Genomic DNA, 72,089 nt, shown 5'->3' with positions numbered 1-72,089 from the left:
ACCCCTCACACAGACTCACCAAAACCCTAGCCGCCCTTACCCCTTACCCAACAGCAGAACAAAAGAACAGAAAGGGAAAAGAGAGGAGGGGGAGAACCGGATAGGGAAGAGAAGAGGAAGGAAGGGAGGTGGCACCGGTGGGCGTCACTACCACCATCGCTGATGTCGTGTTGTCGCGGGGAAGGCCAGAATCGAGGAGAGAGAGAGCCGCGCGAGGAGAAAGAGGCGTCACCGTCCCGTAGAGCCTGTGTCGCCATCGTCACCATCGAGGTCTTCATAGTCGTCGTCCATGGGGTTCGCGAACAGAGGGAAGACCCAGGGCTGCCACGGGAAGGGCATCGCCATCAAGCCCAGCCACCATCGCCATCGTTCATGCCTCCGTTTGGCGCCGCCAGATCTGTCGCCATCGCTTGGAGAGAAACAGAACGTGTGGAGAGAGAAGGGGTTGCAGGGAGGTTCTGCCGCCGTTGGAACTCCGTTGCTACTGCCGCCATGGCCGCCGCACCTCTGCCGCCAAGAAACGCCTAGCCGCCGTCATCGAAGCCAGCCTTACCGTCGTTGTTGTAGTTGCATATTTGGAGCTTTGAAGAGAGAGGAGCCCCCAGAGAGAGAGAAACACCAAGAAGAAGGGATCGTCTGCTGCTGCGCTATTCCTGTCGCCGTTCGGACGTACCTGAACCAAGCCATTGTCCTTGCCGCCGGAGTTGTTGGTGCTGCAGGAGCTAAACTGTTCCTGTCATTATTCCGGTCCAGCCTTTTTTCTTGATTCTGCTCTAGATTTTCTGTCCTATTATGCCACCATTTAATTTGTCTTGTCCTTGTTTAATTCGATTTTAGTTTTTGCCTGTTTTAGATTCCAGCTCCATCTTGTCGCTACTCCGGTCCAAATTCAGCGCTCATTTATTTTATTCTACTTCAATCCCCCTCATCTTGAATTTGGCACTCCGGGTTTGGTATCTTCGGTCCTTTGGGACCACATTGTGAGTAGGTTTTACATTTATAATTGTTTGGCTTTATGTCTATAATTATTTTGATATGCGGTGCTTTGAACTTAGTTATACTTACAAAGATTATTATCAAGAGATTTTAAATTGGTTTTACTAATTGATTTATTCGAACTAAATATTTATCCTTATTAAACTCGTTTTAATATGCACATGAGACTCTATATTTTTGTGAAACTATATGTATGTTTGAAGAAGTCTTACATTATTTTAAAGCATTTGATTTTACTCGAATATGTATTTTTGAAGCATTGAAATTTTGTTGGTTCTCACTTATTTTGGAATTGTGAAATATATTTAAAATGCTTTAGAATTGAGAAAATATCATTGGAAAGGATTAGATGAGAAAGTATTATTTGATTTAATTTGATTTGATATCTGGTATGTTTGAAAGACTGAAGAATTGATTATATTCAAAATTATATGTTTTGAATTGGTTTGGGAGGCTCGTATTAGAAAAACGTAGTTAACGGCGGTTATGACGTTAAGCTAGATGCATCTGGCTCAGACCTCAGCTAGCAGGGGCGTTGCTAGCCTAACGTGTAGGCCACACATTAGATCTGTTATTCCGTACGGACACATCAGAGGAAAGGGCTATCCATTGAGGTGGAGCCGCCCAAGTATGGACTTTTGATTTGATTTCTGTATGAAAACTCCCTTATTGATTCACTTATTATTATCAGCTATTAATTTCTAATTAAAATTACTTTAATGATAATGTTTGTATAGTCTCATGTCAATTATAGATGTATTGTCTGGTCACTGAGTTACAAAACTCACCCTTTTTAAAAAAAATATTTTTCAGGAACAAATATTTGACTATGTGAGACTTTCTATTCAAGAGTAACGGTCTGGAATGAGTACCTATTCTTTGTCGAATTCCTAGAAGTATATGCTCTATATGTCACAGGCAGGATCCAACCATTCTTAGTTATTTTAATTTTTTTGTTAAAAGTATATAACTATTTATTTTAGAACTTGTAAAATATTTGTAACTTGCTTATTAAATTTATATTTGAGTATGTTAGGCTTGCTATAGGATTATTTTTCTAAGCGCCGGTTATGACTCATTTTGGGTCGTGACAAAGTGGTATCAGAGCTTAGGTTTAATCTGTGTACTATGGAGCAAGTGTCCTATGGTAGGATCACAAGTGTATAAATAGAAGCACGCCTATTTGTACAATTTGTGGCACTATCAGAGGCCTATAGGAATGTCATCGTTGTCCTCTGTGTTATTGTTGTCTTCTGATTGTTGTGATCATTCGTCCTTTGTCGCCTTTGCTACTCCTAATTTTTTTTCTTTTACCCAATCTTCGGTTATCATTTGGTAGGTTTCTTTAACGCTTTTTTTTCAATGGCTTTAGTTTCGGTTCCGGTTCATAATTTCTCTCGTAGCCAATTCTAAACTTTTTCGCTTTTGTAAATGCATGCTTTAATCTTCTTTGTCTTCGTGTTCCTTACGATTCCTGATGACAAGGTTTTATGCATTATTTAGAAGATTTGATTGGTGTTTGATGTGCATCATTATCTAATTCCTTTATAGAACTTTATTTGAATTTACGGATTGCATAAATTTGCTTAGTTGTTGATCGAGATGATTTGTTCTGGATATTAGGGTTTGTTCTTCTTATATTAATAATCTTTGAAATTATGAGGTTTGATTTGTTTGTGATTCTGTCTTTCTTTCGAATCAATAATTTTGAAAATTGTTATTCAGTTGCTCAAGAAGAAGAATTATGCGATAAACATATGAATGCAGTGTTATTGTTGTTTGTTAGATTGATGATTTTCTCTACTTAGGTGTAGTGAATTATCTGGGCAGTTAATTGGCTGGATTGAAAATGTTTTTCAATCTAGAAATTCGGGTGAATTTTTCTAATTTGCTATTCTAGTTCTATTATGGTACTATGTTGTCAAATATGGTTTTTTTTGTTACGGAACTATTTTTCTGATTGTTCAGGTCATATCTAGATTATGAACGCTTACTTTTTGTTGGTGATTAGATGATGAATTTTGCTCTTGGCTAAGATCTAAAATTTGAGAATTTTTTCGACCTTAGTTCTTTGAAAATTTTCTTGTTCTCAACTAGTTTTTATTCTCAGAAGTTTAGAGAGATTAGTTTTCTTAGTTTGTAGTACTTTGTAAGATTGGGATTATAGATCTTACATATATAAAAAGAATTTCTACTGATTTTTAATGAAAAAGACTAGATATCTAAATCCTCAAAGCAAAACAAATTTTATATACAAGTTTTTTTTCCTTGTTATATTTAACTAATGATTATAAAGCATATGGTGATTATCTTGAATATATGTTAAATTGTAGCTTGCATGTGAGTGTTAGCCACTCATTTAGATAGTTGCTTGCTGATATATGTTGCTTGATTAATGATTATTACAGTAACTAACATAACAAATAAGTAATATGGGTTAATTGCTTTTGAGGGATGCATGATGTTATTGGTTGCTGCTATAAAGTTGTTTAGAAATATGTAATTGTTGCTGAATTGATGATTGATGTGGTTGTAACTTGATAAATCTTGGTTAAAAATTGCTAAAATCAGTTAATAGTGAGCTAGGAGGTTTACATATTTTATCTTATTCATAAAGTGTTTATGGTTTAAACTTGACTTTCATACTTATGCGATTATTTATTTATTTATTTTTGTTGTTATTCTTCCATGAACAAAGAGTGAAAGAACTAAGTTCTAATTGCTCAACTTATACGTCATTGACTTTTTGATATAGTGATGGCTCTCGATTAGTTGATGCTATTTCTTTTAGATATTTTGCTTTTAAGATATCAAGGAAGAATTTTTCCTTTTAAATTCATATGATTAGTATGGTAATGCTCACTTGAGATGTGCTTGTACAACAAATAATGTATTGAGGCATAAACTCCTATATGTTACATATGTTTTCTTTTATGATTATAGAATTATGTCGGAAATATTTTAAATTGCCAGCCCATCTGTATTTGACACCTTGCACTAAAATTGTGGGTGATGAAGATTGAAAAATTTCTTGTTTGCAATGTATGAAAATAGGAAATGTCTAAATTCTAAATAAATTGATGAATGAATTTTTGTTCTTTTTGAGTCATTGGGTTTGATCTTGAGTTGTTCCATCATAACATGTTAACCTAGGAAATAATGAGTATGGATTGATCATAGTTTGATCTTGAAGATGTAAAATTTATCATTATTTGTTTCTTTTTCTTTTCATGAGTTTCATATTTTTAATTGGTTCATTTATTTCGGATTTTATCATATGTTGCATTTGCTTGTTTTGAACCTTTCCTTTATTAGTATGCTTTGATTGATTGTGTTTGAATATTTCGTTTTGTTATGGTTGTTGATGTTTAGAAGTAGAAATTTTCAAGTGATACTATTTTTTTATATATGCTAGCTTCTAATTTTGGATGCAATACCTATGCTATTATCCTAATTTACTCTCTCAATTATTTGCAATACTCTCATTATTTTTGGCCTTTTTAGAGTCTTGATGATGATGTTTATGAGGAATGGTTATGGAATAAAGAATATGGTGAAGCTTTTTCGATGATTTCAACATTTACTTATGCCCAAAAGCCTCTTATGCTGCGATGATATTGTTCTGCTGAATTTTGTTTTGTTCACTTTCTAGTTTTGTCGAAAAAAAAATCTATATTCTATCTAGCGTTGTCACATCTTGTGGTATGATTGTTGAGCATGGTGCATACGGAGAGCTAGAAATTATAAACTGCGAAAAATAGTTCTTCTAAACTCTTTCGTTTCTTTTATTTAAGTAATGGTAATCGTTAGGTTTGGGAACGTTAGGTGTTCTTTTTATGTTGGTTTGTGTTAAAGTATGCGCTATAATCGTGCCGCGTGATTTGATGTATCGTTCATTTCGCTATATTTCATATCGGGATTTCCTTGTTTTAATTCTTGTTGAAATGAAATTTGATTATTTTGTTTCATGTCCTACATCTTATGCATATCTCAATCTTATTGTGCTTTTGGCTATCCCATAGATTCTCGATAACATAAGTGTTGACGTTGCATTCCTTTACATGAATTATGTAACTCCTTTATGTAATCTGTACTTGCTTTACTATGATACATCATATCTTCTAGTATCCTCCTCGAATTCTTGTTCCAGATCTTCTTTGAAAAAGTTTTTGATTTGATTCTTTTCTTGCCTTATCGTGTCCCTAATTATCCACTTAAATATTTGTAAAAAAAATTGCCATTGACTTTGGTTACCTTCTTTTGGTGAACTTTGTACTTCTTTGATTCCACTTAAACTTGTTTTGACTTAATGCACTATCTTTTCTTTTATTGTTCTATCAAAATTTCTTGATTCAGATTTTCTCGTCAAGATTCAATTGACTCTTTCTGGTATACTTCATTGTTTTTGTACATCATTGTTTAATTGCAATCTTAATGCATTCTTTTATGTTCGTGCGAACACCATCTGTGATGTTTGCTCTTCTCTTCCTAGGTTTCGAATCCTTTTGAGTAAATTCGTGCTTGTTTTGGTGTCATGTGCGATTCCCAAATAGCAAACGATACGTTAATTCATTAGGATACAGCTTATCGATATTGAAGTTCAGGAAGTTGTAATTCTAAGGTTTGACGTGAGTCCGGTTACTACCAAGGAGATGTACAACAGAACCAAGAGATTATGAAGTAAAAGTGTATTTTGAGGAGATTGACAAACTAAGTGAAAAGTTCTATGTGTATCTAAGTTGTTAAGGGAGCGAGAGTAGGTGAATCCCAATCGCATCGTCTTAACAGAAACCTATCTTGTAACGTTTGCACCTCGTTATACTTCTTCCTCATGTTTGGTAAAGTGCTAAAACCAAGTAAAGTTTTGCAAGTTATATCAGTTTTCGAGGGTGAAAATTTTTGTAAGGAGGGTAGAATGTAAAATCCCTAAATTACCCTTCACACACACCCTAATTTTGACACAACACACCCCTCACACAGACTCACCAAAACCCTAGCCGCCCTTACTCCTTACCCAACAGCAGAACAAAAGAACAGAAAGGGAAAAGAGAGGAGGGGGAGAACTAGAGAGGAAAGAGGGAGGAAGGAAGGGAGGTGGCGCCAGTAGGCATCACTACCACCGTCGCTGATGTCGTGCTGTCGCGGGGAAGGCCAGAACCGAGGAGAGAGAGAGTCGCGCGAGGAGAAAGAGGTGTCACCGTCCCATAGAGCCCGTGTCGCCGTCGTCACCGTCGAGGTCCTCATCGTCACCGTCCATGGGGTTCGCGAACGGAGGGAAGACCCAGGGACGCCGTAGGAAGGGTCATCGCCATCAAGCCCAGCCACAATCGCCATCGTTCGTGCCTCCGTTTCGCGCCGCCAGATCCGTCGCCATCGCTTTGAGAGAAACAGAACGTGTGGAGAGAGAAGGGGTCGCAAGGAGGTTCTGCCGCCATTGGAACTCCGTTGCTGTCGCCTCCGTTGGAACTCCGTTGCGGCTGCCGCCATGGCTGCCGCACCTCTGCCGCCAAGAAATGCCTAGCCGCCATCATCGAAGCCAGCCTCGCCGTCGTTGTTGTAGTTGCAGATTTGGAGCTTCGAAGAGAGAGGAGCTCCCGGAGAGAAAGAAACACCAAGAAGAAGGGAACGGTGGAGCAAGCCAAGCTTTTAGCCTTTGAGGTGGATTTGTCTCTGATGGACCTTTGCAAGGTTGTTGTGGGTGGTCAGCTAGTAGAGGATGAGGATGATGATGTAGAGGAGCAGGGTGAAAACCCGAATGTCTAGTTATTTTTTGTAATAGACTTAGTAGTTTTTGTCTTCATAGTTATGTATGTTGGGGTTTTTGGCTTATAGCCAAAAAACTATTTTGATGCTGTTTTGTTAGAATTATGGCTTTTTAGCCAAAAACATCTGACTTAGAATTTGATAACATGTTTAAAGTTCATGTTTGGTTGGTTATTTGATTTTCTCGTATGAAAATCTTTTTGAATGTTCATACTATGAGTTAGTATTATTTGTTGATAGTATTCGGTCAAGTAGAATAAAGAATTTAATTGTTTGTTTCCTTGTAGAATGATAATTGGTAAAGTGTGGGATGGTGTGCCTCATTAAAACTTCTCCAGCAAAATCCTCCTTGGGAAAAAATATGGTAGTAGGAAAAAGAGCACATCACCGTGCCAGACTTATAGACTAACTGTAGTACATTCTTAGAGAAGAGATGTTCTAATTATTTGCTAGTATTGAGCCATCAGGTGTTTGTATTTTGTATGCGCCTTTGCCGATGACTTTAAAAATCCGGAATGGACCTTCCCAATTAGCGCTTAGCTTTCCATGTCCTGGTGGCTTTCGTACATCTTCTATTTGCCTGAGAACGAGGTCGCCCTCCGAGAATGTCCTCGGCTTGAGTTTCTTATTGTATTTCTGAGCTATAGCTTATTTTGCGGCGAGTTGTTGTAGTGTTGACTTGTTTCGATTTTCTTCGACGAGGTCAAGCTCGGTTCTTCTGTTTTCAATGTTGTCGTCTTCATTGACACTTGCAGTTCTGGGAGTTTGTATGGAGATTTCAACAGGTAGCATGACATCACATTTGTACACCAGCCTGAAAGGGTTTCTTTCATTGAGAATTGCTCTGTTGTGTTATAGCTCCATAGAACTTCTGGGATGAGCTCGGCCCATTCTCCTTTGAAGTCTTCAAGTTTCTTTCTAAGCCCCTGTAAGATAATCTTATTGGCAGCATCAGCTAGACCGTTAATCTGTGGGTGTTCTACAGATGAGAACAGTTGAACTATTTTGAAAATTTGTAAGAAAATTGTGAATTTTTTATGTATAAATTGTCTACCATTATCAGTTATAATGGATTGGGGGATACCAAATCGGCAAAGTATGTTTTTCCATACAAAGGATATCATTTTTTCAGAAGTTATTTTTGCCAATGGTATTGCCTCTATCCATTTTGTAAAATAGTCAATAGCAACAATTAAAAATTTAACCTGTCCTGGTACTGGTGGAAAAGGTTCGAGGATGTCCAGCCACCACTTGTTGAATGGCCAGCTTACCTCGGATGAGTATAACCGCTCGGCTGGGTTATGAATGACTGATGCATGACGTTGGCAGTGGTCACAATGTTGAACCTTATACATGCAATCTTATTGCAATGTTGGCCAGTAGTAGCCTGCTCAGAGGATCTCCTCCTATATGCGTTCCACAGACGCCTTCGTGAACTTCATCCATTGCCAACTTGGCTTCTGCTGTGTTCAGGCATTTTAGAAGGGGTCCTGTGAAATCTCGCTTGTATAGTTTGGAGCCGAGTAATGTATAGAAACTCGCTCTTCATTTGAATTTACTCTTGTTTTGAATTCTCTCATGTATTTGGCCTATCTATAAATAATGTTTGAAGGGCTTTCGCCAGTCTTCTTCCTGTGAAATACTTAACATTTTTGTTAGCATAATACTAGATTCATTAAGTGTTAGTTGAGATAATATAGGTGTTTTGGTTTGACTTCTGGTTGTTGCCAACTTTGAAACGATATCTGCTCTATCATTTTGTTTCCGAGGTATATAGAAAATTTCAAATTTTTGGAAACTATTAGCAAGATTAGTAACAATAGCATTATACTTTTCCAACAGTGGATCTTTTACTTGAGAGTTACCTGTTACCTGTTGTACCACAAATAAAGAGTTACATTTGACGCTCAGTTGCATTACACCTATTGTGTGGGCTAGCCTTAATCCTGCTATGAGTGCTTCATACTCTGCTTGATTGTTGCTTGCAATTGTAGTGAATTGTAGAGATTGTTCTAGGGCTATTTGAGTAGATTTTCACACATTGGCTTGGGATTTGAGTTCCTAGGATACTAGAGTCATAATGTCCGACATTTAGTGGTAATTCTTGGGTAGTTAGTTGACTCTTGTTTCCATTGACGCTAGCTTTTTATCAACTAGTTTGGTAAGTTAGCTAGGACTTAAGGATTACGGTCAATTATGCTTGCTTGACTTACTCCTCGATGTTAGGGGTTAACTAAGCGAGATTGACTCATCATAATTACCATAGTTGTGGTTATGGCGATGTTAGGATTCCTTAGATCCTCTTATTCCCAAGTCAAGGCTCTTTTTATGCTTATCTTTGCATTTTCACTAGTTCTGATCTTACCTCCTTTTACTTGCATTAATTCAAAATTTTGCTCATTCCTTAGTTCTTTGATTTCTTAGTTCCTTTAATCTTTAGTTCTTTAATTTTTCCCAAAACCCCTTTTTGTCCTATCAACCGAAAGCGTATAACACTTTAATTGCATTCCTAGGGAGACGACTCAAGGTTTAAATACTCTCGATTTATCTTTGATTTGAATTTTAACATTTGATTGATGATCATTGGTTGGGTTTGGACTATACTTGCAACGGACAAATCCTATTTTTATTGTGAAATCCGAACTTATGCTTTTGGTCATTGTCACACACCAATCAGAAATTAAAACTGCTAACAAAAAGCACCTAGAAACATCCGATAAAAGTTAAATGTGATCAAAGGGCACACCAATTATAAAATTAATTTACGCTATTGCTCTTGTCACTCGGTGAAACATGAGATAATCAAATATTTAAAGAAATGCATATAGACCTTAATGCATTTTTAAAATGCAAAATAAGGACAGCAATTACTTAACCTATTTATAAACTAACATGTTCAATCTGAGTAGGAAAAACACTTTTACGCATATTTCAAAAAGGATAAATATGATCAAAAGATACACCAATTTTAAAGTGAATTTGCTGTTCTGTGTGTCATAAGAAAATTTAGTACAAGACACAACAAGTTATGCAAATTAAAAAAAAAAGATTTAACACAAGACCACGCTTCAACTTCTGTCTTTTCTAATACAACATAGACACATATTGAACAATAACAATACCAACAGTTATTAAACCATCGTACACTAGCACTCAGAAAATTGCTAAAATGAACAAGACACATCTGATGTAAAGTAGGTGCATTCTCAACAGCAAATTATTAGACACACCAATTATAAATTCAATTTTCTAACAAAAAGCTCCTAGAAACATTTTCAAAATAGCTAAATGTTAACACAAGCCACACCAATTATAAAATTATTTTGCACCATTACTCTTGTCGCTCTACTCTTGTCGCTCTGTGAATCATGAAGCAACCAACTATTTACAAAAACACATATTGATCTCAATGGATTTTTAAAATAAAAAAAGATGACAGCAATTATTTAACTTATTAGTATAATCACATGTCCAATTTGAGTATGGAAAAATAATTTTCTGCACATTACAAAAAGACTAAATATGCTCTAAATATATACTCATTCTCAACTGAATTTGCTGCTTTGTGTATCATAAGAAAATGCACTACAAGACATATTAAACTACACAAATTAAACCAAAAAAATCAAGGAATTAGCACAAGGCCACATTTCAGCTATTGTCTTTTCTAATTCAACATAGACACATGCTGAACAACAATAACACAAATAGTAATTTAACCATAGTACATTATCACTCAGAGAATCGCTAAAATGAACAAGACACATATGATGTTAAGTTGGTATACTCTCAACAACAAATTATTAGACACACCAATTATAAATTTAATTTGCTAACAAAAAGTTCCTAGAAACATTTCTATAAAAGCTTAATGTTAACACAGGCCACACCAATTATAAAATCAATTTGCACCCCTGCACTTGTCGCTCGGTGAATCATGAAGCAACCAACTATTTAATAAAAAATACATAGATCTCAATGCATTTTTTAAAACAAAAAACGAGGACAAGAATTATTTAACCTATTTGTTAATAACATGTCCAACCGGAGTACGAAAAAACACTTTTACGCACACTTCAAAAAGGCCAAATATTTCCAAAAGAGACACCAATTTTTAATTGAATTTCCTGTTTTATATGTCATAAGAAAGTTCAGCACAAGACATAATAAGTTATGCAAATTAAAAAAAATTACCCTTAAGACATTAAATTAAGACCACGTTTCAACTTCTATGTTTTCTAATTCAACATAGACACATATTGAACAACAACAATACAAACAGTAATTTAGCCATCGAATACTATCGCTCACCGAATTTCTAAAATGATCAAGACACATCTGAATAAATTATATTACTAAATTATATTAAATTTATTAAATTATATTTTCTCATGCATCTATCCTAAATAAATTATATTATTAAAGTATCTGAAACAATATTAAAATCAAAAGATGAGAAAAAGGTACTAAAAAGGATGACAACGACAACAACTTCGTCACGAAGAGTGACCACAAAGGCACTACATCAAACAATATTTTAGAGTCTCCAGATAACACAACACAGCCACAAAGGATAAACTGAAACTGTCACAACGACAAAAGCTATTCAATAACTGATAACTCCATTTTTGTCACATAACTGATAAAAAATAACATGTGAAACCATCTTGGTCCATGGGACAATTTTAACAAAAAATCACTTCATTCACCAATTCCCAAATTCTTTCACAACCAACAGACACAAACCCATGTTTAATCCTTCTCAATCCAAATGTAATGCTCAGAATTGGAAATCTATACCAGCACCTAGTTTAAATCTCAAAGGTTCACTTACCTCTTAGTGTCGCGGTGGTGCCAAATGGAAGACACTCTTCTAGTCGGGCTTGCTCGTGTGTCAAGGAGTGGCGCACGGTGGGAGGTGCGAAGCCAGAAAGTCACAGGGTTTCTAGCAAACCCACACGGCCCGATGAATCCAGGCGTGGCGTATGGTGAGGCGGCGTTGGGTTGCTGCGTGGTGTTGAAGGCTGGACAGCCGAATGCGTCTTCAAGGCACCTCCGACGATGACATGCACCGGAGCTGACGACTTCACGGCGACTATGGCAACGTACTCTTGACGTCGTGGTCAGGTGGTCAGGCGGCGTTGACTTTCCCTGATGACGGAGACCGGCAGAGACGGCAACAATGGAGGCTATGCGGCACAGGATGCGGATAGGGGCGTTGGAAGAGATCGTCCACGATAAGTCAACATGGGTATAGGATAAATTAGGTTTAATGGGGTAAATTAAGTTTAATCTAGGTTAACTTAGATGTAGCTTTTGTAAGTAAATGGGCTTAATATCCAACCCAACTAAAATTGACAGATCTTGACAGAAATAATGTTAGTAACGTAACATAGTTAATACAAAATATATATACATCATATAATTATCCTTTTATATAATATATTATAAAGAAAATTTCATTCTCCTCTCCTGCGAGATGATAAAATGACACTCTACTCCCCTCTATTTTATAAATGTACATTCTCCTCCCTTCTAACTTTAAAAAACCTCCTCTTTAATCCATTTTAAATTTGTTGTATTAACTAATATTAATTTTATTCATTTTTTAAGAAAAAAAATTATTTTTTGAAAAAATACTCATTAGCAAAAATTTTATTTTTTATCGTTAAATTTTGCTTACCAAAATACCCTTTAATAAATTATTTTTTATTGATTAAATTATATTTTTATTAAAATACTTTTAAAAAAATAATAATTAAATTATTTTTTCTAAGATACCTACCCTTCAATAATTTTTTAATTAGGGTAAAAAACCCAAATAAGCCAAGGAGAGCTCCAAATTACCCAAATCAGCCAAATCAAAAATTCATACCTGAATCCACCAGGACGAATTATTATATAATTCGAATCAATAAGATTCGAATTATACTCTCAAGTAATTCGAATTGATATAATTCGAATTATATGCATGCAACGAATTAAAGTAATTCGAATTGATATGATTCGAATTATACACATGCAACAAAATGAAGTAATTCGAAACAATTCGTTTCGAATTATACTTACCTAATTCGAATTTAGTTAATTCGAATTAATAGGAGAAGTGCACTTTAGAGAGGTTCGAATCTAGTTGATTCGAATTAGGTGAAAATTGATTTGCATAATAATTCGAATCAAGTTGATTCGAATTACAAGGGTTTCGGCTATAAAAGGAGTTCGAACCAAGTTCATTTGAATCACTTTCTCATTCTCCAACCCCACCAAATCCCAGAGAAAAAGACCAACGTTCGGTACGAGTAAGACCAGAGCGGCTTTTTTTGTCGATGGAGGACGATCCGGGAAGGCTTTATCGTTTGGATGGAGTTGCTCATATCGCCGGTGTGATCAACGACGAGGTTAGTGGTTTATGAAAGCGGTTTATGATAACGGTATTTGTTAATGGTTTTTGATAATGGTTTATGTTACTGTTAGTGGTTTAGGATAGTGGTTTAGGATAGTGGTGTAGGCTAGTGGTTTTTGTTAATGGTTTTTTATAGCGGTTTATTTAAGTGTTAGCGGTGTAAGCAAGTGGTTTAGGCCAGTAGTTTTTTTTAGTGGTATTTGAAATTGTTTTTTGTAAGCGGTTTGTGTTAATGGTTTTGGATAGTGGTTTTAGTGATGGTTAGCGGTTTGGGGTCGTGGTTTAGGTTGGTGGTGTAGGACAGTGGTTTTTGTTAATGGTTTTTTATAGCGGTTTATTTTAGTGTTAGCGGTTTAAGCAAGCGGTTTAGGCCAGTGGTTTTTGTTAGTGATTTTTGTACTCGGTTTTTGTTAACGGTTTTGGATAGTGGTTTCAGTGATGGTTAGCGGTTAACGGTAGTGGTTTATGATAAATGTGAAAATGCATATGTTTTTGTTAATGGTATTTGCACGTGGTTTGAGTGAGCGGTTTATGTATAAAATGTTGGTCGTTTGTTTCATATGTCTTTTACCCATCACGATTTATTTTCTGGTTCCTTATGAAATATATTGTATATGTTAGTGGTTTGTGCATCTGTTCTAATTATGCGGTTTATGTACTGGCCAGCCTCGTCGTTGCATATCCAGCGTTAGGCGGCAGCAGGGGATGCGTCTTGATGAGAGGTACGTTCCGTACTTGCAGATGGCCGGATTGTACCATCTTGCGAGATTGAACGACAGATGGTTCCGACTAGACGAGCCCCTAGTCAGCGCATTCGTCGAGAGGTGGCGGCTTGAGACGCACACCTTCCACATGCCATTCGGAGAGTGCACCATCACGCTTCAGGACGTCGCATACCAGCTGGGGTTGCCAGTCGACGGAGATTACGTTAGTGGTTGCCTGACAGACTTCCACCTTTACATTGAGGGTGGGAGACCTGCTTGGCAGTGGTTCCATGAGTTGCTCGGTGTTTTACCTCCCGAGAACCAGGTGCAGAAATTCGCAGTCAACTGCACCTGGTTTCAGGAGACATTTGCAGAGTGTCCAGACGGGGCTGATGAGGAGACAGTTAGGCGCTTTGCCCGGGCCTATATCATGATGTTATTGGGTATGCAGCTGTTTGCCGACAAGTCCGGCAATCGTATACACATCAGATGGCTACCTTATGTTGCTCGGCTTGAGGAGATGGGTCGCTACAGTTGGGGGTCGGCGGCACTAGCATGGTTGTACAGGTGCATGTGCCGAGTCGCCAACAGACATGTGGTGAAGTTAGCTGGCCCTTTACAGTTACTACAGTCTTGGATCTTTTGGAGGTTTCCCACTCTTAGACCATCTGGGTATGATGAGATTAGCTGGCCCCTTGCCTCGAGGTACCGTTATTGTTTTGTACTATATATTCTTCTTGTATTTATTTTCGATTATGCAACCAATTTTTATGTTTCTCGTACGCAGATGGTCTGGTTACAATCCTGGGATTAGCAACAAGGGACCTCGGGTACAGATGGCTCGCATGAAGATCGACTTGTTACAGCCTCGGCAGGTAAGTACGCAGAACATATGTGTATCTGAAGTCATTGTTTCAGTTTATAGTGTCTAACATAAGTGTACAAACGTTTTTATTTTGATTTTTTCAGTTCATATGGATGCCCTATAGCGCACTCGACGTCATCCAGGTTGTCCATCCGGAGGTCTTGGAGCCTCGGCATACGATGTTATGGCGGTGTAGGACGTCCCTGATTTATTTTGCGGTTGTCGAGTGGCATCAGGTTGATAGAGTTTTACCTCAGTTTGGCGGCGTTCAGCCCACACCGTCTCCCGCCCTGAACATCGACTTCTTGATGTCGAAGGACGGGAGAGGAGGTGACCGTTGGTTCCCGGCACAGTACGCTGAGTGGCATCTTCACTGGCAGGAGCGTGCGAAGCACATTCTACAGTTTGACATCGTGCTCGACCCCGGTCCGTCACATGATTTCTTGACATGGTGGTATCAGCACGAAAAGAGGTTTTTGTCGCCGGAGATGTTATTGGGGGATCCGAGAGGTATTCCTATTCCAGATGAGGCGACGCAGAGGGGTGCAGGCCGACTTCCAGATATGGACCGGGTTGAGGATGTTCCTGACAGACGTCGTATTGAGCGGAGAGCACGAGTTGGGACACGTCGTAGCCAGCGTGAGTGGAACTGGGTGGATCGGGCTATGGATGACGTCGACGACCCAGTTAGGGGTGGGGGGAGAGTTCGTGGTCGTGGAGGCAGGAGGAGGGTGGGTGCTGCTAGAGAGGGTGCCCAGATGCCTGGGGGAGGTGATGTTGCGGGGGTTGATAGGGCCCATCAGGGCGGGCATGATGGTGGGTCGCGTGGATCTGGTATGGGAGATCCCACGAGTCACACTGATGCTGGGCTTGGTGGTGGAGGTCTTGGAGATTATTTCGTAGGTGTTCCCGGTGATGATCATACCCTTCAGGAGAGTACTCCATGGGTGAGTCCGGGCTCGATGTTTGGAGACTTGCTTGCTAGTGATGGCATTGTGGCCGAGTTCGGTGGACCGCATTTCCTTGATGATATCCGGACCATCATGCAGGAGGATGAGGCTGCAGCCGGACGGGTTCAGACGACAGGGACACAGGCACCCCTGGATGTAGATCTGAACGAGCCTGCCACGGTAGCTCCTGCGCATCCTTTTGCCATGGGTGGGACGCCAGCATCGGCCCAGACTATTGGGTCACATTCAGTTGCCGGCCCGTCATCATCCAGACCCGTGCATGTTGCGCCTATGACCCCGAGACAGCCAGTTCCGGATGACAGCGACGAGTCGATTGAGGATGAGGAGCCACTTATACGTAGGGGTTACCGGACACGGGTGCTACGCCGTTGCGGCACTGGATCGCACCTATTTAGATGATTTATGGATAGTGGTGTATGTCATGTTGTTATATTTATATTGTGTACCTTATTGGTTGGTTATCATTGTTATGGTATGTACTTTGTTGTTATGTTATTTGATGTTATGTTATGTACTTTGACGTTTTGTTATGTCATTTACTTTGATGTCTTCTACTTTTATGTTATGATATATAGTTTGATGTTATGTTATTCATTATCAGTCATCCCATGATATAATGTTGTTTGTTTAGATATTAATTTCAATCATTTAAAAGACATTCAACAGAAATATTTGGTACGAATAACAAGTTTCATTACTCATTGGAAACAACTTAGTTGCACGGAGAACAATGGTTGCTAACTGAAGTAGAAGACAAGTGCTAATAGATTAGCAAATAAAAACAGACAAACCAAATCTCCTATTGATTTCCAGCAGTCCCGCTGGGGCCTGCGGCTTGTGGACAACTACGCCTGGTGTGACCTGGCTGCCTGCAGAGGCCACATCTCTTTGGCCGGTTCGGATCTGCTTCATCCATGTTGGTGCGAATTCTTGTGGATCTAGGACGACCCTCCCTCGCACGCCTCATATTCGGATCCGGTATAATGGTAGGCCCGGCATAAGGTGGCCAGAAACCCTCTGGAATGGGAGGTGTAAATCCCATCTGATAGACACCGAAAACGGAACTAAGGCGATAGACCTCGTGGACGTAAGGCTGCCATGTAAGTCGTGAATAAGCACAGCATGCCAGTGCGTGCGGACAGGAAAAATGAAGTGCTTGGAAGTATCCACAATCACAAGTCTTAGACCCTAATGAGACCCTGTACGTACCAAGAGAGAATGAACCTGTCGGAGTCGTCTCAGCAACGGTGTACTCCGAGTTATCCCTGTCGTAAACAGTCACCGTGAAGCACCTGGCTGTCTTCAGGTTGGCCTCGATACACTTTACTAGGTATCGACTGAATTGTTGTCCAGTACCCATCTGAACCTCGGCCTCCCTACCCTTACGGACAAATAGCTCAGCTAGCCTTCCGTATGTGGCCTTCACCAGCGAGCAAACAGGGAGGTTTCTTACCCCCTTCAGGATTGAGTTGACACATTCCGAAATATTGGTCGTCATGTGCCCGAATCTCCGACCCTCATCACAGTAATGTGTCCACAACGAATACTCGATTCGGTTCGCCCAGTCACACATTGCCGGATTCTCAGAGCGCAGAATGTCAAACCAGTAGTCGAACTCCACTTCGGTCTTGGCATATGCGGCGTTAACAAGAAGCCTCCGGGCATCTTTTCCCTTGAACGTCAAGGCAAAATTCGCTGCAACGTGTCGAATGCAGAACGCCCGGTACGCAGCCGGGGGTAGCCATCCCCCATCCGGAGCCTCGAGGGCTGCCTTGATGCCGTTATGCCTATCTGAAATAACTAACAAACCCGGCTGAGGTGTCACGTGCTCACGGAAGTGGGAAAGAAAGAAAGACCATGACTCAGCATTCTCACCCTCAACTAGTGCAAATGCCACGGGGAGGATGTTCGAGTTTCCGTCCTGTGCAATGGCGGCTAGCAATGTTCCCCCATACTTCCCATATAGATGGGTGCCATCAATACTCACCAAAGGCTTGCAATGACGGAATGCCTGGATACAAGGGGGGAAAGTCCAGAACAGCCTATGAAAATAAACCTGAGACTCGTCAACCTGTCCCCCAACTCGAACAGGGCAAGTCCTGAGGACGGCTACAGTGCCAGGCATCATCAGCTGAACTCCTAAAACCCACCTAGGGAGCTCATTGTACGACTCGTCCCAGTCTCCATATATGACGGCAACGGCCTTCTGCTTCGCCATCCATACCCTCCTGTACGTTGGCCTGAACCCAAAGTGTGCGGCCGTGGCATTTTGAAGCACCTTGATGTTCACAGCTGCATCAGCCTTAACCATCGGCATAATGAAGGTGGATATCACATGGTAGTCTAGACTCCTATGGTCGCTGGAGATGGAGCTGGCGAGACATGTATGCGGTCCGTTGTATCGCTTCACTTCCCAGATACCCTTCCGCTGTCGGAGACTCAACCGAATCAGCCATGTGCACCCATTCCCAAACTCAGAACACTTTCCCACATACCTGCGGTAGTCAGACTCAACGACCTTGTACTGGACCCCTCGGCGGATACTGTACGTCTTCACACTCAACAGTGCCTCATCTTTATCCTGAAATTGTTGGCCTACCTGGAACTCGTTCATACCGGCAGACCCCTCGGTATCTCTAGCGCCAAATCCTGAGGGCTGCAGAGCATTTTCGTCCTGCCGCATGGCATCCAGGTCCAACGAGGAAAAATGGGGTGGATACTGCTGTGTGCCAGAACTAGATCCACCTGTAGCCCTTCTCGGAACAGTAGTTCCAACATCATCGCCGCTTTCATCAGCGATCATATCCGGCTCCACGTCATCGTCATCTGGATCATCAAACAAACCATCACCAACACCAGCCGGTGTGGGACAATGTACCTCGGTGGGAATATGTTCCCCATACCGAACCTCGTCTCCAACATTTCCGCTCAGATCAACGGCAAACGAAGGGGACGCAACAGGCTGCATCGATGGCTCATACACAGGAGCAGAGGATGAAGCAACAGCAGGTCTCGAGCTCGAGCCGGCAACCGCGGCTATAGTATTGGCATTCCGGTTCGAACCACCCGAGCTAGATACCACATCAACCAACTTTGCCAACAACTCTGGTGTCCTTACCTCGGGAAACTGCCTACGACAAAGAAACATAACCTGCAAGTCCTCGTCACTACCGATTGTGAAACAATCAAACTTCACGGTGTCATGGAGCACCGCTGTTGGAATGCGGTAGAAAAACATCTTGACCCTTTTAACTCCTTCGAGACCAAGCTTCTCCAGCACAGAGCTAACAAGAGCATCGTAGGTGGTTGTTGGCGTCACGATAATACATAGGGGATCCTTATCAGTGAACTTCACGCCGGACCGAGTTTTTCTCTTAATCGACCCTCTGTAATGTACCAGCACTAGGAAACTCTCCTCACTAGCCATCTCCCCTCTTTGTTGAGAGTATCATGAGTTCACAGCATATATATACAGCTCTGGTTCGCACTATATATATATATAATTCGAAACAATTTGTTTCGAATTATGTTGTATCACAAGCTAACCTAGTAATTCGAATTAAATAAATTCGAATTAGTTAAGTATAATTCGAAACAACTTGTTTCGAATTACTTTATTTTGTTTCCTTCCTAGTAATTCGAATTAACTCAATTCGAATTACTTTAATTCGTTGCATGCACATAATTCGAATTATATCAATTCGAATTACTTGATAGTATAATTCGAATCTTATTGATTCGAATTATATAATAATTCATCCTGGTGAATTCAGGTGTGGATTTTTGATTTGGCTGATTTGGGTAATTTGGAGCTCTCATTGGCTTATTTGGGTTTTTTACCCTTTTAATTATTACATTGTGATTTTACTAAAATTTTTTGTTAACAATTATTTTTATATTTTACTATTAATTTTTTATATCAATATATATTATTTTAACATTAAATACAAAAATCTTACCACTGTTAATATGTATAACAATTAATATATATTGATATTGAAAAATAATTTTACTAAAATTATTGAAGGGTATTTTAGAAAAAAATAATATAATTATTAAATTTTTTAAAAAATACAATTTAATCAATAAAAAAATAATTTATTAAAGAATATTTTGATAAGCAAAATTTAATGATAAAAAATAAAATTTTTGTTAATGGGTATTTTTTTTAAAAATAATTTATTTTTCTTAAAAAATAGATAAAGTTAACATTAGTTAACACAAAAAGTTTAAAATAGATTAAAGAAGAAATTTTTTAAAAGTTAAAATGGAGGAGACAAAAAGTTTAAAATAGATTAAAGAAAAAATTTTTTAAAAGTTAAAATGGAGGAGAATGTACATTTATATATAAAACAGAGGAAAAGAGAGTGCCATTTTAGTATCTCGTAGAGAAGAAAAGTGGTATTTTCTCCGTATTATATATAATTGTAGTTACTTTTTCACCAACTTCCTGAATCCTGAGCTGAAAAGACTTTGTCCACAGGTTAGATTTTATGTGATCTTTATAGGAAAAGGGGCTTCAATTGAAGAAAATACGAAAAAGTATTCACAAACTCGAAACCAAACATAAACCGTTTGGTGTGAGAGCTTCGTACTTAGACAGAACGAACACACAAACACATACGGCGGGCCACCCACGAATTATTAAAAAAAAAAGTTAATTACATGACTAATCAATGTGTCTCTGTGCGACATCATTCATCTGTATGACTGTATATATATAGCAGTAAAAATTAGCACGTAGTGTCTAACTCTTTGAACATGCATGTATGTGATACTTATGGCGGCATAATTTCATCCCAAACAATTAAACCAAACATAAAATTAAGCAACTTAATGGCGCTACATATAGATAAGCTAGCATTATTGTAACTTGTAAGGCCCGCCTTAGTGTAATAAAATAGGAGTTTCAATTCTATGAAGTGCTATTATTTATAGCTAGCTAAGTCACCGCATGCGCCATGGAAGAGGAAGCTTGCGTTGGGTGAATAACAAAACAGCAATAAGTGGACTTAGAGTTGAGTGTGCAATCTTCAATGATGAGCCTAGCTAGGTGTTGAGGTTTGTTCAAGAGAGTTGGACCGTAGAAATTAACGTATTCTCTAGTTTCCCCAATAATACATACACACATACGAATACAGTAGAGCGTAACTATCTTGTACCATTCAAAAGGCATGTCAGATGAGGCATGCAATGCACGAACACGAACCCTACTCAAATCAAATCTCCTCCTTTTATCAGTTGGTAATCCAATCCAATCTAGTAATTATCAACATCATAGATCATCGCGGCAGATACAATATCAAATCACCTACAATTACAAAAATACAAAATAATAAACTAAAAGCTCGCCTTTATTTGAAAATCTGGACCGCAATAAGTTAGCTTTGGTCATAAAGAGGGAACTACCGCACCCGCACCATGTATAACAAAATCTCGACCCACAAATTCATCATTTTAATTTTAATAAAATATCCGGCGATTAAAGAAACTAGTCTTAGAAGAAAGATGTAATTGAATTTCTTCTGTTTATTAAAAATAATAATGCGGTGGAAAATAATCAAATTCCCATTATGCCCCATCACAATCACAATTCACAGATCGATGAATGATAGAGCTATGTATCGCAGAGATGGGAGTAATACAAATGAGAATTTTCCATGAATAAAGGAACACAAGAAATCAAGCAATGAAATCTAGAAATAGGGTTTCCGTTTTCCAACAGCAGCGGCTGCGAATAATTAATTAATAAGATTGAATGAAGAGTAGTGAAGGACAGAGAAATTAAACTACAATACAAAAGATAAAGTGGTCAATTAAACGCTTATTCCATAGAAACTTTTACATTTTACTATAATAATAATAACAACAACATGCATATGATCCTGCAAAGCAATGTACATGAAGCAGAGATTCAATTCATTCTGTAAGCATTCATGAACGCAGTGAGAGAGCAAGTTACAAAGCGTGTGAAGATAGCTACCTTACTTGTTGGGAAAGAAGATAGATATCAGGAGGGATTTACAAAGAGAAGGCAACAGAACTCAGTTGGCAGCATGCCCACCTCCTCCCTCCGCTAAGGAAAAGATAGAAAGGATAGGAGGTGGACAGAATGCCAATAAACTCTGTAAGCAACTCTTTGCAAAACCCACATGATGACGATGATCAACGAAACTATTCTTCATTTCTTCTTCTTCTTCCTCCTTAGTGTATTATTATTGGGGTTGGATGGGGAGGAGTGTTGCCAGGGAAGGTACATAGTACATATACTTTAAGATGTGACGCGATACCCACCTCCATGGTAAATCCAGAGTGGAACATCATCACCTCCCTCTATTAATTATTCTTATAAAACCATCCATTTTTCTTTATCTTTCGCTAAAATAAAATATTATTTTTATTTTACTTTTTCGTTTGGCTAGATAAACAACATGCACGATTAATTTATTTTCTGTTCACCTTTATATATTTTTTATATTTATTAAATTAGTAAAAAAATTTAAAGAGACTCTAACATTAATTTCTTTACTAGAATATTGCTTATTTTTAAGAATATATTTATTGATATAATATTTTTCTAATTTAAAATAAGTCACCATCATTAATATTTTAATTAATTCAAAATAATTATTTATCTAAAAATATTAGGTGATGTATGCTCTTCACTTTATTAAATAATTAGTAAAATTTTCTATATTTATTTAAATCCTGTTAAACTCAATTTTTTTCAATTAGTTTTTATTAAACATATAATTAAATATAATTAAGGTTCAACATTTTATTATCTAAAAGAAAAAGTATATATAAAATTAATTTTTAATTAGTCAATATTAATAATTTTTTAAAATTTATAATTTAAAATCTAAAATTAAGATTTGTAATTTAAAACTTAAAAATTAAGATAAATAAAATAATTTTTAAAAAATTGATTAATTAAAAAAATAACTCTTCATCGTTATTCATATCTAAATCAAGTCATTATTGGACAAAATTCATTTACAGACGTTTGTAAAGTCATGGACGCTTCTCCAATTAAAAAGTTAGAATATTGAATTAACTGATTTTTAATCGACGCATAAATATATTTCCATACTATTAGTGAATTAATTAATTTAAATTAGTCCAGTGATTTGCTCAACTGTCTAAGTATGTTTAAGTAGATGTCAAAAAGTTCAATAAAAAAATCTTTAAAAAATTTAATATATTTCTTTTTCCCGAAAACGGAAAAGAGAGGAGACGAGAGTTGCTGGAGTAGCAGGGTGGAAAAGGAATGGTGAAAAGTAATGAGATTAGATGGTTCATTCCTTCGCTGGAGAGAGAGAGAGCATATTTAGAAGGATCAAAGAGGATGAAATGCTGCAATGAATGATTTCATCCCTCGTTCTTGACGAATTGAAGGTAACAAGACCACTCACTCGTCTCTTCCATCAATCTAATCTTTTCCCTTCTCAGTTCAGCTCCTTAATCCCTCGATTCCGATGCCCACTCCTTAGTCCTTAATCCCTGTCCTTCATATAGTTGATGCTTGATAACTTTTGCCTTAACCTACTAAGCCAACTTGCTATATATTATACCAGCATAGAAGTGGCAATAGAATTTTTTCTATTTTTATTTGAGTAGTAAAAAAAATAAAAAATCAAATTATAAGTTGTCCCGTCTTTATCTGTTTTTTTATTATTAAAATTTAATAAATAAAAATAAATTTTAAAATTTATATAATTATTATATAAAATATAAATTAAAATAAAAATTTTATAATAATATAATATTATTAATTATTTTATATATTAAAATTATATATTATATATATTATGTATATATTGAAAACGGATATTATTATCTAAATCAGATTCTATATTGTCCAGTTGAAATTCGTCCCAACCAAATAAAAACAAGATGGTACTTGTATGTTCAAAAATAGTATTTTCGATCATTCCTAATTATTACTATGATCCATGACATTATTAATACTAATTTAACAACCATAATTATAATATTTTTATCATAATCTTGCGACTATTTTGAAAATAACAGATTTGCTAATGAATGTTTATATAAAGGGAAAGTACCTTTTCTCTATTATTTATCATTTTTATTTATATGATTTTTTACTTTTATGATATCTTCTCTTATGCGTTCTTATTTAGGTGAAAAATGTTTTTATTCTCTTCATTATAAGAAAGTGAAGAAAAAATGTTTATTTCCGAAGAAATTTTAGCTTGTTTATATTAGCTTCTAATATATAGATGCTAATCTTTTATATATAGAAAAATCAAGCACAGTTTTTACTCTACACATACAAAGTATATCAAAAAGTACAATTTGTTCTGTTATGATGATAAACCATATATATAGGTGAACCAAACAAGCGTACTTAATTTTATTCTTCACATCTATGTAGGGTTGAAAGTGAGCCAAGTTAGCTCATGAATCAGTTTGAGTTCGATTCATTAATAATTCGATAAATTGAATTTGTGAGTTGATGAACCGGACTTTAGCTTGAATTTGAGCTCATAAATTAAATAAGTTGAGCTTGAATTTGGATAAACTCAGTTCATTAGCTCGTGAACTGTCTCGATTATATATAATATTAAAATATAGATTAAATTTATATAAGATATGCGTATTAATAATTTAATATATATATATATATATATATTAATGTTCTTAATTATTTAAAATTTAATAGTATTTTTTTGTATATAATTTTGATATAGGACGTAAATAAAAAATTTATAATTGATAGATAGATTATATATTAAATTTATTTTTTTAAATATTTTTTAATATATACAAGTTATAATTTATTGATATAGAATTATAGATTATGTTCCTATTATTTGAGCCAACTCGTGAGCTTTCGTTGAACCGAACTTGAGCTTATGAAATAGACTCAATTGTTAATGAGTCGAACTATGAGGCAAGCTTAGTTTTCGTGAGCTGAGTTTGAGCTTGGTCTAACTCAGCTCAACTCGGCTCACTTCCAGTCCTACATCTATGTAAGTTATTACTTTTTTATACCACTAATGTAAAAGTGGAAAATTAATAACAAGGAACAGACGAATCTTTACAAATAAAGAAGCGAGTGTTAAAAAAATATTATAAATTTTTAAACAGTTATAGAGAATAAAAAATGCATAACTCTTTTTGTTATTGATGATAATATCAAAGATAATACTAAAGATAATTTTCTATTTATATTTTGTTAAATTTTAATGTTTAAAATTATTTTTTTGTCGTTCCACTTTATTGTATTCAGCTGCTTGTTTAAAAAAATTTTAAAAATTATGACTACAAAATGAAGAAAATAAATTTTCTTCTAGACCCCAGTAGCACATCCATTTGTTTTTATTATTTTACTTTTTTATATTATTATTTTTTAATCCATTTTTTAGAGGTTGATAGTTCGGATGTGGTGCCTTTAAAACAATATAAAAAACTTTTATATAAAAACAATATTAAATAGTATTATAAAATTATTTTAAAAAAATATTATTTAAAAAATATAATTTAAAAAGATAATAATATAATTTTATTAGGTTTTACAAAATATTTTAAATAGTATTTTATATTGAAATTAACTTAAAATATACAACTATTCATTTTTTAGTTTTTTTATGGGGATTACTTTTTCATTTTATACCTACCAAAAGAGGACAAATGTGAACCTACACCTCCAATCTAATATGGGATAGTGGCAGTTGAAAATTTTGTCCGACGTTTCAAAGGTCAATATAGCAGAAATTATTTTTCTTATGGATATTAGAGTGGTGTATTGGCTGAATATTGGAGAAAGAGGAGTATTGCCGGAATATGGGTGCAGGGTCAACACGGCGGGGGGGGGGGGGGGGAGGCGTTGTGGCTGAGCAAGTGGAGAGACGTGGCAACACGCGGGGGGCGTGGTGCCTGCGACGTGGCGCAGCTCCATCAACACGCCATGGGAGTGCTGACTCACCACGCAGGGGCGTGGTGCCTGGTGAACCGTGCAGCGCAGCAGAGATTCTCGCCGAGTCCCAAGGCACTGCTCCACCACGCAAGGGGCGTGTTGCAGGCTGCCTGCATGCAGGGGACAGCCCCCCTCTCCGGGAACCAACGACCTCTTCTCCTTCTTGTATATAAACCGATGAATGCTGAAGGAATGAAATGAGAGAAGAGAAGCAAGTTAGCTTTGAGGTTTCTTCAGTGTAGTGAGTTGGAGTTGAAAAAAATGACTCGGTGTAAGAGTAGTGAGTAGTAGTAGTGAGTGACTAGTGAGTAGTAGTAGTGAGTGACTGTAGTGCAAAAAATAATTTTTTAGTTTAAGGGATATAATAAAAAAAAGAATGGTACGTAATTACTTGGCGCCCGAAGAACATATTATCAACTATTTGGATCATCCTATTTACGTAAGTTAGCAAGTTTTAATTATTTTTTGTATTAAAATTTTTTTTTATGTATTTATGTTTGTTTTATGTATATATAAATTGTAATGAGAATATTAATTTGTGTATTTTATAAATATTTTAATAATATTTTTTATAAAATAAACGTTAATAATAATAATAATATTATTTTTTTAATATTGTTATTAGGAAATATATTCAGGAATGAATAATTTTTTTTTACCTTTTAAACATAATATATTGCGTATAGTAATAAATAAATATTATAATAAATTAAATGTGTAAATTGTATAAAACATACGTTGTTATTAAAAAATTGAAGAAATAATAATTTGAAAAATAAATAATAATAATAATAATACGTGATGTTATTATTAAATATTATAGCAATAAAAAAAATTGTCGGTAAGGATTAAATATTTTATAGGATGAGTGAATAAAGAATTTAATTTTTTAATAAATAAATAAATAAATAGATAAGCTATGTTGAATATTTTAATAAATATGTGAATATTTATTAATATATTTATAAGGATTATTATTTAATTAATGTAACAGATATTTTTGTTGATGCAGCCTAACAGGAATTTGTTGGTGCGTAAACTGGATCCGTCACAGATGTGGAATCCGTTGGTAGAGAACCACTTACGCGCCACGGGATTTTACCACGTATCTAAAATTGGAGTCATAAGAGGATTTCATCCCATGTTAGCTGCTCTGGTTGAAAGGTGGAGGCCTGAGACCCACACCTTTGTATTGCCGATCGGTGAGGTTACAGTGACATTAGAGGATGTCGCTAATATATTCGGCTTACCCATTGATGGAGAGCCTGTCAGTGGATGGACAGATAGCAGTAACGAGTTCGTTCAAAGTCAGGACATAGCGATATTCGGTCGTGTGCCATCAGTCAGTCAAAATGCGAAGTCCTATATAAAGCTGGGTTGGGTTCGACGTATTAGAGATGCCGAACTGTTGGACACTGAGGAGTCCATCAAGCGATATGTGAGATGTCAGATCTTCTGTTTGTTAGGGTCGACTCTATTCACAGACAAGTTGACCGCATATGCCCATGCGAAATATCTACCATTGCTTCGTGATTTCGAGCGGATCCATACTTATAGTTGGGGGTCAGCATGTCTGGCACATCTTTACATAGCACTATGCCGTGCATCACGATATGATACAAAGGAGATGGATGGAACCACAAACGAAAACGGATTCTGGGACACAAACCTCACTCCCTCATGAGTATTATGTATTATCTCACCGTTGCGATACACCACCAAATTTGCGGTTCCCTCCATTACACTAACAATATCCTCAAAGAACACTCAAAACACACATCTTCTTCACTATGCAAACTACCACCGCGCTCTGCCTTATATAGAGAGGTGAACTTAACACGTGCCCACGTGCTGACTCAGCACGCCCCCCACGTGTTGCATGCGTGGACCAATGCCTGTTCGCCACGTCACCACGCCCCCCACGTGCTCCCCAGCCAACCATTGATAGCCACGTCAGCACGCCCCCAGCGTGCTGACTCAGCACGCCCCCTGCGTGTTTCCAATTATGATCCAACCCGTGATTGCCACGTCAGCACGCCCCCCGCATGCTGCCATGTTGGCCCAACCAGATCAACCCACGTAGCCTCCACGCCCTCCACGTGGTTCATACAACACGCCCCCTGCGTGTTGTTCCTCCATCTGACACGTCCATCTTTGTGTTATACACACAATTATTCCATTTTCAGGATTTACACCATTATGCTTTCCATATTTAAATTAATCAGCCCATTTACAATTATGCATCGATGAGTTGCTTCATTATTCAGGTCATGTTATGCTGAACCATTCTTAGAGGTCTCTAATTTATTCAGAAAAAAAATTAAAGAAATTTATCTTTTCGGTGGAAAATATAAAGGAAACAAGATATACATTTTTATATTCGTAATTTCCTATGGAAGTCCATTTTTTTCCCTTTTCAATGGCCAAAATTAATGGCAAAAGTTAATGATTTGAAGACATTTAGGCTTTGTTTGGTTGGATGGAAAGAAATAGAAAGGAAAGAAATAGAAAGGAAAGAAGAGAAAGGAAAGAAATTGAGTGGAATTTTATTTTCCTTAAATATGTTTGGATGAAAGGAAAATAAGAAGGAAGAAAATAGTATATAATGTTATAAAAAGACAATTTTATCCTTAGGTATTTTAAAATATATTAAAATATAGAGGGTAATATTGGAATATTAATACAAAATACATTTTCCTTCTATTTTCCATCCATTATTGGAGGGAAAAATTTTTTAATGGGTCCCACCCATTTTTTTACACTATTCATTTTTTCCCTTTAACTTTTCTATTCAACCAAACAAAAGAAAATTATTATTTTCCTTCCAATTTCTTTCCTTCCTATTTCCTTCCTTCCATTTTCTCCTCAAACAAACACACCCTTAGTGATGGAGTAATTTATCTAGATTGGGTTTAAGTATTCTATTGATTTTTATTATTTTATCAAAGTTTAATTAGATTTTTATTGATTATTGTCGTTTAATTTAAAATATTTATTTTTAAAATATTTTATAATTCATCTTATATCAAACATGAAAAATAATAACTTAAGCATTTAATTACAAATTTTTAAATACAGTAAAAAATTAATTAAAAATTTGATAAACTATAAAAAAAACATCAATGTAGTAATTATTATTTGTAAGCACATTTTGCATTTAACTTTTGTCAAAATGATCTCCATCTGTTACTCTATAACTCTTATATTTTACCCTGTAGATTAACGCAGATGTTCATAATTGAAATATATAAAAAAAAAATCAATGTAGTAATTATGATTTGTAAGCACATTTTGTATATTACTTTTGGCAAATGATCTCCATCTATTACTCTATAGCTCTTATATTTTACCTTGTATTACACATATGCATACTTTATTGTACCATATATCATTGACTATGTATAGAAGAAGATTAAAAAAAAATCAATGTAAAAATAACATGTCTATTTCTTAGGCTAAGTTAAACTTTCTCATTCACCGTACTTGATTAGTTGTAGGCTTTGATTATGTAGCGGTTATCCAATTTGGAACCGTGGTTAATTCATTAATCAATTTAAATAAGTATTTCGAATCTCGCTTTTATTAGCGAGTAGTAAATTACTAATTATTTCAGAGTGCAAAAGACATTTGCTAAATTATTTGTCTCTATATTATTATTTCTTCTATACTTTTAAATATAACCATGTTGATTAGATATACACCAAGATCAATTATTAATATAAAATATATATTAAATATGAATTAAACCATTCGTGTATTTATGTTAGCTAATTTTAGTGTATTAGTGAGTACTAGTGCCATGAAACTAAATCCATGTAGTTTAATTAGTGAGTATATTTTTACACGGTTTGAAAAGGAAAGCTACCTGAAGGAGAGAAGGGTAGAAAAAAGCATAATATATATATTAGTGATGAAAAGAGCATGTTATTTTTGTTACAGAAGAAAGGGCGAGCAGAGCTACTAGCTTATTGTTATAGTAAGGGATATAGAAAGGAGCAAAGTAGGTATAGTTGAGCACACATATGTAAGTATTGAATTGTGATTTTTTTCCCATGTATCATAATGTCTCTATGTTCTACTGCTTGCGCCATACAGCATAATTGTGGCCAGAGGTTGCTAGTTCCCACTGGGTGTGAGATGCAGATGGACACCATGAGGCACTTCCAATCTTCATGCACACCTTGTCTCCGATTATCGCTGAATATAGGTTTTGTTTCGCTTCCAATATCCTCACCGATGATCTACTCTCAATACCTTCCCGCTTCCGTACATCAATCTGCACTTACCGCATGCATGCACTTTAATTTTTTACTCCACAACAACCAACAATATCAATAATGATTGTGCTTACCAGCTTCGCTATCTGGTTACGAATGGAGTTGCCCCACTCAAACAAGTGGTCATAGAAAACTGTTGGTATCCCAGGATGAGTCAATATGTATGCATATCCCTGTCAAACGATTTAATTAATATTATACACCCCTTCTGTATGTGTAAAGAGTCACAAATTGACCAAAAAAAAAGTACCTACCTCCATAATATGATCAGAGGGGAACGGCCAATGAGCCTGCTCATACAGAAAGTTGAACAAAACCATATATGTAAGTTCTCCATTTAGTAATTAATATATAGAAAACACTGGCGGGAAGTAAAGGCAGCACGATGTTAAAGGAAAGCAGGACAACTTTTCATGCTGATGCCAAAATTCTTAGCGGAATAATTGAAAAGGCAGCAGAATTTAATTATAGAAAGCATTTCTAACTCTGAGGCACCTTTTTTTTTCTTCTTTTTATTCAAGGCCAGTATCTTTTTTAATTAGAGATGTTCTTGTGTGTGAATAAGTAGAGATTAAGAAATTGGAAATGCGTGATACAGAACAAGAGACCTAAAAATTGTGAAATTGGCAAACACGAAAACACACTCTCCAGGAGTACCTGAGTTGAGCCAGTATCATGATTGTCCACAAACGTGACTGATCTTGAAGGCCACCATCCTATCACACCCGGCGGCTTCCCTTGACCATCACGCAGACGCCAAAATTCTCCCTTCACAGCTTCCTGCGCGCATATATATAATTGATATAAGTCCATCAACCGATCAAGATCAACATGCATGAGATAAAGGGCATGTGTGTAGGGTGATAACCTGGAGAATTCCTTTTGTTGTGAAGTCAAATGCAGCTGAAAGCTGTCCAGTGCCATCAATCCAATTGATTATTCGCTGCCTATGGCTGTCTGTAATGCATCCATCATCATGCTGTTATTAAGAGTTCAATACCGATCCTCATTTATATTTTAATTTTAACAAGTACAGTAGTGCATACACCCACCCTGGTTATAGTCCAAAGAAGAACCTCTGTAGTTGCAAGAATCCCAGTACTCCCCTACACAGAACAATGGCTTTGCTGCTTCGATATATTCTTTCACATATTTTGCTGAAAACCTGTTTATACGTACCAAATAGTTCAATTATTAACAATACATAGTCGAATTAACCAAACAAGGTTGAATAAGTTACCCTTTTGCAAAATCAAAACGAAAATCCTCAAAGCCTACGTTATGGCGCAGCCATCTTAGCCAACCTATGATATCCTTTCTCACAAAGTCTTGGGTGTGGTCAATATTGGGGAACCCCTGGAATATGGCGCCGGTCTTTCTGTTACCCTGAATATGGATGGAATGCAGATAGAGAGATGAAATTAAAGTTGTTTTAATTTGTGATCGATATATTGGATCTCATTATGTAACTAATAATTAAGAAAGAAGCATTGAATTGAAATATTACAAGTCCACCGGTATCTGAAGTGACAGCATGCTCATCCCAAGAGAGTGGGATTCCATCAAAACGGTTGTAGATTCCTCCACGTCCCTGGGTGGTGCCAACACGATGATTGATGACAATATCAGCCATGGATCTGAGTTTGTGTTGCTTCATCTTAGCAAGCAGAGCTTTCAAGTGATGCTCGGAGCCATAATTAGTATTGAGTGAGTAAAGGTTCTGTGGAGTGTAGCCTTGAGGTGAGAAGGAATGAGTTGGTGGTGGCAACCAAACGGAAGTGAATCCAGCTTTGGCTATCTCTCCAACTTTGCTCTCTAGATTCTCCCACCAATTGTACTTGTGAGACTCCCAGTTGAATCCCTGCAAAGTGCAAACAAATTTCTTTATTCTTAGCTTTTATCTTCTCTTCAATCTCAATGTAGCTACCTCTTGCTCTGTCTCCTCTATCTCCACGCTAATAAGCATACATATGTTTAGATTATTCATTCTATTAACTGTACCTGAAAGAGTATTTCCTTTCCATTCTTCAAAGCGGTACCTGCATGATGGTCAGGTCATGTGTATGCCGCGTGCGTTAACATACAAGGATTCAATCATATCATATCATCAAATAAACGACCTACAACTTCAACTAATGGTAGATAGCGCACATGAAATGATCTGTTTAATTTTAGGCACTACTGAAAACAATATGCATAAGCGCGAGATTAGAATTGAAGTTGGGAAAACATACCGATATCCTTTTGTTGATTGGTCTGATCATGTCCCTGAAGAAAATTATAATTAAATAAATAAAGAATATATAATATCTCGAGAGTGAGAGAAAGAGAGGAAGGAAAGCATACAGTGTTTAATAAGCCCATGATAATGAGGAGGAGAGTGGCTACGTAGAGATTAAAGCTGCATACGATGATGAAGACGAGTAAGAAAACGAATGAATTGAGGAGCATCATATATCACGCAAGAGCAGTAAGTTAAGATAGAGGCTTACAGATACACACTGCAATTGATCTGCAGGTAGCGATGGCCGATAATGAGTAGAGCTTTAGTTTGGAGGTCAAGGTATTTATAGTAATATACTAATATACGACACCGCAACACAAAAGTCACAGCATTCGAGAGAGGGAGAAGATAATGGCGGTGCGAATCAGTATCAGATAATTGTGCCCACGAACACAATGGAATGCAATGCCGCGAGGTGATCTGAGGGAGGGCCGAATATCAATCAATTGAGGAATAAAAAAAGAAGAGGGTGGTGGGAGTGGCAAAGGGAATTGGGTGCGCGTGGGCACAGTAGTGAATTCAATTCATGTTGATGATTAATTGGCATGGCATCTTCCAGACAAAGCCAACACACTACGTCACCACGCCACCACGCATCCACATCCAAATCAACGCGCTCTTAGCTTGTTCCATCTTTACTATTCCGAAAGGCGAAGGCGTATTCCTTCTACAGAAATTACAAACAAAATCACCCCAATTTTTTTTTTTTTTTTTATATTAAAGATAGAGAGACTCTTTTTGCTATGTTTTAGTCTATTATTAAAAAACTATATCATTTGAATTAAAATTTATTGGCAAATTATTCCAATTAATCTTTGCCTTTTTATTAACTTTATACATTTCTTATATATTTTTATTATAATTAATTATTATTAACATTAATTTAATAAAAAAATAATTTATGTAATACATTAAAATTATATAAATCTAACAATTTTAACTTAAAAATATTAATAAAAATGCACTCGGTAGCAAAATTTGAGTAAAAAAAATCAACAAATTAATCCTTAAAACTAACTGACATAACATAAATAAAAATTAAAAAATAAAAAAAATATTTATAAATAACTTTGCGCGTTTTTTATATATTTTTACTATAATTAATGGAAAATTTTAGGAGCCAGCAATTTCATTAAATTCTGACTAGCATGTAACCAGTATAAAAAATGAGCTATTGGATGAAATCTCACACTAATTTCACACTGTTAAAAGAACAATGTTAGAGAATCAAAAGGGTATTAACCAAAAACTAACAAAATATTTTTGGGTGAATCCAAAATTTCTCCGAATTAATATATATGGATGTTTCTTTTTATATATTTTTCGAATTTTTTATACTAAATGGATGTTTTTTTTATATATTTTTCGAATTTTTTTGTATTGCAAATGTGAATGTCTCTATTTCTTTAAGAATTTCATATTTTTTTATTTTATAGATATTTAATTATTTTTGCTAAAATATAACTGGATATTTATTTTGTTAAGTATTAGGATGTTTTTTTTCATATTAAATGAATGTTTTTTTGTAATTCTGTAATTGTGTAGTTTGCAATTTCCTTAATCATCAAAATAGCACCTAATATCCCAAAACGCAGACAGCAACATCTGCAACAAACCCCTAATTACAAACATGTGTGTTGAATACAAAATAGGAACTTCATCATCCACCATCCTTCTCACTACACCATCCACCTTCTTAACCTTACACGCGCCCAACGCTGGAGCTTGCAGAGGCGCGTGACGAGGGAATCGAACGCGTTCTTGCGAGTGACGCCGCGATTGAGGGTGGATAGGGTTTGAAGGAGGTGGTTGAGGAGGGAAGAGGAGAAGGTTTCGTCGGTGACGAAGTCGAAGGTGGACTTCGTATTGAAGCAGTTGTCTTTGATGCGTTTGTTGAGAGCGTTGCCGAGAGCATGGAAGTCGCCAGTGCTTCTAACAGCATTGGTGAGAGAGAGGTCTGTGCGTGATTGTTGGAGATAGATAGGTAAAAGAAAGATTTTTATAGATTTTAATTAAGTTTATTTAATCAATTTTAAATTTTTTAAATTTTGAATTTAAAAAATTTAAAATTAATAATTAATATAAATTAATGTAATTTTATTTAATTTTTTACTAATAACCTCTTAGTTCTATATACTTTTCCAATTAATTATTGTCGATATTAAACTAATAAAAAAATAATTTAAGTAACAATTTCTAAACTTATACAAGAATCACGTGGACACCTTTTCTAAGTACACCAAAGCCGCTGGTACGGGAAGACTTGTGTCACTCACTCACTCCTCTTCCATTTCTCATTTCATGACAAAAAGCAAGCGCACAGTTCAATAGGAGAAACATGTTCTAAATGTGTTTCTTCTCCAAATTAGATGCAAAGCAAAAAAAATGCCACGAAAATGTTTCACCTGGATTCCACTGGTTTCTATCTCCATCCATTTTAATTTAAAAACTCTGCTTTTTTGTGTTGGCAAACTGACCGGATAAAAAACTCAGCAAACTTTATTCCATCAGTCTGTCGTATATGTAATTGTCATTGTATTGCTGTACTGAAGTAATTGCCAAAACGGGGCTACTTGTTTTTGTTTCATCTTCTATATTGAATATTGATCGTGACCTATGCTTCATTAGCCTTCCCTCAATTTGGATACATTATTTCAACGATATGTTGCTGCATAATCCATATTGAGCAGAGATTTACACCATCAAAGACTTTGGTTATCAATTCTATTCTTTCATGTAAAATCCCTGGTACTATTAAAAATTACTTTGTTGTGATCAATTTTTGTGTATATGACATGTATTTCCATTAATACATTCTATTAGGATTAATATACGTTTAAAATTAATAATAAGAAAAGATATTAGTGCCACAAATTATATACGTGTTAATAATGTTTACAGCTTTTTATCTTTCCAATTTCCAAAGTAACACTCCAAATTTATTTTAGTTTAAAAGTGATATGATAGCCATTTCATATTATTGTAGATTGTTTACTGTAAGTGCTTTAAATATTCGTAATATAAAACGGTTAAATATTATTTAAAAATTATTAATTTATATTTTTTAAATATTTAATTTAATTTGATGTGTTTTAATTTTATTTATTTAGTTATTAAATTTAGTTTTACGATTGTAAGTTTATAATTTTTTTATTTTAATTTAACTAATAAAAAATTATAAATATTTCATTAACTATTATAATTGTAATATAAAAAGATTTAAATAATGTTAAAATACTTTTTAATTTTGTGATAAAATCATAATGTGAACAAGTGAGATTGAGTTAATCCTTCTCTTGTTGCCACTGAAAATTGGGTAAATGATTGAGTGAGTACCTTCAATCTAATTTTTAAATTATAGTGTGGACAAATTAGGTTGAAGAATTCTTTTTTTTATTACATCAAGAAATTAAAAAAAAGTTAAATAATTTTTTTTATATTAAATTTCAATCTATTTTTTTTAATTTTAATATATCTTTTTTATTCAGTTAAAATTTTTTATTTTGTTTATTTTTTTCATATTATTTAGTATCAATTATGGTTTCAAGGTATTAAATTAATTTTATTAATTTATATTTTTTTTTGTTGTGTCCTAAAAAAAGCGTTTCAGTGTCTTTCCCGTCCTTTCTTGTGTTTTTATCATCCTTATTTTTTTGTTTGTGTGTTGTTATTGTTTTTGTCGTTCTTATTTGTTTTATTATTAAAAAAACATACAATATCAAAAAAAGAATAAGTGAATTATTTTTTTTTGTATTTGTCTTTTTTATATATAATTTTTTTTAATTACAAGATTTGAGGACGAATTTTTTTTGAACAAGAGAAGAATAATACGTGTTTTAAATGTTCATGATATGAAGAGTTCGAGAACTATTTAAAAGTTATGTTTAATTTAATTTAATGTATTTTAATTTTGTTTATTTAGTTACTAAATTAGACTTTATGTTTGCGAGTTTATGATTTTTTTTATTTTAAACTAATAAGAAGTTATAAATATCTCATTAACTATTGTAATTGTAATATAGAAATAAAAAAATGTCAAAATACTTTTTAATTTGATGATGAAAGGATGGTATAATGGACAAGTGAGGTTAATGAGTCTTTTTTTTTTGTAATATCAAAAAATTAAATAAAAAAATTAAATAATTCACTTTGTATTTAATTTTAATATATATTTTTTATTCGGTTTGAATTTTATTTATTTATTTATTTTGTATCAGGGTAAGTAACAAAAAATGTAGAACTTGTAATTGTTCATCTAAGTTTTAATCAAACACTGTTTATCACATTAAAAAAAAAAAAGCTTTTTTTAGTTCTTTTTTTATATTTTTTTAAGACGAAAAAATGAAATGAAATGAAATAAATATGATAACAAATGTGGAGGTGTTAAATGGAATGTGGAATGGAATGAGATGCAGATAAGTTTTATAAAGATTACACTATACTGATGGATTGATATTTTGTGACAAGTGTAGCCTAGGGGCCCCAAAAAGGCGCTTTACCTAGCCATTGGTGTTTAGTAATGCGATAGGAATGAGGATAAAGAAAGCAGCAGAACCAAGCAACGAACAAGAGAGAGATAAAGAAAGATCGAGCTAAAAAGAGGAGGAGGAAAAACAGAGGAGAGCAGAAAAGGCAATGGCAGCAGTGAAAGTGTACGGACCAACCCTGTCGACGGCGGTGTCAAGGGTGCTGGCCTGTCTGATCGAGAAGGATGTGCAGTTTGAGGTGATTCCGGTGGATATGTCGAAAGGAGAACATAAGAGACCTGAATTTCTGTCCCTTCAGGTGAGCTCTGCCTCTTCCAACATCATCGTTTTCTTCTAATGTTTCTCGATATACACCAACACCTGCATTCATTTCACAGCCTTTTGGCCAAGTCCCTGTATTTCAAGACGGCAACATCTCCCTCTTCGGTAAGTAATTCCTTATAAGCAACTTGTGTTCCTTTTGCTGCAGTCTTTGTTCATATTATAAAGGGGTTGGTTTGTTGAAAGACAGAGTCAAGAGCAATATGCCGGTATGTATGTGAGAAATACGCGGAGAGGGGGAACAAGGGATTGTACGGAACGAACCCATTGGCGAAGGCATCCATAGATCAGTGGGTGGAGGCGGAGGGGCAGAGCTTCAACCCCCCAAGCTCAGCGCTGGTGTTCCAGCTGGCATTTGCCCCAAGGATGAAGCTGAAGCAAGACCAAGGAGTGATTAGGCAGAACGAAGAGAAGCTTGCAAGGTGCTTGACGTCTATGACAAGAGGCTCTCTCAGACTCGTTTCCTGGCGGGCGATGACTTCTCCCTCGCTGACCTCTCCCACCTTCCCAACGCCCACTACTTGGTCACCGGCACCGACAGGGCCCCACTCTTCACCCAAAGGGACAACGTCTCCAGGTGGTGGAACGACATCTCCACCCGTCAGTCCTGGAACGAGGTCCTTCATCTCCACAAAACTGCTTATTAAACAGCAACTGCTTTTGCTCTTTTTTACTTTATTATCTATCATCATGCCCAACCAATTAATGCAAATCACAATTCCAGACACCTTATATTACATGTACTCGTAACTCATAACTTTAGCTCCAATTGCGCTCCTGGCTTCTGGAGATTTCTCAAACCTGAAAGTATACAATCGCCTCAAAGCAAAATAACTTTTTCCGCTTAACCAAACCTAAAACTTATGCCATTCTATTTTAAATTAAATTTTTAACTAGGCACAAAGTCTACTCTAATCAAATATTTTCTAAAGAGATACAAATTGATAATTTGTGATATTTTATTTGAAATCAAATTTTAATTACATTCAAATGCCAAATTAAATTGTATAAACACTGGACTCAAAATATAAAGATGTGAATGTTACCATACCCTCTCTAAAATAAAAGATAAATTACTTCTGTGATATATATAGTATTTATAATTATAATTAAGTTGAATGTTAATCATAATAATTAGGTATATATTCTCTACTTTTTTTCTCTCATGATTATTTAAATTTAGTTTAGCACCACCAGTCTATAGTGGTAGTGGTGGCCGTCATCATTCGAAAAATTTTTTTATGCTGAACTCACAAACCCATTAACACGGTACAAGTATGTATTCAACTTGTTACATGTGGTAATATTTGTGCTATCGAGGTACGGAGAATTCTTTAAAATTTTATTTTAGTCTTATTTTATTGTATAAATATTTTTTGCCTTCTCTAATATTTTATCTAACTACGTCCCTGGGAGAATCCCTGCTGCATAGGCGCAACTCCTTTTCAACTAACTCAGCGTACACCCATTGCGCCTCCTCCACCCTCTTCTGTATGGTGATAACATCTTTGGAGTTTACTATCCGCAAAACTTTTGTCCCATGAAAATGGTTAAGTTCTTGTGTATAATTGTCACGTCATCTTGCAAATCTTATTGTCTACAATTGAATTCGATTTGATCTTCACTTCATCGACAACCGATATCTTTAATCTCATGAGAATCCGAATTTATCATCCCTTGAAATTTGTATTTGACATCATCAACAATAATATATTTAACTGTGTTTATGACTTGAGGATCTCAAAAATCTTTCCAAATGTCTTTATGACTTCTATCATCACGGACCATAAACTCTCCTAAGTGCATTAATTGCATTCGTAAATATCTCTTAGATCCCTTTCATAAAACTCATATGATAAATCACTTTCAATAAATATATATATATATCACAAGGAGTAATTTATCCCTTATTTTAGAGAATGTATAATAAAATTCACCTGTAAGGATCAATATAAAAAATATAAAATTAATTTTTTTAAGTAAAAGAATGGCTAATGACTTAGTATACGAGACACAATATATAAAAAAATAATACTCACTATATTGTTACTTCTATTATCCTGAATTAGACTAACAAAATCACCTATATATGCTAATTCATACATAGTAAAATTACATAGTAAATATGACACTTATGGTATTATCAACTCAAATATTTCATAATTGTAACTTATAAGTTGATAATCTCAAGTTGAATTATTTGACAAATTAATTAATTTTTAACCTTTGATTAGTTAAACTTGGAACTAATAAACTTTCTAGTAATATATATATAAAAGTAAGTTGAAATATTAGACTATGCATTACTATTTTTTAACCATTTAACTAGCTTCTCAGAGTTTTTATTTTTTTAATTTAAATTTATTTTAAATTCATCACAATGTAATTATAATCCTTTCTTAAAATTTATATTTTTTTAATTCAAATCAAGTTGCTTAGTTATCAAAATTAATTTTGTTTTCTCACAAACAATTCATTTAGTTTTTGGAGTCCTAACAAGTCAACTTAGTTTCTTTCTTTTGTTTTTTATTTTTTAAATAGTTGAGTTTCATTACTCAAAGTTATAGAATACATGAGGTAAATTTGGCATCTCAGCAATACACTATAAAATTATCCAAACGAATCAAATATTCATGCAGATCTTATAGATTGTCAATAGGACAACATAGTTTCATATTTTTGGTTGTGACAACATTGTTTTATAACCCTGAATATACAGTGCATTGGCGAACCGCTATATTAGCCCAAACATAATTGACTTCAAAGCTTCTAATTGGGCTTCGCTGGGCTTTATATTCTTCTCCCAAGAGACGATTATCAGACTTTTGTATTCCTTTCTATGAATTATATCTTTAATGACATTCATAGTATGGTTATGTGCCGCCGAAAAATAAATTACTCAATTGAGATTTGGTAGGAAATGGATCTTCTTCGGTTTTTTTAATATTTGAAGAAATGAATTGTGATCTTTTATCATTAATTTTATAAGTGAGACTAAAGTTAAATATAAAAAAAACAATAAAAAATAAAAAATTACAATTGATACCATCTAATTTTTTTTTCACTGAAAGATAGACTCTAATTTAATATAATTCTCTCGTTAAACTGCACCAGAGTTCAAACCTCAAAAGTGGAATATAGAATTTTTTAGTGTAGTGTATGACCATATGAGTCTAGTCTTCGTATTAGGTTGCAGCATTGGATATTGTGAGAAAGAGATTAGTCAGATTAGTGCGTTGTGTATTTTCCAACGAGAAAAATCAGCATGCAAATTGTCAGTTAGCAAGTTGCAAATACAAATTAAAGATCTTCCTCCACTGAAGTTGACCGAAAAAGAAGTATATATAGATGTGCACAGAAATGAAGCATGTCACAAAAATCTGTATATTCATGATTAATTTCAACCACTTAACTTAGATCCCGGGTGGCTTGATTGACTCTTATTTGTCGAAAAAGAATTCCCACACGTGTATCTATATCTACTTCAAATATAAAAAATCCACCTCTAGGATGGTTTCATTTCTGCCACCTGTAATAACTTTTGTTTTCAAGGATTAAACTTCACTTAACCTTATACTCTCCTGGCCAATCATTAATGCCCCGCCATATACACGAAAATTGATTGGAAGAGGGAAAAAGATAAAATTGAAATAGAGTTAGGAGGGAGCTGGGAACGTGTGGACAATATGCACCACAATTGAAGCGAGGGGATATGAATATCATGACCCTGATCTTCTTAGTTGATTCCCTTGCTCTTTCCTAATCTATCTATTACTCACTCCTCTGCTCTGTTCTCTCTTTCTTCCTCAAAAAGATGGCTACCATCACCAACAGTTTCATATTCAAGTCCCCTGCATCTCTCTCCGTCTCCCTTTCAAGCCACCCCAATAAGCTGCTTCCACTTTCTTCTCTACAATTTCTGAGCACACAAGCACAATCTTCTTCTTGTGGTTCTGGTTGGCAACAGAGCCGGGTGATTACAAGAGCCACATCATCAGCAGCATCGGGGGCGAAAAAAGCAAGCGAGGAGAGAGTTCAGAAGGTTCATAGCATTGAGGAGTTCGACGACGCGCTTAGAGCGGCGAAGAACAGGCTGGTGGTGGTAGAATACGCATCGAGTGACAGCCTGGAGAGCAGCCAGATATACCCTTTCATGGTGGACCTTAGCAGGCAATGCAACGACGTTGAGTTCCTTCTCGTGATGGGTGACGAGTCCGACAAGACCCGCGACCTCTGCAAAAGAGAGAAAATCGACAAAGTGCCTCACTTCAGCTTCTACAAGAGCATGGAGAAGATCCACGAAGAGGAAGGTCTGGCTTTCTAACTCTCACTCCCTCACTGTATTTAGCTAAGATTGACCTACCTAGCTAGTATGTAGTTATAACCTTTGGGAATATATGAGTTCCAAATGTCAACTATTTAGATGAATAAATAATTTGAGAGTTAGTTGAAGGACAATAGAATTGTGAATTCAGTTTGAAATTCATACGATGCAGGTATTGGACCGGAGAGGCTGGTAGGGGATGTGCTATACTACGGGGACAGCCATTCAGCAGTGGTGCAGCTGCACAGCAGGGAGGACGTGGAGAAGCTGATAGAGGAGAACAAGGAAGGGCACAAGCTGGTGGTGCTGGACGTGGGCCTCAAGCACTGCGGCCCCTGCGTCAAGGTCTACCCCACCGTCCTCAAGCTCTCCAGGCAAATGGCCGATTCCGTCGTCTTCGCCAGGATGAACGGCGACGAGAATGACAGCTGCATGCAGTTCCTCAGGGACATGGACGTCGTCGAGGTCCCCACCTTCCTCTTCATCAGAGACGGCGTCATTCGTGGCCGCTATGTTGGTTCTGGCAAGGGAGAGCTCATTGGCGAGATTCTCCGCTACCAAGGTGTGCGTGTCACTTACTAATGCTACCTACCTGCCTACTTTCATTTCTCCCAATTATTTATATGGAAAAGCATTATGCTTCAAATAAACCCAAACAATTTTACTCTTCAGCCAAAATGTAACTTCAATTCAGTGGAACCCTTCCTTATTGTATTATTAAGAGTTATACACACCACCCAAAATGCTATCTACGCCTCACCAACCCCCTATTGCTTTCAGATTACCATACATTAGCGTACAAATTTGACGAACGCTGTATATATGGAAAAGTATATACGAAAATACTAGAAGGCATCAGAATTTTTTGTTTTGGCCTTCAATTAATTTTAATTATTAATATTTAAAGTATAAGATAAAATACGTTGATAGATTATTAGATTAAAGCAAAAATAATAAATTTTAATAATCTTCTATTATTTTTCGCTTTCTCTCTCTCTCTATATATATATATAACAATGATAGGTATATACTAAAACTGTATATATATTTATATATATAAATATATAGTAGCTAATTTTAATATATAAATAATATTTTTGATATATGTATATAAAATTTTTGTTATGATATTTAAAAAGTGATACCTAATTTATTTAAAATTTATCACAAAAAAAAATTAAATTATAAATACCATAAAATTTATCTATATATAATTTATTATAATAAAAAAAGTATAGATAAATATCTTTTAACCAGTTAATTTCAAATAATTGTAATTAATAATTATTTTTATATTTTAAAAAAATAAAATTTAAATAATCACTAATTAATAATAATGTAAAAAAATTAGAATTATTAATTGATAACAAGTTAGTTAGTTATCTAGGGCAGTTCATAAATAAATTAAATTATCTTTCATATATGTGTGTGCATCTTTTAAATGGTTTAAACATGTACATGTGGGCTATTTTTTTATTATAGAAGTAAAAGTAGTGAAATTTTTGGTATTTTTAAAATAATGTAGAAAGTACACAAATTGGAGGGTCCGATTTTTTTACCTCAAATTTTTTATTTTTTTAAAATATAAATTAGACGATCTAATTTATATACATCTAAAAATTGGACAGTCTAATTTCTGTACTTCTAATAAATCGAACGATTCGATTTTTACTTCTCTAATTAACTGGCTCCACATTTAAAAATAACACCCCAACAATTTATATTTTAAAAAAAAACACCATCCCTACTCCAATATTAAAAATAAAAAATTCTTACATGTGCAAGATTCAATTCCTTCTATCAAAGTGCAATCTATATACCCTGACAGGAAAAAAAATATGCATACTATTATATTTCTTTCCAATAGTCTGAAATGTTGACTTAATTTGCTAAATAATTATGCATTTTAAATACTACTACAGTATAATATATATATACATCAGCGGTTTATTAGATAAATTGATGAGGTGAAAGTGAGACATACGTAATCTGTAGACTGTAGTTAATATAATATCTTCCTTTGATCGATGACTTTTGAAGGCATCTTGGATCCATGAACTAATTAAGCACTTCCTTTTAAGCAAGCGCGGAGCGGTCCCAAGGATATTCTTAATTAATCCGAACGAGGCGAAACTCAAATTGTTTTATCCTTAATTAAACTAGTGACGTTATTGAGGGAAAAAAAAAGGAGAGAGAAAAGATATCAAGAATCACAATATTCTGGTATGGTCATGCAAATTTGCATTGTTTGTTTATTCAATGTTCTGAAAAGTATGTAGGTATTATATTGGCTGAGTGGTAGGAGTGCCGTGTGCATGCCTCTTAGCGACTCATGAAGCCGCCACATGAACAAGGACAATAATATTCGTTTATTTAGTTTGTACCTAAATCTATTACTTGCAGTTGTTTGGAATCAATACATGATCCAACAAAGTGTAAACAATAATAATACTAATCATAATAAGAAATTAAGAATAAGAACAAACAGGAAAAATAAAGAAGAAAAGAACAAATCTACAAACTTCAACCGAAATGAAAGGGGGAAAAAGAAAAATAATAATCACTTGGCCGTGAGCACTGGCTTGAGCTGAAGAGGCCTAGGTGGTGCCATGGTTCTTCTCTTCCACAGATTAATCTCTTTCCGTGGCTGCAAATTCAAATTATCCACAATCTCATGATGAACACCTCTGCCACCAAAATCGCCATTGCAGCCACCTCTGCCACCAATAGGTGCTGAGAAAGGGATAACAACCTCTTCTTCTTCATCGTGTTCATCTTCGACGTCACTCCCGGCGGCGGGTCTGTCATCCTCAGAGTAGCAATCCCTGTGATTGATGTCCTCAGGCGCAATCTGAGCCTTCCAATCAAAATTAGAGAACGTTTCGCGGCTACTGGCAAAGCGCCGCATGTGACCAATCGGTAGTGCATTATTATTCTCTTGAGCAAGCAAGTAAGAAGACTTTGAAGAAGGAGCAGGAATAGCAGAAGATTTTTTGAGCCCTGTTTTTGGTTTGCCAGTGTGGAAGAACATCCTCTGGAACCTGTTTGAACCCTCCTTCTTGGTCGTGGTGTCGGTGTTACTGTTACTGTTATGTTTGTTGATGATCCGTTTCTTCTTGTTCTTGATCTGTCCTATGCAGGAGACTTTGGGTGAGGTGGGTTCTTGTGTATCGATGCCACCATGCTTAGGCTTTCTTCTGGCTTCATCTGGAATCATTATGGGCCCAGAGAATGGTGGTGGTTTGAGCTTGCTGCTTCCTGATGAGGAACCTGTGTTGTGATTGTGATTGTGATGATCTCTGCCGGGGCTGAATGGAGGGTTCTGGAATGTCACGTGAACTGCTGCCGCCGCTTTTGGTAGTATCTTCAAGATCTTGCTCCTTAGCTTAGAGGATGAGTTCTGTTTGTTGTTATTATTATTCTCCATGCCTATCACTGATAGATCAGATCGATGAATTCAACTTCTTCTTCTAGCTTTTTCGGGATGATGAGACTCTCCTCTTTATGTTCTCATATGGGGCCAAATTATTTTATTTATGGAAATAAAATGATAAATAAATATTTGTTGTTGGAGAGAGGCCGCTGCTTCAATTCCATATGTATATATATACATATCATGACTTTGTCAACAAAGGTGTGAGGCATACACACTAGGGATTCCCATGGGGATGGTCAAATCAAATCTCTCTGCTTGCTACAATATGCAATAAACTACCAAAACCATCAAGTATCTGTTTAGAAATATCTTACCCTTTCCTTTCCAGGAAATTATTACTTACAAAGTTTATAAAATTATATTTTCATATATTTTTACAATAAACTTCACACATCTACAAATTAAATAATAAATATATCACAATTGGAGTTGTGACCGACTCTATCTAAATATGTAAAATAATATTAATTGAATTTATATCTATTACTTACAAAGTAATTTTTATGGCATATTTCTTATATGAAGGTAATATGTGGTCTACATTTATTATTTTTTATTTTTTATTTTTCTTTTGCAAAAGGCAATATATACTACAAGATGGTTTAAATTATGAGGCCTGCTACACATACAAATCTTTTTGGCTTACAAATTGGTACAAGCCCAACAAATAACACGCATTACACTCTCACATTCAAGAGTAAATAAACGCACGTTATTCAACCACTTCCTATTTCCAAAGTGCGCTACTCACCATGCATTATAAATGACTCTTCTTCTTCTTCCTCCATGAAAACGAGTTTCTTGCTAAATTTGAAATACACCCAAACGATTAAAGAAATACACTCAAACGATTACAGAAATACACCCAAAAGATTGCAGAAATACACCCAAGTGGTTACAGGAATTCACCCAAACAATTATAGAAATACACCCAAAGGATTACAGAAATACACCCAAAGGATTACAAAAACTACACCCAAAGGATTTAAGAAATACACCCAAAATTCGTTGAAGTACACCTTATGCATAATTCAGAACTCTTTCTCTTTTTCCTCCTCATCTTCTGCTGCTTCTTCTTCTTCAAAAATGATTTCAGAGCTTAATGTCAAAAAACAATGGAAATTGAGAATAACGAAAAAAGAAAATAGGGAGAAAAGCACATAAATGAAGAAGGAGAAAGAGAAGGCAAAAAACGAAAGAAAAGAAGAAGGAAGAGGAAGAAGAACGTGCATCAAGAAGAAGAAGAATGTGCAGTGAAAACGTGCAGTAACGGTTGAAGAAGGAGAAAGAGAAGACAAGAAATGAAAGAAAAGAAGAAGAAGAAGAAGAAGAGGAAGAAGAAAGTGCAGCAAGAAGAAGAAGAAGAATGTGCAATGAAAACGTGCAGTAATGGTTGAAGAAGGAGAAAGAGAAGGCAAGACACAAAAGAAAAGAAGAAGAAGAAGAGGAAGAGGAAGAAGAACGTGCGCAAGAAGAAGAAGGATGTACACTTGTAAAGGCTTGTATAAAAAAACGTTTGTATGTGGAGAATTTCTCTTAAATTATTTAAAAAATACTATGTACACATTAAAAATTTATTACTAAATCAATTATTAATTTATTATATATTCTTATATAAATTTAATTCATTTTTAATATTTATTTTATGTTTTAGTATATATAGATATATTAAAGATTGAGTTTCCTGTATACTTAGCATGACTGAAATTACTGATATAAATATTAAGATCAATAAGTAAGTCATAACATTATGGGAAAGTATGAAAAATCAATGAAATATTTGTACAATGTGTACAATGGAGGTTTATGGAGTATTAGAGATATAACCATTAATATTACCTTTTCCCATCAGCTGAGTTCGATTCTTGGTGAACTCGAAAATCAGTTTAATCTTTTAGAAAGATATTTATTATTTCTAGTATTCGGATGATTATTCTAGATAGTATGTGAGATGTTCATTTTGTAACTCAATAACCTATTGTACACATTATACAAATAATCCATTGTCTTCCTAACGAAAGTCTAACATTATATATCATCCAATCACCCTATAATTTTATAGCAATAAATATCTCGATTAGATTTTGCTGATTCTTGGTAGTCTTCCTTCCTTCCTTTTGAAAATTCCTTCTTAATTGTTGCACTTGCACAAGCATTTTATATTGGAATTTTTTTTAATCTGTGGGTGACCTTAGAATAGTTTGAAGGTCTTTTTTTATTAAATTTAAAAAAGAATAGGTTTTATTTTTTTATTTTAGATAATTTAAGCAAAAATTTATAGATATAAAAGAATCTCCCTAATTTAAATAGTGAAGATCTTTCCTATTTTCTAAGACAAGAATATTATATTTTCGTAAAAGATAAACCAATCACTTATATAGCTATTAAAATATAAAATATATTAAAAATATGTACAATAAATATATAAATATATAATAATTATTTGATAATCGAATTTTAATAAAATTAGGTGGTTAAATAATTTTTTAGCCAAATTCAATCAAATCATTTATTTTATTGTACACATGTTGTTTTAGTTACGTTGATGTTTTTTTTTTGTACTACCTTTTTTTATATCTTCTTTAACGTTATTGTCGTGATCGTTGTTTTCTTCTTCAACATCATCATCCTTTTTTTATATATGTTCAGCAAAATTATTTAGTATTTTGATATACAAGGCAAAAAATTTAGTGCTGAAGTACATAATTTTTAAAAGAATTACATATTTAGAATATTGGCATTCAACAAAATATAAACATTACAGAATTTTAGTACATAATATTAACACCCAACTAAGGAAGAATTTCAGGTATGCCATGTACTTTTTTAGAAGTCTAAAATTCAAGTTGTGACTATCGTTGGATATAATATTAAAGAAAATGTAAGGTTCAGATTTGTTGATAAAATATACTATGGACATAAAGATTTAGAGTGCTCGTAGACTATACAACCGTTTCTTCCTTTATCAAGTTTTTTTTAGGTTGAAATTCTCAATTTGTCCTCCACTCCTCCTGCAAGTTGGAAAAGCCACCCCAACCATATGGTTTCGGCTGAAGCGTAGTCGTGGTAGGAGTTTTTTGTTTATTCTATTTTTTTTTTAATGTGTCTCATATTAATGTTTAATCATGTTGTTCATATACCAAAAATTAGATATAATGTAGAAAAATTATGTATTTAGTATTTGATAAAAAAAAATATTGTTATATTATTATAAACAGATTTTAATTAGACAAATACTAATATTTTTAGACGAAAATCACATATTAATCAAAGATACTACAAAAAATATAAAAAATTTAAGAGATATCTTCAAATGAAAAATTTATATACAAAAGTAAAAAAAGAATAGTACGAAACTCAAACAAATTAATATTATAAAACATTTAATTTCTACAAAAACATATGAGAGAAAGAACAAACAAACAACTTTAATAAAAAACAAAAAATAAAAAAATAAAACAAATACCACATAAAAAAATTAATAAATCTGTTAACTACAAATAATATAAAATAAAAACAAAAAATTAATATGTAATTTTATACTATTACAATATCAAACACCTATATCTTTTTTTAAAATACATAATATTTTATTTTATATTCTCTTCTAATTGAATAACTATATTGAATTATATACAAATTACAAAATTAATACGTTATACAGTATTTTTAAATTTAATATTAATTTATATATTATTTAATCAATTTATAAATAATATAACACTTTTAAATTTATATTATAAATTATTTTTTCTTTTTATACGTAGTACAAATTTTAGTCTAGTTATTGTAATGTCTTTTAATGTTATTATGAAATTTTTATTATTCATTAATATCATGATTAATTTAATTTATTATTAATGTATCTATTTTACTTAGCAGTAGAAGAGATCCTAATAACAAAAAATTAAAAATTTGTTTTTAACGAAAATAACTAAACATTGTTCACATTGATGATCATAGATAGAGCAAATTCACCTTATTGAAACATAACTTTTGATTCAACAAAATGTTATTAAACTGATTTTATTTAGGATGCAAAATTATTTGTCATTATGCTTTGGATTAAACAAAATTACTAATCTTAATCATATTAAGTTAGTGCTAATTAATTTATGACTGGATCGATATATATTTAAGAAAAGTTTTACGTAACATTATTTTAGTTTTCTAAAATTTTAATTATTATCAAATCATTCTTTAAAATTTTATTTTGTTAATAAATTAATTTTTATATTAAATTATTTGTTTTGTAGAGATATTCAATTTTGTATTAAATAATAAAAAAAATACTAAAAGATCATCATAATTTATTATTTTTAGTTATTATTTTGTTATTAATGTCTAAAAGTATGGGATAAAGTATGTTCTTGGATTATTAGATTAAAAAAATTAAACTAAAAAACATTAAATTGATAGTTAAGTAATGATAAAAAATAATAAATTTTGAGTAAATAATAATGGAGGTTAATTTGTCTATTTGTTACCGAATTTAACATGGAAAAAAATTAATTTGTGTAATAAGTTTAGTAACTGATTTAATAATTAAAATTTGCTGGAAAATTAAACTTTTCGTCTAAAAAAATTTAAAAACGAATTTACTAGTAAATAATTAATTATTGTTTCCTTCAAAATAGGTAAATAATTAATTATATAACCTATATGTGTATTCTGTTGGGGTCATTATAACGTATTAGAATACTAATTAAAAAATTATCTATTCCTTTTGAACATACATCAGTATTAATAAAAAAATTATCTATTTATCCATCTTAATTTCATAATAAATGTTATCTTTTATCTGCTGCTTTTATCAATTGAAAAATATTAAAAATTTTAACTTATTTTAATTATTCTTTTAATTTTTAAATTAAAAACTTTAATTTTTTTCTTATCGTTTTGGTGTTTTTTTTTTAATATATATTAAAATTTAACTTATTAAATATTAAGAAGATAATTAAAAAATATATTAAAACCCTTAATTTTCTTTTAGGTGTTCTCATAACAATTTCATACAATACTTTTGTTTTATTTTATTAATTGCCTTTCATATTACTATATATAGTGGAATCATTATTATTTTTTATTTTTATTTAAAAATATTAATAAACAAAACCTACAAAAATATTAGATGAAAAATTCATTTTTGTAATAATCAAATTTTAATCAAATCGTGTTAATTATATACATATATACGTAAGTGTCTTTTTTCTTCTTTTTTTTCATCCTCTTTCTCCAGTCTTTCTCTCTTTTTCTGTTTTTACCTCTTTTTTAAAATTTGTACGATTTAAAATAATTTTTATAATTTTTAAATAAATTTATGTATTTTATTGTGTTATTTTTTATTATATCTTTATATAATTTAACTTAAAAACTAATTTGTTTGAATGAAATTTACTATTTTTAAGAGAAATATATGAAGATACATAAATTATTTTATGTCAATAATAAAACATATAAAAGAGAAGAAGAAAAAAGATATAAAAAAGTATTTGCACTATTTAAAATAATTTTTGTGTTATGAAACTAAATTTTTGTATTTTTTTATTTTTATTCAACAAAAATTACACAATTTTAAATAAATTTATTTTATATAACTAAAATTCTTGGGTTTTTTTATTAAAAAAAATTGTACTTTTCTATTTTATTTCCTTTTCTTATTTTATATTTTTTGGCACTTTTTATATGGTAATATTTAATAGGTTCATTTTTTACATATTCTAAAATGTCACTTACTTATTTTTTTATAATTAAATTAATAATACATTCTGAATAATTTTAGTTTTTTTTCTTACTTAATATTATTTATAATTTTAAATAAAAATATAAGATTTTAAAATTAAATTGAGTTTGTTTTTCTGTACATATTATAACTTTTAAAAATATATTGGTATGTAAAATCTTTTCTATTTCATAAATATGATTTGGAATAAATTAACTTAGTATAATTCTACTATGTATACATAATGACTTGAGAATTTTACTAAAAATGATAGTATGTATAATTTTAATATTTAATAATATTTATCAATTATTATCAATGTTAGAAAATACACATATATAATGAATTAAAGTTATGCCAAGTGGAGCTTCATAGCATGATTGGATTAGCACGTTTTGCACTATACTTGACTTCAAGCCTTTAACTTTGCGCTCATTGTTCAGCAGCAACTGTAACATGATTACCAAATTGGTCTTTTAAGTAAAACTTGAGGGATGTTTATGGTAATTTATCGCACACAACATGACAAAATTTTTAACTTTTACCGGACCGTACTTGACATACTAGTGTTACAATAAAGTAAATGACACACTTGAAAGTTTTCCTAAAATATATACAACACAAAAATTTTAGTGCATAATACAAAATTTTTTTATGTATATTTTTAAAAGATTACATGTTCAAAACATTAACTCATCTAACCAATAAAATATATTTGCAGTATGTGTTATGAACAAAAAATTTTATACTATTAATAAAAATTTCTGTGTTATATCGATAAATTTGCGTTATATACAAATAATACAACAATTATGTATTATATCAATAAGTTTTTTTTGTTTATTTTCTAACAAAAATTGTTATACTTAAAAAGAAAAGTGATGCATATACACGTTTGTTTTGTTAGATTTGTGTAAATTTAGTTAAATTTGGTTAAAAAATATTTGTACTTATAATAATATCGGTCTAATTTATGGTGTGTACCTAAATTTATAAGTAATTTTAGTGTGCCGTTTCTGCCATAGTGTCACCTTATGACTTGTTAAACTCACCTTATGACTTGTTAAACTTTAATATATGTTAAAAAAATAATAAAGACACGACTATAAAAGAGCGACTATAAAAGAGCGTTTGCGTTTTATTAGAGAGAGAGAGAGAGAGAGAGAGGTTAGCACACTTCACAAATCTGAATATTTTTACTGAAAGCAGATTTTACCTTATTGGACCGTTCACATGTGTAATTTTGCTGTTGTCGTTTAGAGAATGTGAGTTGTGATAATTGTTGGTTGGTTAATATTTCAGTGAATGCATATAAGAGGTTTTTTTCTTTAAAAAAGATAATTCAAAGACAGGAAAAAAAATATAAGTAAATAATAAAAATATTAAATAACGTAAACAATAAATATATTAGATATTTAATTTAGGAGGTATATAAATAATTATATTTATTATTTTTAATTGAATGATTATTGATTCAATTTATTCATGTATAATTAATAATAATTAGATATTTAATTTACTAAGTATATAGATGATTATTTTAATGTTAAAATTTAAGAAATAATTTAAAGATAAAATATTTTTTTATTTTATTAGATCAATTTTAAAATTTATTATTTATATTATTTACAAAAATTATTATTTACGTAACCAAAAAAAAATAAAAATTACTTAAAATAATAATGAATGAAAATTAGATGGATTGGATAATGGATATGCACATCTCAATTAGTCATTCTTCTTTTAGCCATCTCGCCTTATGTATTTATTTTTATTTAATTTTTGGTCAAAAGATGCTTTTTTTCTCTCCTCACAAAGATACTTTTCTATTTCTTTAGTAATTTTTTTGTTAACAAATCATTGCATATCAAATGAATTGTGATTTAATTAATGACTAAAATAATATTCAGATAAAAAATTGTGATTCCCATGGCGATATTTTCGTGAAGGAAAAGTATGAAGAGCTAATGTATGTTTTATACAATGTGTATAATAGGATTAAATTGAAATTAGAATTAAATTAGAGATAATTAATTAATTTTAAGTAGTTTCCAATTTAAAATTTGAATTAAATCAGGATTCCCGTTACTTATGGCAAGTAATTAATTTTGAGTAGTTATAGCAATTAATTAATTTTGAGTAGTTTTTATTTATTTAAAATTTAAATCAAATCATGATTCCGGTCAGAATCAAATTAGGATTATTTCTCTCTCTCAATATGGTGTAAACTCTTCTCTCACTCTCTCTTTGAAGCAGAAACCGGTACAATGCCGCCACGGTTACCAGTCGCCGTCGGACATCGCGCCGACACTCTTTCAACTGGTATCGTCGTCCGTACAGGCCACCGTATGTAGGGAGGACGCACATATTGTGTGAGTCGACCTCGCAGAACTGCAGCAACCCGGACGTCCAGCGCCTCCATTGCAGCCGGTTTGTACCTTCTTCTTGTCGCCGGATGTTCACTTTCTCTGTGAACGTGGATGGTTATTTTTGGGTGTTTAGTTGTAGACGATGATTGCTGGTTATGATTTATACACGTTCACATTAGATGTTCGGTTTTGTATGATTTTGGATGTTCGTTTTCTCAGTTTTCATGGATGTTAATTCTTTAAGTAATTCAACAAGACCCAGGCAGCAGCGTTGGGATGATGCGAGCGCGGGGTTCCGGACTGCAACTCACGTCGGCGATGCTAACAGTTGCAGGTCACAGATGTTCGGCCGCGTGAGGAGTGATAGAGGTTCTTCCGACGATGGCGTTGGCGCGAGGAGGCAGAGCGCGACAGTTTCGATCGGTAGGAACGGAGGCTACACGTCGCGCAGAAACAAAGCGGTAGAACGCAGGTTGCTGCGCACACGGCGGGGCGGCAGAGAAATGGGGGTTTTTCTGCGGAACAAACAATGGGGTTTTTTGGAGGGTAGGTAATGGTGGGTGATGAAGGTTAATGTGAAAAGAATTTGGAGTAAATTGGGGGTAGATATCACAAAAAGCAACTAGAAATTAGGGATAATGATGTTTAATTTACATTATTAATACATATTGGGCCAAATAAACAGTCCATTGTACATATTTTATAGATACTTTATTGTCTCTCTAGCGGGACTCTTTCGTGAATAATGGGGCCAATGCCCATCCCCCTCCCCCAAAACCACCAGTAGACTTTAAAAAACAAAAACACTTATACAAAATATTAAATGTTATTCACATAAAGTCTAATTTGTTATGTGAAAATAATTATTAAAATATAAATATATTTAATTAAATATATTAAATTATCTAATATTTTTTATAGATTTATAGACAAACTTTAAACTGGGATAAATCTAAAAATATTATTATGAGGACCAATAATATATATAACATTAAAAAATTATGCAAAAAAATTATAATCTAAGATGGATATAATGACGGGTTGGCAGATTTCGAGACACATTTACAGTAGGCACAACCATTCTCACAAATGCACACGTCTCCTCCCCAATCAGCATACCAGCCACGACATGTTGATGATCCCTCCAGCGGGTCGTCCTCCACTGCGGACTATGCCGCACTGAGGGAGCAAATGAGCACTCATCAGCTTGACCCAGATCCTCAGCTCGGGCGAGCTCAGCGTGATATTTGACCACCTGCATGTGGCACAGGTGGGTGTCTGGATTCGAGGCCTCAGGAACGGCGTCCTCCGCGTGGGAGTAGGCGAGGGAAGGGCTAGTAGATATTTGTATGGTTCTCCACTGGATAGTTAGGATATTAGGCCATAATGTATATACAAATGTTTGTTAAACACATATATTATATATCGTTATCTATGTTTTTGGAATCACTGCATTAGAATTTAACAGCCAAATAAGTTTATTTTCATCAACTTTTCTAGCAATGTAAATTACACGAAAGTCAAATTATAATCGTAACAGTTATAACAAACCCACCCCGCTAATTAACGTCGACTAGACAATGCACCTGCACCATCAATAGCGGTACACGTCTTCCGCGTGTGACTAGTTTGACGACACAATCCGTACCTTTTCTCCCCAGTATGCTCGACGTCATCCATGTTGTTATGGATTCTAGAGCTAACCGGTCGACCTTTTTTCACTCTCATCATCCTAGGATTGGGCCGAATGCAGGGCCCATCACAGGATGGCCAATCATCCTCATGTCCAATCGGACAAAACTCTGACCTATATACGTTGAAGACGGACTCCATGCGATACACCGGATGCACAAACCCTCTCCAATCAATTCTTGCATGGAAGCATGCTATGAGGACGTGACGACATGGAAGATGAAGCACCTGGAAATACCCACAGTCACACTTGCCTTCGTCGAGCAAAACCTGGTAGTTTTGTTGTCTGGACCCAGGGACTGCCGCTAACTTTTCAACTGTGAAGCTAGTTCACGAATGATCGAATTGGTAAACATTCATGGTGTTGATGTGCTTCGAGTTGAACTCAATGGCCTTCATCAGCGTTTGCGAGAACTTGATGCCGACTTGGAGTTGGGAAAGGGCCTCAGAATCCTTTCTGGCAAAAAGTTCTCCTAACCAGAAATAACTTGACTTAACAAGAGCCGTGATTGGCAAATTCCGAGAAACTTTCATCACAGCGTTTATGCACTCGGAGATATTCGTCGTCATGTGCCCGAATCTACGACCCTCATTCGCATACTGCGCCCACTGTGATCATGGTATCTCGTTAAGCCACTTCGTGATCACCTCATTCTCGCCCCGCAGACGCCCGAAATAATGAGCGAACTCCCGCTGCGACTTCGAATACGCTGCATTAATCAGAACCTTCTTCAAGTCTTTGTTCTTGAAGTGAGTCATGAAGTTGGAAGTAATGTGTCTCGTACAAAAGGCCTGGAAAGCATGAGGTGGTTTCCATAAACTATCATCAGCATTCAGTGAACCGTCAATTGATCTGTGTCTGTCTGAAATCACTAAGACACCGGGTTGTGGAGTCACATGATGACGCAGATAGGACAGAAAGAATGACCATGCCTCCTTTGTCTCACCCTCGACCACGGTAAATGTAAAACCCGGTTAATTAACGGCTAATTAACCCATAAATAAGAATTTATTCTAGAAAGCCTAAAATGTGATTTTTATGGCTAAATGTGATAGAGGAGATTGAGACGAGAATTTCGGTACCAATTTTATAGGATTCGGACCAAGATTGGACCGAACGGGCCAAATCGAGCCAACCGGACCCAAAGTGGGCCCTTGGCCCAACATAACTAAACCAAAACCCTAGTTTTCAGCACTCTCTCTCCTCACAACACACTAAAACACGCTGAACTTAGGGAGAAGGGGAGGAAGAACACTCTCTCAAGTTCTCTCCCTTGGTTGATCTTCAAATCACCATAACTTTTGATCTAGAGCTCCGATTGCCGCTTCGTTTGCGGCCACGCGTTCACCGCGGAGAGCTCTACAAAACCCATACAATTAATCTTGAGGTAAGCCACGTGTTGCTGTTCGAAATTCCAGCCCTTATTTTCGAGTTTCATGGGTGAAATGTTGAGATTTTGGGTTCTTTGATGTTATAGGACCCAACTCTCTTGAAGGAGAAGGTTAATCTTGTCTCCTTGGACCTTGGGTGTGGTAAGATCCTCAACCCTAGTGTATTTTGTTGTTTTATGATGTTTGGGTTTTGAGATGTTGTGTATGGGTATGATGATTGTGGCTTAGGTTGTGTATATGTGAATATTGGAGCTTGATTGGTGACTTTGAAAAGCTTGGAAAGGGTTTGGTGGTGAAAAATCTGTTCTTGGAGGTGTTGAGGCCTTGAGAGCTTGTGGATAAGTGGTTTGGAAGTGCTCCGGGGGAGCTTGGGAAATTCGGCTAAGGTATGGTTTCGGTTTCCCGTATCTAATATGTAATGTGGTAGGAAATACTTAGGCTAGAGGCCCTAAGATAGGCATTGAATTGTTGATGTTGTTGAATGATTGAGATATATGATGTGGTCATATATGTGATGATGATTATTGATGCCTTGGTGGTATGATGTATGAGAAATATGCATGTTGTGATATATGCTTGATGATTGGTTATGGTTGAATTGTGGGTTGAACCATGTTGATGGTGAGTATGATGTTGATTGTGTACAATAATGATTTATTGGAATTGGTGTTGTTGAAAATTGGCATGAGGAATAGTATATGGTATGTCAATGTGTTTGAGTTTGAGCCACTTGGGTGAAGTGGGGTAAAATGATGAGATAGTGATTTTGGTAAATTGTGATAATGTGTCAATGTGTGAGTTGAGGAGACTTGATGTTGAATTTGATACATTTGATTGATTTCAAAGAAAAGGGATGAAATTGGCATGTTTTGATTGATTTTGAAAAGAGTTGAAAATGGTTTGTTTTGAAAATGGCATATTGTGGTTTTGTATGAAAATATGGTTTTTGGGCATACTTTGACGGGACATAACTTGGACTACGGATCTCCGTTTTGTACCAAATCTGTTTAAAAATGAAATTGGATCCGGGATGTCCATGCCGTTCGAAGAACGGGTGAAAAACGATTTAAAATGAGGAAGTTATGTCCGTTGGAAGATTGGGGTTTAAATCTGTGAATTCTGCAGCTTTTAACTTAGAAAATTTTTAGCAGAATGACCCCTTGCGCGTGGGCGCACCTGGCGCGTACGCGCCGATCTTCCAGAAAGCGTCATCCACGCGTGCGCGTGATGTGCGCGGGCGCGCCGATTGTGCTGCACCCAATGCCCAGCCATTTTCCAGAGAGTTATGCCAGAACTGTGCCAGTGTTGTGCCTGGGGCACGAGAACACCCGCGCGTACGCGTGGTTGACGCGTACGCGTCGATTGGCAAATTTTGAATCCACGCGTTAGCGTGCATGACGCTTGCGCGTCGATGAGTTTTTGAGGCCATCCACGCGTGCGCGTGGAGTGCGCGTACGCGTGGCCCTGTTTTCATCCCAAAGTTGATTTTTGAGTTTTAAAAGCCAAATCTCATACTTCTAAGCCTCCGATCTCACCATTTATGTCTTAAATCATTATGACATGCCTAGCTATTAGAAAGGCGCTAGTGAATGAAGTAACTTGCGAGTGAAGCAAGGGAAAAATGAATGATCAATGAGGATCAAGATGATTATGTGAGATGCGGAGGATGGTGGTGGAAGTGCTTGTTATGCCGTGAGCCGGAATAGCTGTGTATGCTATGAATGTTGGCTGGTTATGGATTTAACCGTGAGCCGGAATAGCTGTGTATGCTATGAATGTTGGCTGGTTATGGATTTAACCGTGAGCCGGATGGCTGATATGGATGTTGATCCATGGATGAGGATTCATGCATGTTTATGCTGAATTATTGATAATTGTGATTTGCACTTCCACTATCAGAGATACGAGTTTCCCTGGGTAGTAGCAGTGACTAGCCACAACGTGCTCCAGGTTGAGACTTGATACTCTGTTGACCCTATGTCGTAAGTGTGGCCGGGCACTGTGAAAGACCCGGATGAGCTCGCCCCCGAAATATTCACCAGTGAGGGTGATGGATATGGATCATATTTATGATCAAGTTTATAACGAGTATAACTCGAGTTGGGGATGCGCGACAGAGGGACAGTCCAATGGTTAGCGACCAGGACTTGTCGGGTTGGCTCTATAACCGACAAGATGATATCATCGGCCACTAGGGACAGGCATTCATCATATGCATACTATATGAATTGTTTGAGATTGCCTATTTGACTGCATATTACTTGCTAATTGTCTAAATGTCTTAACTGCTCCTATTTGTATATTCTTTGTCTGATATAACTGTGTTTGCTATAATATACTCCTGCTGGTGGTTGGGAGGTTTGAAGGAATTGGAAAGGGAAGTATTAGTTAGACTGAAGAATCTTTAGTCAGATGCCCTTATATGGTTTAGCTTGTTTATAAGCTCTGAATTATCTGGAGGAAGTTCTAGGATTGCCTTCGGCTTTCCTCTATTATTATGTATTATATATGTGGAAGCTGTTACCATGCTGGGGACCTCTGGTTCTCACCCATGCGGATTTTGTGGTTTTCAGATGCAGGACGTGAGGTTTCCCGCTGAGGCATGCTGGAGACTTCCAGATTTGCGAAGATCCTTTGTTCTCGGGACTATGTTTTGGTTTATATGTTTCGCTTAGATACTTTTATCTCCATTAAATAATACAAACTGTGATGACTCCTCTTATGGGAGATTTTGGAGAATAGGTTTTATGTTTTTGTGTCCCTTTGGGTTTCCTTTGGGGTTTTCCTTATTTTATCATATGTATATATTGTTATGCTCGGACCGGTTATCTTCGCAGCCGGATCTTGAGTCTTGATATTCCTGTTTTTGACACTCCTTTGTATATATACAATCTCGCGTTGGTTTATCCTTGTTCGTTACGTTATCGATCGGAGTAATGCGCTTTTGAGTTACGGTTTTTGTTTACCCCTTTTTTTTTTACAAAGGCTCCTAGTTATAATCAATCATTCATACTACTATACGTACTAAATTTTTATTTTAGAGGTCGTAATACCTTGCCATCTCTGAATTATGACTTAAGCATAAGGCTCTGTATGGTAGGGTGTTATATTATGGTATCAGAGCAGTTCATTCCTGTAGAGCCTGAGGGATGGACTGACTATGCTTCTGTGCATTCTCTGTGTGTGTGTTATGTGCTATTAGTATATCTGCTTGATATAATTGGCATAAACGTTCATGAGCATGCATTTGGGACTTTGAAGCACTAGACTTCCGATATTGAGACTGATCAACTTAATATCAATTGTTGGGTGTGTATAGGAACCAGATGGCGCCTCGTGGACGCGGTAGAGGTAGTGTGAGAGGTCGTACGAATGCTCGTGCACCGGAGAATAACCCTAATGACCCGGTGAACTTTATGGCTGCGTTGGAGAACATGGCTGCTGCTATGCAAGCCACTGCTGAGGCTCTTGGTCAACAGATGAACAACCATGATAATGATGGAGGTGGAGTTCAAGGCCCGATGACACTGGCAAACTTTTTGAAGGTTAATCCGCCTAAGTTCAAAGGAACTACTAGCCCGACTGAGGCTGACACATGGTTTCAGGCTATAGAGCGAGCACTGCAAGCACAAGTGGTACCTGAAGGACAGCGTGTCGAGTTTGCCACCTATATGCTCACCAGTGAAGCGTCGCATTGGTGGCAAGGCATCCGACGTCTTCTGCAGCAGGGTGATGACTATATCACCTGGAATGTCTTTCAAGAAGAGTTCTATAAGAAGTACTTTCCGACTTCTTCTAGGACGGCTAAGGAACTTGAATTGTTACAGCTGAAGTAGGGTACTATGTCCATATCAGAGTATACTGACAAGTTTGAGGAGCTGTTCAGGTTCTCTCGTATGTGCCAAGGGACTCCGGTGGAATATGAGGAATGGAAGTGTGTTAAGTATGAAGGAGGACTCCGGAGTGATATCTTCAGTTCAGTGGGACCAATGGAGATTAGGACTTTCTCCGAATTGGTGAACAAGTGTAGGGTTGCTGAAGAGTATGTGAGAAGGGCAACCGCTGAGAAAGGGAGTCACAAAGGATCATTTCCACAGAACCGAGGGAAGAGCTTTACACCTAGAGGTCCGTCTTTCAAGAGGGGAGGCTCTTTCAGGAGGCCCAACAACAACAACCATTCCCAAGGAAAGAAGTTTGGGAAGCAGCCTCAGAATGATCAAGCTTGCACTAGGTGTGGGAATCACCATCCGGGAGCACCATGCAAGGCCGGATGGGGTTTGTGCTACAATTGTGGAAAAGCGGGGCATAAAGCCGCCAGTTGTTCGGAAAGGCAGAAACAAGGTGTTGGAAAGGCACAACAGACTGGTCGGGTGTTCACCACTTCAGCTGTAGGAGCTGAGGGATCCGAGACACTTATTCGAGGTAACTGTGAAATGGCTGGTCAAACTTTAAATGCTTTATTTGATTCGGGAGCATCACATTCATTCATTGCATTTGAGAAAGCCCATGAGTTAGGCTTGAAGATTGTAACCTTAGGTTATGATCTAAGAGTGTACAATGCTACCCATGAAGCCACGGTAACTAGGCTAGGATGCCCGGAAGTTTCCTTTAGGTTCAAGCAGCGTGATTTTGTGCATAATTTAGTCTGCTTGCCGATGATCGGTCTTGATCTTATCTTGGGATTGGATTGGTTATCTAAGAACCATGTTCTGCTTGATTGTTCTACAAAGTCGGTGTACTTTATGCCGGAAGATACAGAAGGGCCGGTCGTGGTGAATAATTATTACTCGAATTCGATGATGGTGAACTGTTCTGGAATCGAATGTCAGGGTATCATGTTGTTAACCGCGGGCGTTTCAGGTGATGATCAAAGGTTGGAGCAGATTCCGGTTGTGTGTGAGTTTCCGGAAGTGTTTCCCGATGATATTGATGAGTTTCCACCTAACCGAGAGGTTGAGTTTGCTATTGAATTGGTGCCCGGGGCGGGACCAATCTCAAGTGCTCCTTACAGGATGTCACCGTTAGAGATGAATGAGCTAAAGTCTCAGTTAGAGGATTTGTTGGGAAAGAATTTTATACGGCCAAGTGTCTCTCCGTGGGGCGCTCCAGTGTTACTGGTGAAGAAGAAAGATGGGAGTATGCGGCTCTGTGTGGATTACAGACAGCTGAACAAGGTTACAATAAAGAATAAGTACCCATTGCCGAGGATTGATGATCTCATGGATCAGTTACAAGGAGCTGGAGTTTTCTCCAAGATTGATTTGCGATCTGGTTATCACCAGATAAGGGTGAGGGGCGAGGATATCCCTGAGACCGCTTTCAGGACTCGTTATGGTCATTACGAGTACACTGTAATGTCTTTTGGGTTGACAAACGCCCCTGCGGTATTCATGGATTACATGAATAGAGTTTTCCGTCCGTTTCTGGATAAATTTGTTGTTGTCTTCATTGATGACATACTAATTTATTCCAAGACTGAAGAAGAGCATGCGGAACACTTGAGGACCGTGTTGCAGATTCTAAAGGAGAAGAAACTTTATGCAAAACTGTCTAAGTGTGAATTTTGGAAGAGTGAGGTGAAGTTTTTGGGCCATGTGGTGAGTAAGAAGGGAATAGCCGTAGATCCAACTAAGGTGGAGGCTGTGATGGATTGGAAACAACCAACCACCGTAACAGAGATAAGAAGTTTTCTGGGTTTAGCTGGCTATTACCGAAGGTTTATCAAGGGCTTTTCACAGATAGCTTTGCCAATGACAAAGTTAACCCGCAAAGACACTCCGTTTGTTTGGACTCCTGAATGCGAGGAGAGCTTTCAGACATTGAAGAAAAAGTTGACTACTGCACCTGTGTTAGTGTTACCCGAGCCGAATGAGCCATTTGAGGTGTATTGTGACGCCTCATTGAAGGGTCTAGGGTGCGTGCTGATGCAGCATCATAATGTGGTGGCGTATGCCTCACGACAGTTGAGACCTCATGAAGTTAGTTACCCTACGCACAATTTGGAACTCGCTGCGGTTGTGTTTGCCTTGAAGGTGTGGAGGCATTATCTCTATGGGGTTAAGTTCCAAGTTTTCTCTGATCATAAGAGCTTGAAGTATCTCTTTGATCAGAAAGAGCTTAATATGAGGCAGAGAAGGTGGATGGAATTGTTGAAGGACTACGACTTTGAGTTGCATTACCATCCGGGGAAGGCGAATGTAGTGGCGGATGCATTAAGTCAGAAGTCGTTATGTGCGACTTGGATGATGCTTCAAGAGGAGAAGTTACTCAAGGGATTCGAGAGTCTAAAAATCGGTGCTCAAGAAGTATCCGGAACCTTGTGTTTGAGCCGATTAGAAATCTCAAGTGACTTTAAGTCCGAACTCCTAAAGGCTCATCAAAATGATGAAGCGTTATGGAAAGTGCTACCGGCCATTGAGCAAGGAAAACAGTGGAGAGTGTCGGAAGAAAAAGATGGGTTATGGAGATTCAAGGGTAGAATCATTGTGCCGGATGTTGGCACTTTGAGGCAAGATATCTTAAAGAAGGCACACAAAAGCGGATTCTCCATTCACCCGGGGAGTACTAAGATGTACCATGATTTGAAGGCGATGTTTTGGTGGCCGGGTATGAAGAACGATGTGGCGGAATATGTTTCAAAGTGCTTAACTTGTCAAAAGGTAAAGATTGAACATCAAAAGCCTGCCGGTATGTTGCAACCTTTAGAGATTCCACAATGGAAGTGGGAAAGTATTGCAATGGACTTTGTGTCAGGATTGCCAAGGACTAGGGCTGGTTTTGATGCTATTTGGGTGATTGTGGACCGACTGACGAAGTCAGCTCACTTTTTGCCCATTCGTATGACTTACACCCTTGAGGAGCTAGCACGGTTATACATAAAGGAGATTGTGAGACTTCATGGTGTACCTGCTACTATAATCTCTGATAGAGATCCTCGTTTCACTTCAAGGTTTTGGGGTGCATTTCAGAAGGCTTTTGGAACCCGATTAAGCTTGAGTACGGCTTACCATCCTCAAACAGATGGTCAATCTGAGAGGACGATCCAAACACTAGAGGATATGTTGAGAGCTTGTGTTTTGGACCAACCGGCGAGTTGGGATCGGTATATGCCATTGGTGGAGTTTGCATACAATAATAGTTATCATGCGAGCATCGGAATGGCTCCGTATGAGGCCTTGTATGGGAGGAAATGTCAATCTCCGCTATGTTGGTATGAAGCTGGGGAGAAAGGCTTGTTGGGGCCAGAAATGATAGTTGAGACTACTGAACAAGTCAAGAAAATCCGAGATAGGATGCTTACGGCGCAGAGTCGTCAAAAGAGTTACGCCGATCAGAGGCGAAAGCCCTTAGAATTTGAGGAAGGAGACCATGTTTTCCTTAAGGTTACTCCGACCACGGGAGTAGGTAGGGCGATTAAGGCAAAGAAGTTGAATCCTCGATACATTGGTCCATTTCAGATCCTAGAGAGGATTGGACCGTTGGCGTATCGGATGGCTCTACCACCTCATCTTTCGAACCTGCACGACGTGTTTCACGTGTCGCAGCTTCGGAAGTACACTCCTGATGCTAGCCATGTGTTGGAACCTGAATCGGTTCAGTTAAGGGAAGATTTGACGCTTCCAGTGGCTCCAGTCAGAATTGATGATACTAGTATCAAACGGTTGCGTGGAAAAGAGGTTTCTTTAGTGAAAGTGGCTTGGAGTCGAGGCGGTGTTGAGGAACACACTTGGGAACTTGAGTCGGAGATGCGAACGGATTATCCGCATTTATTCTCAGGTAATTGCATTTGAATTTTGTGGGCAAAATTCCGAATTAGGTGGGTAGAATGTAAAACCTGGTTAATTAACGGCTAATTAACCCATAAATAAGAATTTATTCTAGAAAGCCTAAAATATGATTTTTATGGCTAAATGTGATAGAGGAGATTGAGACGAGAATTTCGGTACCAATTTTATAGGATTCGGACCAAGATTGGACCGAACGGGCCAAATCGAGCCAACCGGACCCAAAGTGGGCCCTTGGCCCAACATAACTAAACCAAAACCCTAGTTTTCAGCACTCTCTCTCCTCACAACATACTAAAACACGCTGAACTTAGGGAGAAGGGGAGGAAGAACACTCTCTCAAGTTCTCTCCCTTGGTTGATCTTCAAATCACCATAACTTTTGATCTAGAGCTCCGATTGCCGCTCCGTTTGCGGCCACGCGTTCACCGCGGAGAGCTCTACAAAACCCATACAATTAATCTTGAGGTAAGCCACGTGTTGCTGTTCGAAATTCCAGCCCTTATTTTCGAGTTTCATGGGTGAAATGTTGAGATTTTGGGTTCTTTGATGTTATAGGACCCAACTCTCTTGAAGGAGAAGGTTAATCTTGTCTCCTTGGACCTTGGGTGTGGTAAGATCCTCAACCCTAGTGTATTTTGTTGTTTTATGATGTTTGGGTTTTGAGATGTTGTGTATGGGTATGATGATTGTGGCTTAGGTTGTGTATATGTGAATATTGGAGCTTGATTGGTGACTTTGAAAAGCTTGGAAAGGGTTTGGTGGTGAAAAATCTGTTCTTGGAGGTGTTGAGGCCTTGAGAGCTTGTGGATAAGTGGTTTGGAAGTGCTCCGGGGGAGCTTGGGAAATTCGGCTAAGGTATGGTTTCGGTTTCCCGTATCTAATATGTAATGTGGTAGGAAATACTTAGGCTAGAGGCCCTAAGATAGGCATTGAATTGTTGATGTTGTTGAATGATTGAGATATATGATGTGGTCATATATGTGATGATGATTATTGATGCCTTGGTGGTATGATGTATGAGAAATATGCATGTTGTGATATATGCTTGATGATTGGTTATGGTTGAATTGTGGGTTGAACCATGTTGATGGTGAGTATGATGTTGATTGTGTACAATAATGATTTATTGGAATTGGTGTTGTTGAAAATTGGCATGAGGAATAGTATATGGTATGTCAATGTGTTTGAGTTTGAGCCACTTGGGTGAAGTGGGGTAAAATGATGAGATAGTGATTTTGGTAAATTGTGATAATGTGTCAATGTGTGAGTTGAGGAGGCTTGATGTTGAATTTGATACATTTGATTGATTTCAAAGAAAAGGGATGAAATTGGCATGTTTTGATTGATTTTGAAAAGAGTTGAAAATGGTTTGTTTTGAAAATGGCATATTGTGGTTTTGTATGAAAATATGGTTTTTGGGCATACTTTGACGGGACATAACTTGGACTACGGATCTCCGTTTTGTACCAAATCTGTTTAAAAATGAAATTGGATCCGGGATGTCCATGCCGTTCGAAGAACGGGTGAAAAACGATTTAAAATGAGGAAGTTATGTTCGTTGGAAGATTGGGGTTTAAATCTGTGAATTCTGCAGCTTTTAACTTAGAAAATTTTTAGCAGAATGACCCCTTGCGCGTGGGCGCACCTGGCGCGTACGCGCCGATCTTCCAGAAAGCGCCATCCACGCGTGCGCGTGATGTGCGCGGGCGCGCCGATTGTGCTGCACCCAATGCCCAGCCATTTTCCAGAGAGTTATGCCAGAACTGTGCCAGTGTTGTGCCTGGGGCACGAGAACACCCGCGCGTACGCGTGGTTGACGCGTACGCGTCGATTGGCAAATTTTGAATCCACGCGTTAGCGTGCATGACGCTTGCGCGTCGATGAGTTTTTGAGGCCATCCACGCGTGCGCGTGGAGTGCGCGTACGCGTGGCCCTGTTTTCATCCCAAAGTTGATTTTTGAGTTTTAAAAGCCAAATCTCATACTTCTAAGCCTCCGATCTCACCATTTATGTCTTAAATCATTATGACATGCCTAGCTATTAGAAAGGGGCTAGTGAATGAAGTAACTTGCGAGTGAAGCAAGGGAAAAATGAATGATCAATGAGGATCAAGATGATTATGTGAGATGCGGAGGATGGTGGTGGAAGTGCTTGTTATGCCGTGAGCCGGAATAGCTGTGTATGCTATGAATGTTGGCTGGTTATGGATTTAACCGTGAGCCGGAATAGCTGTGTATGCTATGAATGTTGGCTGGTTATGGATTTAACCGTGAGCCGGAATAGCTGTGTATGCTATGAATATTGGCTGGTTCTGGACTGAACCGTGAGCCGGATGGCTGATATGGATGTTGATCCATGGATGAGGATTCATGCATGTTTATGCTGAATTATTGATAATTGTGATTTGCACTTCCACTATCAGAGATACGAGTTTCCCTGGGTAGTAGCAGTGGCTAGCCACCACGTGCTCCAGGTTGAGACTTGATACTCTGTTGACCCTATGTCGTAAGTGTGGCCGGGCACTGTGAAAGACCCGGATGAGCTCGCCCCCGAAATATTCACCAGTGAGGGTGATGGATATGGATCATGTTTATGATCAAGTTTATAACGAGTATAAATCGAGTTGGGGATGCGCGACAGAGGGACAGTCCAATGGTTAGCGACCAGGACTTGTCGGGTTGGCTCTATAACCGACAAGATGATATCATCGGCCACTAGGGACAGGCATTCATCATATGCATACTATATGAATTGTTTGAGATTGCCTATTTGACTGCATATTACTTGCTAATTGTCTAAATGTCTTAACTGCTCCTATTTGTATATTCTTTGTCTGATATAACTGTGTTTGCTATAATATACTCCTGCTGGTGGTTGGGAGGTTTGAAGGAATTGGAAAGGGAAGTATTAGTTAGACTGAAGAATCTTTAGTCAGATGCCCTTATATGGTTTAGCTTGTTTATAAGCTCTGAATTATCTGGAGGAAGTTCTAGGATTGCCTTCGGCTTTCCTCTATTATTATGTATTATATATGTGGAAGCTGTTACCATGCTGGGGACCTCTGGTTCTCACCCATGCGGATTTTGTGGTTTTTAGATGCAGGACGTGAGGTTTCCCGCTGAGGCATGCTGGAGACTTCCAGATTTGCGAAGATCCTTTGTTCTCGGGACTATGTTTTGGTTTATATGTTTCGCTTAGATACTTTTATCTCCATTAAATAATACAAACTGTGATGACTCCTCTTATGGGAGATTTTGGAGAATAGGTTTTATGTTTTTGTGTCCCTTTGGGTTTCCTTTGGGGTTTTCCTTATTTTATCATATGTATATATTGTTATGCTCGGACCGGTTATCTTCGCAGCCGGATCTTGAGTCTTGATATTCCTGTTTTTGACACTCCTTTGTATATATACAATCTCGCGTTGGTTTATCCTTGTTCGTTACGTTATCGATCGGAGTAATGCGCTTTTGAGTTACGGTTTTTGTTTACCCCTTTTTTTTTTACAAAGGCTCCTAGTTATAATCAATCATTCATACTACTATACGTACTAAATTTTTATTTTAGAGGTCGTAATACCTTGCCATCTCTGAATTATGACTTAAGCATAAGGCTCTGTATGGTAGGGTGTTACAGTAAACGCAACAGGCAAAATGTTTGCGTTGCCATCCTGAGCTATGGCCATGAGCAGCGTCTCATCGTATTTACCATACAAGTGTTTTTCATCAATGAAAATTAGTGGATTGCAATGCTTGAAAGCCTCGATGCATGGTAAAAATGTCCAAAACACCCGATGAAACATGATGGTGTCGGCTAAACCAGGTTAAGGCTGAGTGACAAGTTGAACCCAAGTACCTACAAACGAATTCTCAATAAGCATATTGTATACCGTTCTTGTCTTATTAACATATAACCACAACGAATAAATCCTTACCAGGCAAGTATATTTGCATAGCAAACAACCAACGAGGAAGCTCATTATATGACTCCTCCCAATCCCCATATATGCTAGCAATCACTCTCTATTTTGCGAGCCAAACCTTTCTGTAGGACGCCTTGTAACCGAAGTGTTTCTCTACACCTCCTTGCAGAATCCTGATACTTATTGTTGGATCCGCTTTTACCATTATGAAAATGTGTTGCACAATCACCTTCGAATCCAACCGACGATGGTCTTGCCCCATCGAAGTTTGCATGCATCTGTGAGGACCTGTGTATTTCCTCACCTCCCACTTTTCTACCTTACGGCGATATGATATGTGTATGCTCCAATTACAACCCGGTCCGAATTGGATACACTGTGTATTATACCTTCACTGGTCAATGTTTACTATTTTGTACTCCACAGCCCTTCTGATGCTGTATGTCTTAACAGCCAACATGACTTATTCTTTGTTTTGAAAATGTTGTCCAATCTCAAACTCATTCCTTGGATCATCTTCAGGGCCTCCTTGGGTAAAAGATCAATCGGACGTCATTGCCTCGAGATTCAACCTAGAGAAGTGGTCCGGGCGATCATACGGTTGGAAAATAGCAGGCTGTGTCCGGGCAATTTGTGTGTCACCGTAATAGTTCATCTCTTCTTCATCATCACTATCATCAGGAATTTCGGCAAGTTTTTCTTCGGCATCATTTCCATCATCGGGGTTAACTTCATATTGATCCATCATCAGATCCCTAACAGCGGAACCATCGTGACTTTCAACGTAGTCATCCAACTCAGCAGTGTCCACTTCAACATTAGACTCTTCTTGACTACCTTTAGGAGCCATATTCAGATCCACCATTGTCCGCCTGATATTTCGTCTAACAGGCCCACTCAACGGACTACCGTCGACAGTATCCGCAGACGATCCTCAACCACCCAAATCGACGAGGAACACAACTAACTCCAACAGATGAACATTTGCCCAGCAGTTGTGCCAAAACCGTATAAGACGTATGTCCTCGTCGACGCGCAGATGATACCTGATTAAAAATACCATCACGTTTTTATCACAAGCATGTTCACATAAATATACCACCAACAGAAACAACATAGTTGTGACATACCTTTTATAAATTAAAGTACCATTTATTTCGGTTGGATATTTGTAGTAGATTTTCTTCACCTTCGTTGTCTCTTGCATCTCCACAGAGAGTAATACCAGATTCTTTAACATCTCTAAACAATTAATTTCTGCTGTCAGATGGGTAAATATAGGTTGGTTTGATCTAAAAATGATAGAACCTTCCTCATCATACACCATTTCTCCATCGTAATGAATAGATAACAGTGGATTTCTTGCCATTGTAAAAAATTGAGATAATCAACAACTAAAATGATTGTCGAGAACAAAGTTCGATGCTCAACTTCGTTATGTTAGGGGCATTTATGGGGGAAACTTCGCATAAAGTTCGCCGTGTTGAAAGAATTTCAGAAGGCACAATGACTTGAGGCAGAGAGGGAAACAGCTTACACCCCATTTGTTCCACAAGCAGCTGAATCCAGGTGACTAGTCAACAATTAGTGGAATCTTACAGGGAAGACTGTGTTTATTTGTGTGGCTTAATGGTTATGTTGATACGATTTTATATATTAAACTCATTTTTAAAGAACAATATGTTATTATTGGTGATCAATTTTGCTTCTCTATTGGCTGTCATCGATGCACATAACACTTATTATTTGGGCTTTTCTTTGTGCAGCTATACACCTAATAAAGCAGATGCTAATTCTGGTAAGACTTCAGAACAGCGTGCTCTTCTTGTGGAATCCAGAAGGTAAATTTTTGTATATTACATGAAACTAAAATAAAATTGATAGTGAAAAGCACATTCTTTTTCTTCTTTTTTCTTCTGGTGCCGTGGAGGAATTTTCATTATAAATGACAAGACTATGTGCGAATTTGATGAAAATCTGTAAGCTTTAACATGAATAATGTATATCAAATTACTTCTTAAATGTAACCTATTTGTCAGTGAAAATTATGTTATAATCACGTTGATACTAAAATGCATATTTTTTATTTGTTATTTTCTTCTTCCTACCCTCGACCTCTCTCTTTGTGCAAAAGAGTTGATGAATCACTGGTAGGATTCTGCTACAAGTTGTAAAATTTGTTGATTTTTTTTTGGTGATTTAGTGTTAATAGAAGGCTGCCCCTTTCAAATGAGTTAGTATACATATTAGTTAAAGAAAATCTGCTAATGCTTTCATCCCCTAAGTAAAAATATGTTGTAAGAATTTAATTATTTCGAAATTCTAATCTGTAATTAATTGAAACACACTGCATTTCAATGATACATATAATGAATGCCCAAGCTACCAAATGGAAGTACTAACTTGTTATAACATGTTTGATTTTAGGGTTGAAGGTATTAGCAAATTCTTTTAGGTTGTGTTTGGAAGGGAGACAAAGACTGAGAGACTAAAACTAAATTAAGTCTTTGATTGTGTTTGATGTAAAATATGTTGGATTGAGTTATGTCTAAATATCATGTTTGATTTAAGATAAATATGAAGATTGAAAGGTAGATTTGAAATTTGAAAAGTTTGAGAGTATTTTTTGAAAAAAATGTTATTAAAGTTTCAATCTTCAGTGCCAGAAATTTACTCTCTGTCTCCAGTTTTTAAAGGTACTGAATGGACTGAAATTTTGTGACCCGAGATTGAAATTTTAGTTTCAGTCTTTGACCACCAAATACAATACTGAGTCTCAATCTCCCAGTTTCAGTTTTAGTCTCTAGAAACAAACACTACCTTAGGAACTAATATTGAATTCCAATTTTCTCATGGACCAAAATGGTATTTTGACATTTTTAGATTTGACATGATGTGATATTTAGTATCTCGGCTATTGCATTATCTTGCTGCAGGAAGGAGGTCTTGTTTTTAGATAATGAGATTGCCTTCAATGAGGCTATCATTGAAGAAAGAGAGCAAGGCATTCAAGAAATTCAGCAGTAAATTGGTGAAGTAAATGAAATTTTTAAAGATCTTGTTGTGCGTGTGCATAAACAGGGAGCTATGATTGGTAACTTTCACTTCTATTCTAATTGAGTACATCTCTGTCTTAATCCCAAGTTTTTTATTTATCCAGAACTTCTCATGTGATCTGATGCCAAAAATTTATATTTTTTTAGATGATATTGGGTCCAACATTGAGCATTCTCATACAGCAACTGCACAAGCAAAATCGTAACTTGCTAAAGCTTCAAAGACTCAAAGATCAAATTCTTCTTTGGTAATATACATTGTGTAATATTTGCTTTAAGATTTCACCTCTCACGTGTTGTTTTAGATGTTGGATTTCCTCAATAAATTTATATGGCCGTGAAGTTCATATTATATATATAATTTTAGTGATGAAAGATCTTGGCTTTTACAGCTGTCATTATACATGGGCTTTGGTTGCATGGTTGGTTTAGTTTGCATAATGCATTACTTTCTGCTGTCCATAATACGTTACCCCCCCCCCCCCCCCCCCACTTTTCCTTTTTTATTTTCTTTTCTCCTATAAACCTTCATGTATATATCTTAGGTAATCTCATACTTTGTTTTGATCTTTCTTTTACAGACATGCTTGCTTTTGGTGATATTTGGAATTGTGCTTCTAATCGTCATCGTTGTTCTGGCTGCTTAGTCAAAGATTATCAGTTCTGTTAACGATCAATGATGTAAACTGAGCCATTGAAGTGCAGCTAGGATCTTCCATGCTGATGATCTCTCTGAGGTGATTTTCCCCTGATCTTGTCAATGACCGAGATTTCTCTCGTCTGGTTTCAGTTCATAATTTGACACAAGTACATCGTGATTTTGTCTTTGGGGTTTGTGTTGTCTGTGTTGGAGCTTAGATTTCTTGTGCTTGGTTTGACTGCTGTATATAAGGAAAATGGATGTATTCCAGAGATTTTAATTGATAATTGGTGTTTATTTTTCATTAATCTTGATATTTTTGTGCATTGTTAACTGTTAAGGCAAGAAAGAAGTCATAGACAATTGCCATTTATACTTTTAGTATTTTGATTTTTTTTTTTGGCAACAAAAAGTAACAAAAAAGATAAGTATGGTATGAGGTTTACTCAATAATTCAGATAGTGTGACATTCTCGGAACATAAAAACTAAAATGCTCGAATTGCAATTACCTTCGAGATTTGCTATTGTACAAGCGGTTCATAGACGGCTATGAAAATTATGTGAATAGTCTTTAGTTATTTATTTTTTTTGTTGGGTTAAATAGGTTTAATTTAATGTGTTTTTTAAGCAAGCATTAGAAAAGTAATTAAGCTAATTTGTAAGTTTAGGTGGATTGCTTGACAATTCGTCGTTCTCGTCATCTTATAGACTTACAGTATAAACAAGTTTGAGAAT

General features: G+C 35.8%; 6 protein-coding genes and 1 pseudogene across 7 annotated transcripts; 4 read left to right on the top strand and 3 right to left on the bottom strand.

The window, feature by feature from the left end:
• Positions 1–13,085: 13,085 nt before the first annotated feature.
• On the top strand, positions 13,086–16,101 carry LOC130933879 (protein MAIN-LIKE 2-like). Its single transcript, XM_057863486.1, has 4 exons — positions 13,086–13,157; positions 13,829–14,571; positions 14,654–14,741; positions 14,836–16,101. The coding sequence occupies exons 1-4, from the start codon at positions 13,086–13,088 to the stop codon at positions 16,099–16,101; spliced, it is 2,169 nt and encodes a 722-aa protein (XP_057719469.1).
• Positions 16,102–16,501: 400 nt separating this feature from the next.
• LOC130933878 (uncharacterized) lies at positions 16,502–19,129 on the bottom strand. Its single transcript, XM_057863485.1, has one exon. The coding sequence runs from the start codon at positions 19,127–19,129 to the stop codon at positions 16,502–16,504; it is 2,628 nt and encodes an 875-aa protein (XP_057719468.1).
• A 6,510-nt stretch (positions 19,130–25,639) lies between these two features.
• LOC130933877 (serine/threonine-protein phosphatase 7 long form homolog) lies at positions 25,640–27,332 on the top strand. The gene is made up of 2 exons (XM_057863484.1): positions 25,640–25,813; positions 26,661–27,332. The coding sequence occupies exons 1-2, from the start codon at positions 25,640–25,642 to the stop codon at positions 27,330–27,332; spliced, it is 846 nt and encodes a 281-aa protein (XP_057719467.1).
• A 2,197-nt stretch (positions 27,333–29,529) lies between these two features.
• Positions 29,530–32,674, bottom strand: LOC130936393 (probable alpha-amylase 2). 2 transcript variants are annotated; one of them, XM_057866457.1, is made up of 12 exons: positions 32,418–32,674; positions 32,272–32,326; positions 32,160–32,193; positions 31,927–31,964; positions 31,433–31,786; positions 31,166–31,311; positions 30,978–31,090; positions 30,794–30,882; positions 30,583–30,705; positions 30,180–30,215; positions 30,000–30,098; positions 29,530–29,924 (listed from the first exon to the last, which is right to left on the bottom strand). In XM_057866457.1, exons 2-12 carry the CDS (start codon positions 32,287–32,289, stop codon positions 29,724–29,726), a joined length of 1,251 nt encoding a protein of 416 aa, XP_057722440.1. In that variant the 5' UTR covers positions 32,290–32,326; positions 32,418–32,674; the 3' UTR covers positions 29,530–29,723. The 2 variants fall into 2 exon arrangements, with proteins under 2 accessions (XP_057722440.1, XP_057722441.1); XM_057866458.1 differs by lacking the exon at positions 31,927–31,964 and having other exon boundaries at positions 32,418–32,670.
• Positions 32,675–36,613: 3,939 nt separating this feature from the next.
• On the top strand, positions 36,614–37,870 carry LOC130933391 (glutathione S-transferase F8, chloroplastic-like; annotated as a pseudogene).
• Positions 37,871–40,592: 2,722 nt separating this feature from the next.
• Positions 40,593–42,232, top strand: LOC130935421 (thioredoxin-like protein CDSP32, chloroplastic). The gene is made up of 2 exons (XM_057865161.1): positions 40,593–41,327; positions 41,514–42,232. The coding sequence occupies exons 1-2, from the start codon at positions 40,832–40,834 to the stop codon at positions 41,921–41,923; spliced, it is 906 nt and encodes a 301-aa protein (XP_057721144.1). The 5' UTR covers positions 40,593–40,831; the 3' UTR covers positions 41,924–42,232.
• Positions 42,233–43,772: 1,540 nt separating this feature from the next.
• On the bottom strand, positions 43,773–44,957 carry LOC130935422 (uncharacterized protein At1g76070-like). The gene has a single exon (XM_057865162.1). It carries the CDS (start codon positions 44,766–44,768, stop codon positions 43,902–43,904), a length of 867 nt encoding a protein of 288 aa, XP_057721145.1. The 5' UTR covers positions 44,769–44,957; the 3' UTR covers positions 43,773–43,901.
• Positions 44,958–72,089: the final 27,132 nt, after the last annotated feature.

Source organism: Arachis stenosperma, chromosome 6, assembly GCF_014773155.1.
Source record: "Arachis stenosperma cultivar V10309 chromosome 6, arast.V10309.gnm1.PFL2, whole genome shotgun sequence".
In the NCBI taxonomy this organism is placed as follows: Eukaryota; Viridiplantae; Streptophyta; class Magnoliopsida; order Fabales; family Fabaceae; genus Arachis; species Arachis stenosperma.
The sequence above is the reverse complement of the archived record's forward strand: the minus strand, read 5'-3'. Positions and strand labels throughout refer to the sequence as shown.

Coding starts and splice junctions, on each gene's coding strand:
- LOC130933879 (XM_057863486.1), top strand. CDS start 13,086: ATGGAGGACGATCCGGGAAGGCTTTATCGTTTGGATGGAGTTGCTCAT. Junction 13,158..13,828: donor CCGGTGTGATCAACGACGAG/GTTAGTGGTTTA, acceptor TGTACTGGCCAG/CCTCGTCGTTGCATATCCAG. Junction 14,572..14,653: donor AGCTGGCCCCTTGCCTCGAG/GTACCGTTATTG, acceptor TCTCGTACGCAG/ATGGTCTGGTTACAATCCTG.
- LOC130933878 (XM_057863485.1), bottom strand. CDS start 19,129: ATGGCTAGTGAGGAGAGTTTCCTAGTGCTGGTACATTACAGAGGGTCG.
- LOC130933877 (XM_057863484.1), top strand. CDS start 25,640: ATGGGAGTGCTGACTCACCACGCAGGGGCGTGGTGCCTGGTGAACCGT. Junction 25,814..26,660: donor AACGACCTCTTCTCCTTCTT/GTATATAAACCG, acceptor TTGTTGATGCAG/CCTAACAGGAATTTGTTGGT.
- LOC130936393 (XM_057866457.1), bottom strand. Junction 31,312..31,432: donor CTTCAGATACCGGTGGACTT/GTAATATTTCAA, acceptor ATCCATATTCAG/GGTAACAGAAAGACCGGCGC. Junction 30,883..30,977: donor TTCTTTGGACTATAACCAGG/GTGGGTGTATGC, acceptor GATGCATTACAG/ACAGCCATAGGCAGCGAATA.
- LOC130935421 (XM_057865161.1), top strand. CDS start 40,832: ATGGCTACCATCACCAACAGTTTCATATTCAAGTCCCCTGCATCTCTC. Junction 41,328..41,513: donor GAAGATCCACGAAGAGGAAG/GTCTGGCTTTCT, acceptor CATACGATGCAG/GTATTGGACCGGAGAGGCTG.
- LOC130935422 (XM_057865162.1), bottom strand. CDS start 44,768: ATGGAGAATAATAATAACAACAAACAGAACTCATCCTCTAAGCTAAGG.